The following is a 54,356-nucleotide window of genomic DNA, read 5'->3' as shown; positions in this document are numbered from 1 at the left end:
TTTGAGCTTAAATCGTGCGTAGGTAGGAAAGGTTCGACCTATTGTATTAAGAACTGCGTCGTTTTTCGAAGATATTTAAAAATAAAATGCTTTCTTTTGTGATTCATGTGGGATATGAAGATGGCGACATGCGAAAAACGTTAGCGGGTTTGTAATTTTTTTGGCAATGATCACTACCTTCATAACCCCATGAATCACTAAAGAAAGCATGTTTTTTTTTTATATTTACATCAGTCTTTCTTTTAACAAATTGATAAATTGATTGTAAAAAGTAAGTTAAAACAACTAAATAACTGTTAATGTTTATCGGTACGTTAGCTAAAAGAAATAGCCAAATCATATCCGATGGCACGCACGTAGCATCGGAAGGGGGGGGGGGGTGTTTCTAGCAGCAACTAATTTTCTTAAATTGACATATAAAAAATTGAATTATCATGGAGTTGCCTCCTCCCCCTTCCGATGCTTAGTGCGTACCAACGCACCCCAAACTTTTTTGGGAGTATGTAAAAAATTGAAATGAAAAATAAAGAAATTTTTTAACTTGTTAATATTTAATTTAGGGCCTTCTCTACACTACACAGTGTGTTCAGGATTAAAATGATGCTGGGAATCAATGACTGACTAAACTGCCTATATCTGTACAGATTTAAACTCACACATATATATGAGATATAATTTTTGCAATATTTATTTCAAACATATTTTTCAATTTTGTGTAGATGTTCCAACAGAACAGGCAAATGCGAGAATAATTTATTTAAGTTTGAATACTAGTACTGTAAAAGTCCAATCCCAAACTGACACTTCGTACGAGTTAACTTCCCTCCGCGTCTCCATTTCGAACTTCCGGTCTTATTTTTTCGAGAACCGCTGAGCCGCTGAGGTAGCGGTTGAATTAATTAACGAGAAAAATGGATCCACAGACGTTTCTTGATATCGCCACGAAGGTGACGAAGTTAAAGATGTATCCGTATTTCGACATTGCCCACTACACTTTAATGTGTGTCGCTGCAAGGGATGATGTACCAGCGAACTCCTCTGGTAAGGTCACCCAGCACTGCCATATATGGCTATTTACTGCCCGGGCTTCGTTTACAATTACAGTAGCGAGGCATTATGTCATTTGGATTGTTTTAATGACAAGTAATTTAATGGAGTTTTTAATCCAGTATGTAAAAGTAGATCAAATGTGTTATTTTCTTCTCTATGCATGTCCCTAATTTTCTCTTGCACTGTGTCCTGACATTTTATATCTTTATCTTGTGATTGACTCAAGCTTCGAAAAGGTTAAGAATTGCCTATGTGATACTATGGGGAATTCCGTCAATATCCTGACCAGATGTGATTCTATTATTATGTTTATACCATGTGTTTTATATTAGTACTGATTATTGCGTGGCTGGGGAATTCTAGAGATTTACACACAGTAAAAGTGTTAGGATTAGATAATTTCTGGTGAAAAAAAGAGAGAAAACATATGCTTATTCCATAGGCCTATGGGTTCTTCTATCATTCCAAAGATACAGAATGTTTGCACTAGCTAATTTGAGTATATTCAAATCTAATTAATTAATTCTGAAATATATCAATATTTAGAAAGAATAATCTTACCGTGACCAGGCTACGCTCAGGTCACAGTAAGAATTCGTCCCATATACTTGCAAATTGCAATGTAGCAGCTGCGAATCAGATCAGCTTCGCATCGATTTTAAGTCTGTTAAAAATAATCTGCATGGAAAAGATACATTTTTATACTTTACAAACCTTTTTGGATATGCATATGTAGTTTAGTCCACAAAATATCCATTCAATGAGTCGTACCAAGGCATTTTGTTAAAATACACGTTTGAATTTGCCTGCCATTTTGTCGGAAATCGCACTTGGAATGTCTCGGGTTTTTTCATTAACATGGCGACCATAAACAGCGAATTTTCAAACGTGATGTTAAAAGTGGCAGTGATTTCGTTGCAAAAACAGTAAATGTGGTAACATGGGATTATAAAAGAGCAACATTGTAGATATTTGAGACCAATCATGTGAGAATTTAGGGAGATACAGAGCGATCTAATTTTTTTATTTGCTACGAAGTCAGTATATGGGACGAATTCTATCGTTAAACCGGGTCCGTAGGACATCTGTCATTTTAACGATAGAGCATTCTATCTAATCAATATTATGCTACAGTACATGTAAATGTAGGAAAGGGGAGGAAATGTCATTCAGCATTGAAGATGGTTTATATGAGTGAATGATTTCATTAGAAGGGGTTGAATGTTAAGATAGAAGAAATTCAATCTTCCTGTTAGTTCCTTAGGGTGAAATGTTGATATTTATCATGACTTTTAACAAAGAAATTACCAGTCAAGCAGTCAGGAGCGTTTGTATGGGTAAAAGTCATTTAGGCATAGAGTATGTTTAAATGCTATAGCAGTAGTCCCTATGGGTATTAAAACATTTCATTCTGAAACGCAATATTAAGCATTTTTAGTGAAATTTATACTAAGCAGCAGCAATTGATAACTGTAGCTTAAAACGGTATTTAATGTCTTGAATTCATACAGTACATGTATGTGATACATACCATTTTATTATAATGGTATGTAAATTATAAAATTAATTTAATAGTGTTTCTACAAAAACCGACTGAAATTTAATATTTATGTGTTATAATTTATGACACTTTAAAATAATTTCACATTCAATGATCTTCTGTGCTCTACACAGTTAAGGTGGCTCACTACACCTTGAAATATTTTCTCAAATCAGCAGAAAATTACTTGATTGTGATTGATATCATAATGGATAAGAAGTATTTAAGTCAAATAGGCAACAAATGTGCAAATTTGGATGAAAAATTACATTTTCAAAAATTTAGATCAGTAAACATGAACAAAACCTCCAGGCGGATTCGAACTCATGATCTGCGGTTCAGAAGCCCAATACTTTAACCACTGACCTACGACGATATACAACCTTTTCGAAGGATATAAACAGTTTAACAAAACATTTAAATCGCCATCTTGTGACGTAGTGTCTTAAAAAGTATAAGTCCAGGTGTAGTGAGGTACCTTAAATGCTGCTTTGACAATAGCCACTGTAACTTTCACAAGTGTGTTTTATCACTTATTACTGCTTGCTATTTTCATCAAAATTTTATAAATTGATACGTTTCTTTGTGTGGTTATAGGAGGAACAGTGTTCTCCAGGAAGCACCCTCTCTCCTGTTGGGTGTCATCCATGCTGCTTTGTTTCGCCGGAAGTTTAATAGCCAACTTTTTACTGGGGGAGCCGATTCTTACCCCATTCAAAGACCACAAAGCACTGCTGACCGCCTCTGTTGTATGGTGAGTTTGGTATACAGCTTTTCACTAACAAATTCTTATTTACAACAAATAGTATTTGATTATTCTATCAGCCACATATATCCAGTTCCTGAGTTACTTACTCCTGGTGTGTTTATTGATGGAATCCTTTCCATTCTAGGTCTTTTTAAAAATGTTGTATAATAAGGGTAGAAAGTCTTATGTGACAAAAACTTCGACTTCTCTGGCAGGAGGTGATGAGTTCTAATGTAGGTGGTCACTGTTTCCAATGCCAAAAATCATTGATCATTTCCAATTTTAAAACTATGAATTTCAGATAAAAGACTTATTCTTTTAAAGTTGATCCAAATATTTTAATTAGTTGAATGCAAGTTTGATATGAGCAAAATTTTGCTTATGCTTAAAATCCTGAAAGGACTATGTGCGGTATTATGCATTTTTTGCCCCCAAAATTTAAGTTTTATTACAAGCTTTAAAAATAAGATGGAAGATAGTTAAAATCGTATTGAAAATAAGGGTGTAAAAGGTTATCACCAAAGTGACGTCATAATGTAGAAATGACGTCATGAAGATTGCCTTATTTTGATAAATTGATGTTTTGTAGCAAAATGTGGGTGTTTTCCGCTGGTTTTTCGACTAGGAAACATCGAGCGCAGGCTTGCTCAAGTACCATTTTTTAGTATAACGTGCATAATTATCTGAAGAAAAACATATGTTAAAATCGTACTTGAGCAGACCTGCGCTCTATATTTCCGAATGCAGAATATAAAGCAAAAATGAGCATATTTTCGCTTGTTTGCACATTTGCGAGAATTATGTCATTTGGATGACGTCATAGATAAACAGCGAATGCGCAATGACGACTAAAATCAAGATTAAAAGGATAGGCGCCCACTGTACAATGATTTATGAAGATTTGATTTCTATACGATTCAATTTAAAAATTGGTTAAAATTGGGGGCAGATATTTGACCAAACCGCACATAGTCCTTTTACCAGTTATTAACACCTTTTTTTGTTTTTGCAGGTACTTGGTGTTTTATTCTCCTTTTGATATTGTGTATAAGATGGTGAAGTTTTTACCTTGTAAACTGGCCATTGCGGGTCTGAAGGAAGTTCAGCGGGCACACAAAGTGTACCATGGGGTGGTGTACACAGCCAAGATCTACCCCAACTCAGTTTTAATTATCCTATTCATCGGAACAATCAAAGGTAAGATTTTACGGTAGCCAAAGTAAAAGTGAAGATCTCTCATATTGTAATAAATAGTTTAGATGTCACTAAAACATATCATTTTCAACCAAGGTGTGTTTTACTGTATGCTAGATTGAAGACTCTCTTAACTTGCTGTCTTTGAAATAATTACAACTATGATATTGACTGATGATGAATGATTTCAAAATTTGATATTTGATCTGAACAGGAGCTGGAAGTGGTTTAATGAAGACGTTTGAGCGCTTGGTGCGTGGTTTGTGGATTCCCGGAACCAACGAAGTCTTGCAACCCTCTTTGTAAGTCTTTTTTATCATCAATCAAAAATGTCTGCTGTTCTAAGGGTCAACTTTAGTGCACACTACACTGGGCTTAATTCAATTATACTGTGGTATGTGAGTATTGAGTTGATGTTACTTTTGTTTTCAGTGTCACTAAGGCCTGTTTCCTAGCCTCGCTGGTGTTCCTGATGGAGAAGATGAACTACATCACAGCCCCCCATGCCCTGGTCTACTTCGGTGTGGTCATTTTCTTTGTGTACTTCAAACTCTCTGCCCTTCTGCTTGGTATCCACGACCCCTTCGCTCCATTTGAGAACTTGTTCTGTGCAGTATTTATGGGAGGAATGTGGGACGCCATGCGGCGAGCAGTCGCCGCAGAGCCCAAGAAGGAAGAGAAAGACGCCGACATTCCAGCAGCAAAATCTCGAGAGGACAAAAAGAATGACTGAAGGATTGGCCGAGGCAGAAGGACGAGAACCCCGTGTTGTGAAGTAGAGGAAACATTTCTCCCCTTTCCGAGATCTCCTTTGCTTTTGACTGTATGTCTGTATTTATCCAAGAGTTTATGTACAGTGTAGGTGTAGGACTTTATCAACTGTCACAGGAGTAGGACTTTATCAACTGTCACAGGAGTTGTCCATGGACACATACAGAGAGGATGGTGCCAGGTGGGGACAATAGGTGGGGCTGGGATTGTGTACCACCTGGCACTATGACTCACTTAGGCAGTAGGCAGTTACGAAGACCGGGTGTATTGTTTAGATGTGGGACTACTTTGACACATTCAGTGACTTTAGAATCAGTGGCCATTTATATTTAAAATTTATGGACTAGCACTCCTATATAAATTTTTGCTTGACAAACAAATAAAAGGGGAATTAGTGTAATTAATCTAAATCTGTTAAACTTGCAAGCAAAGAAAATTTCTTCTTTATGAAAATTTGTATACATGTAATAACATATCTTACTATAACAACTTCATATATAGATGCTACATTGTATCATGTATGCACATGCTACCCTAGTAATTAATATCAGTATTAATATTGCTAATGCTGGTACATGTAGTTGTACAACATTTAGAAAAGATCATGTACTATTAAAGTATTTCATATAAATCTGAATCACATTGTACCAGGTGCTGTGGAATCATTTAAAATTTGTGAGGCCTAAATTTCCTGGATTTAGAGGATTACCTCCATCTACCTGGTTATTTATGAATTCATGCTAAGAAAAAGGAAAAAAAATAGTTTTATAATTTATTTTCAGAAGATGTAAATTAATTGGGGGGGGGGGGGGGGTTGTTATGTGAGGATACCCATAAGTTCCATGAAAATGGAGCTATCTTGAATTCAATCAACTCCAGAGTGTTAGATAGGGTCATTGTACATCAGTCTTTTCAGTAGTAAGACTAGTCTGTAGTAATAATGAATATATGTATCAGTAGAAATATCACTAGTGTTCATTGTTTGGAAAAAAAATGTTGCCATCCAATGAGGAAGTAAGACATAGCCACTGATGAAAAGATCTTGTGTTTTCGTTCGTTCCTGTGTGCTAGCGTCACTGTCAATAGATCTGTTGGTTTTTTACAACTGAACAGGAAGCGTGAAGTATAGCGTTATTTATTGATTCTACTTGTGTGTTGTTTGGATGTCAAACTGAGCATTATTTATTTATGTACCGGTCTACATTTACTGACTCGCATACTCTTTTAATAGCAAAACTATTTTTATACATACCTTCTCTACGAATTGTTCTCTTTACGACTCTGTTGTATGCCTGTATCAATTTTTATGCTAGTCTTTGTAAAGTAGTGCAATATACTCTACACATATTCATTGAATGAAATTTTTATGAATTTTACAGGAACAACATTTTTCTCTCTCTTTACATAGACATTGAACTGTTGAATGCATCGTCACCCTTTGTATGACAGATTAAATTTGTGTCATTTTTTTTTCATTGTGTCTGAATTCGTGTGCTCAATACCGAATCTGGATAGTTTATCAGTTTTGAATAAATTTCTTTTGGATGTACAATATTGTTGTTTGTTAATAGGAAACTGACTCATGGTAATGCAGGCGGTGAAATTATTAGTACCAGTAAGACAAAAAACAATTAAAAAGAGTAACAATTTATTTTTGTACCCTGTCAGAAGCCCACTGCCTCATTCTGATATAATTTATGGGGATTCTCTTGGTCTCTCTCGCATCCTCTGAGCCCCGGAAGCTGTCTGTGTGGGTGTTTGTACATGTAACACCTGGGTTATCTTTGGGACCACCCCCGTCACTGGTGTCATCAATTTCTTCACATTTTCCAGTCACTTTCACATGAACACTGTTTTCATTCATTGTGTTTGATGGATCACAATTGTCTGTAGAATCCTGTAAATCACTCCCTTCCTCTGGGTTGTGGGGTGAGGCACATATTGCAGTAAGTCTGGCTGGGGTATCGGTGACCTCGGTCAATGTACAGCGGGACCTCTCGGCCTCCTGTTCCCCCAGCATTGTGTGATGCTGGTCCAGAAGCGACTTGGCCCACAGTAGATCCTCTTTCCATAGCTCCTCGTCCACAGGGTAAAGATGAACAGCACGAGAGAAGCTTTTCACAGCCTACAAAACAAAGTACCGGTACAGGGAATACTGTAGATACATGTATGTGTGTTCACACACTCCATATAAGACTAAAAAATAGATGTATCCATTGTCAAATTGCTCTCTGAGGTTGATAAAGGTAAAACTTTCAACTCCCTCTAAAACCCCTGGCCTCTAAAAAATTTGATGCCTCCCATCCTTTAAAGATCATACATGACTTTTTCATACCTACCATAGCAACATCGCCCAGTCCCAGCTGAGCTCGGCCCAGGGTCTGGTGACCTACCCACCACAGTGGGTTGACCTCTGTACACTTAGCTGCTGCTTGAACTGCAGGGTACACCTCATTCAGGAGCAGGTAACTCTGTAACAAGTCATGTATTACAAGTTAAATTGAATTACTATATGAAATATCCAATAAGTCTCATTTTTTGTTAATCTGCTTTGCTTTGCATACCTGGGCTCTCATTTCGTGCAGGGTCTCATCCTCTGGGGTCAGGGCTAGAGCTTCTTCCCACTTAGATATGGCTTCCCAATATCTAATATACAATTTAATTTTGGGGAAAAATCAAAATGATAGTTTACTTGATTTCTTTAAATATAAGTATATTACAATAATCTCACAATAATCATAGCTTTGCTTTTGATATCCATCTTATTAAAAATCTGTTTCCCTGTAAAATTAACGGTATTGGTACACAGATAATTATTTTTGCACTGATTTAGATAGGGAGAGACTATGTTTTTCATACTATTACTTATTAGGTTTGTTACACTGACTGATTACAGAAATAAATTGGGTTAATCAATCTCATAGATGGCTCGGCGAGTCCAAGAGAAAACAAAAGCCTATTGGAAGTCTACCAATGTAATTAATTTTAATTATCCTACCTCTCAGACTCTGCCAGCACACCCCCCTCCCGCTTTAGTCGCTCACTCTTGGCCCGACCATCCTCCAAACAAATCAATTTCCTCTTTGGAGCCAAGGTCAGCCAATCCACCTCCTCCAGGTTGTCATGGTTATCCTTGCTGTTCTTTTCGAAGTTCTTTGACAATGTCTTTGACACCTTACCTCCAAGTTTTCTCTTCCATCCAAATGAGGTCATGCTTTCATTGTTAGCTCGTAGTGTCCGTATGTTAATTAAACAAACAAAATTAATATCCCTACCTAAAAGGTGATTTGATCAATACGTTACAAATGTGTGCATGATAATCTACAAACATCAATTTCTACAACTTCTTACTTTCACTTCTATCTACTTTCATTTTCGTATTTGATGAAAATCGATACAAAAATTAATTCAAACGATATGACAAAACTTGGCCTCAAATAAATAAATCCAAAAACGTTTTATCACTTTTTAAAATTAGTCCGACGATACAAAATACTTAAAAGACAAACGACACGAATATTTTTTTGTACAATTTGACGAAATTGTTCATCCGGAAATGACGTCATTTTGAAAACATTTTGAATTTGAGAGAAGTGATAGTCAAGTCAAACAAGTGTCATTAGCATTGATGCAGAACTGCTGTTTAGTTTGAATGCAGAACGCGTAACAGGTAATTTTCTGTTTTCTGAAATTATATTTTTGACTCTTAGAATAATGTTTGTGGTATGATTTTATTTTATTGAATTTGTACATTATTTCCACAAGAAACGACATCGATTGGTCATGGAGAGACTACAGTGTACCCTCACAGTTGAGGAATTGTCGAAAACTGGAGATGTTCAGAAATCTAGTGTTCACAAAAATATCTATATCTCCGTGGGGCGCAATGAATTCCGAGATGTTGTGCTGAAGGTTGAACTTCAGAAAAAAGCAATGAACTTTGCACTAAGGGATTTAACAATCCATAAAAAGTTTGCTAAAGACGGAAAGTCTACTATTAAAATTCCTGATAGAAATATGAATCTTTTGATAAGCAATTCTCCTCCAGACAAGCTGATTTACTTCTTAAAGCTGTTGAGCACTAAGTTTGAATGTGGACGTCTGAAAGGTTTTATATCTGAGAGAAAGAAACTGCTATCAGATGTACCAAAATCATTTGAAGAAATCAGTCCTCTAACTATCAAAGATCTCAAAACCGTCCACGAGGCAAGGGCCAAGGAATTAGAATCAAAACCTGACATGTTTACACCAAAGGGAAAAGGGACTGGAAAGAGAAAACGAGATGATGATGACAAGGAGAATCGTCCCGTCCAGCGAAGTAAGCTGATGTGTAGTAGTCTGAATCCATCATCCATCGCTCTGCCTGTCAAACTTAGCAAGGAACAGAGTACAATTCTAGATGCTGTTCTTAAAGGGAAGAATGTGTTTTTCACAGGAAGTGCAGGAACAGGGAAATCCTTTTTGATGAGGAGAATTATAGGTACAAACAGACTGAGACATTTGTTTTCATTAGATCTATCAAATGGAATTACTAATCCATCTAAAATCTTCTATGATTGATTCTACATTCTCTATTTTTGATAGGTTCCCTCCCACCCCAGCACACATATGCCACTGCCAGCACAGGAGTGGCAGCATGCCACATTGGAGGAACCACATTGCACGCCTTTGCGGGTATGATGAATGAAATGCAATTGTATTTCTTATGAAGCAGTAACTGTAAGAGTGATTAAAATTTCTTTTTTGCTAGTTTTCTAGACCTTCAGTTATCCCTTTGTAGGTATTGGTTCTGGTTCTGCCCCATTGGAGCAGTGTGTACAACTGGCCTCAAGGCCTCAGATAGCTCAGCAGTGGAGGAAATGTCACCATCTTGTCATCGATGAGATCTCAATGGTCAGTGGAGCTTTCTTTGACAAACTGGAGACCGTGGCAAGGTAAACATGCTAGAGTTAACTTTTTTTAAATTAATTTTAACACTGCAATTTAATTGAAAGCTAAAGTGGTCTCAGGTATTTGAATTTTGATGAATTGATATACAGACAGTTGAACTTTGATATCTCATAGTCATACATTGATATGATGATCTATCATGGAATTGATATGTCGAAGTGAAATTGAAGTCCAAACATCTGTTCTCTTGTGGACCAAACTATACACTGACTTTATTTAATTCTTGGTCCCATCTTATTTGAGATAACAATTTTGACTCTAGAGGTTAAGAGAATACTGGTACCTTTAATACCATATGCGTATATACCGGTACACCTCAGTGTATTTATATACCAGTACAGTGGTAAAGATAACATCTATTGGTCTAAATATGGATAAACACTGTGGGTTTTTGAAGTCTCTGTCTAATTATGTTATAATGTGTTATAAGTATAGCCATACAGTGATTTGTATACCATTCTACCACAGGGTTGTGAGGAAGAACGACAACCCGTTTGGAGGAATCCAGCTGATCATCTGTGGAGACTTTCTACAGCTTCCCCCAGTTACCAAGGGAACAGACAAGAAAACATTCTGCTTTCAGGTATGGTATCATTATATCCATCTCTCATTATCAAACTGTTCCTAGGCATACAATCTCTATGGAAATTAATTAAAGTTTATACCGTACATTTTCGTGTCAGACTGATTCAATTTCTTATAAGAAATTTTCAAAAAAACACTGTGCTCTAAATGAGAGTTTTTAAGAATATTTCTCACTGCGAAACTGCATATTTTTTTAGATTTTAGTTCATTATTTTTATGAATCTCTATGTGTAGGCAAAGTCCTGGTCAAGATGTGTACAAGTCAATATGGAGCTAAAGGAAGTGCGTCGTCAGAACGATTTGTCATTTATCAACATTTTACAGAACATTCGTCTTGGAAAGTAAGAGATATAATATTGGTTGTTTTTTTTACACCAGTGATATTATTTAAGTTAAAGCAGAAAGTTTTGAGTTTTTTATATCTCAATATGAAGTTTGTAAGGGATAATTATAGGTTGTTCTGGGTTATTTTGAAATAAACATGTAATAAGGTCAGATGTCCTAGACTCCTAGTTGCCATTTACATGTATTTGAATTTACTATAGATGCAGTGAAGAAACCCATCAGATTCTGAGACAGACAGTACACCATGAAATCCAGAAGAATGGTATCCTAGCAACCAGACTGTGTACTCATAAAGAGGATGTAAATAAGATCAACCAGTATCATCTAGGAAAACTGCAAGGTACAGTACAAGTCAAAAACTACAGACTGTACAGTAGTAATTTACATATACAAGGGAAGTTACTTCTTTTATGCAATAAATCAGTATGAATTTCAAATTCATAAAAGCATTTTAAATCTCTGCTGTCTAAAATCCTTAGATTTACTTTAAACAAATACGTATCTGATTATGTATTGTAGTATCAAGATAGTACTATTCACACAAAACTATCGGTATTTCTTTAAAAGAAAAGAAGTTGATATGTATTTGTGATGAAATCTCTCTCAGTAGCAAAATACATAGAAAAGTACTTACCTTAAAAAATATATCATACAAATTTGTTTTTATAATTTATTTATGATATAGTCAGATATACACACTTGGACAGTTTGTGTGCATTCACAGTTGTAAAGAATGTTACTGAATCAGGGTACATTCCTTGTTTTCACTGAAATGAGTTAACTTAGTACCATATACTGTAAACGTGGTTAAAATGACGAGTTCAAAATTTGACGATTTTTTAGTAAGAGACAATTGGCGAGTTTTAATTTTGACGAATTTTTGAATAAGAGTAAGACTAGTGTTATCTATCTTTGATTTCTTATAATGCCAGGGTTAAAGTTATCTTTCTTTGATTAAATTGTATTCTAAGGCTAGAGTACTGCTAGACCAAACAGTTAATAAGAAATACAAAGAACGTCTCAAAACCAAATTTCAAAACTGGTACTCTGAGAAAGTTCCCCAGAAAGTAGAAAATCAAAAGCCGGGGGAAAACAGCGGCTTAGTTGACATAGACGTGAGAACGTCGACAATTAAACCGCTTCATGCAAAATGGGTGCAGAAAGTTGATGATGTTATCAGCAAGGATTGCGACTTTCTTGCGAACTCTTTTACAAGCGTTGGTATTAATAAAATTTAACTTTGATTGAAAAAAAAGTCTGTACAGATTTGATGGAATAAAATTGTTCTTTGTATTTTGTTTTTATTCACTATACGATATTGCCTGAGGTAACAAAGTAGGTCAAACACGGCATGATAATTACGCACGCAAAGTTATTATAGAATGTTGTGACGATTGAGTGATAATTGCATTTAAAACATGCTTGTTTAGATTTTACAGGTTTTACAATGCTAATTACGTGTTTTTATAGCTATTTACATAAATGAATCATTAACTTTGATCTAGTCCTAACGGGATAATGCCGATAAAAAACTCTGGTATTAATACGCTATATATATGATGTGAAGTTTGGCGAGTGGAAATTTTAACGAGAAAATAAAAATCGCCGCTATAGTCAAAATTAACACATCGTCAAAATGTCCACGTTTACAGTATTTGTATGTACACACTTGTAGGAGAGGAGAGGACATTTGTGGCAGTTGATGGAGAAGAAGCTTACAAGGATCAACTGGAAGTTCTCTCCCCTGTTCCTAAGAAAGTTGTCCTTAAAGTAGGAGCTCAGGTAAAACTTCATCTGTTATGTTACCTTTGTACATGTAAGTGAATTCAGTAGCGCTATTTCTCCATAAAAGAACAGTTTGAATGGCGACCGACTGAGACTTATGAAGGAAGTATTTGGCTGCCCTTTTTTATCTCAGTCTGTTTTTCCTTGTAGGTAATGTTGGCCAAGAATTTAGATGTCCAGAGAGGTCTAGTGAATGGAGCCCGTGGGGTGGTGGTGGGATTCGACAAGAAGAATCAAGGTACAGTGTACGAGACTCAAAGAATGGCTGCTATATTGTATGTTAATACTCAGGGTATTGGGTACGAGGGGTGGTAGAAGTGTAAAGTACTAGACTGCTATCAACTTGTGGTTCACTTCAATTTGGTTACAAACAGCATTTTTGATATAATATCCTCCATGACTTTATTGGTAATGTATATATTATTTTGAATAAAATGAAGAGGATTATTAAGATAAATATGTTAATCATTTACTGTAAATATCTATTAAATAAGAACTGATAATCAGAAGTTCTGATAAAGTCTTGCCATTTTTCATATAATAATTTGTGTAGTGGAACAAACACAAGTAGATTCCTCTTTTAGACTACCCTCTGGTGAAGTTTGTGAGTGGGGAGGAGGAGGTCATCCGCCCTGTCCGGTGGACGTTCAAGGTGTCGGGGGCAGTCTTCATCAACAGGAAACAGGTCCCACTCAAACTGGCCTGGGCAATATCCATCCACAAATCTCAGGTAATGTCAACACAACAATTACATGTACATGTTCCATTGCTCTTCAGCATGCACTGATGTTGCCTTACTGATATGTATTCTAAATGTACAAAAATGTATGTTTGACTCTTAAAGAAGTATTTTTATCTTGTCTGCATGTACCTTTGAAGATAAATCAGCAAATTAACCATATATATCAAAAGTTTACAAGTTCTAAAACCTTGTAGAGGGAAATACAAGTGGTTTTTCACTATACACTCCGCATACAGTCAATACTTTTGTTTTGTATTACTAGGGGATGACGCTGGACTGTGTGGAGATGTCCCTGTCGCGGGTGTTCGAGGCAGGTCAGACATATGTCGCCCTCTCCCGTGCCAAGAGTCTTGAGGGACTCCGTATTCTGGACTTTGACCGCTCCTGTGTGCTCGCTAATCCGGACGTCCTAAGATTCTACCATAAATTAGAACTAACACGGAAAATGATGCAGACATCTTTAGATGGATCCTGGTAGGTCTGAAGAAAAACACTTCTATCATTGTGATTCTTTAGAAAAGTGAGGTAACTTTCCCCAGCAGTGATATGTAACCACGGGTAGAATGTCTGTCGTTTACTGTGATATTATTGATGTCTGGTATTTGAATCCTTGGTACAGGTAACCATGATCTCACGAATAAAGTGTGCAACTGTGTGAATGTGAGTTTGATTATTTAATTGTGCCATTTATATTTGACATTTTGAGAGAGTTTTTGAAAGCTCTTTTGTATTCAGATAAACTCTTACAGAAAAAATTGTGACAACTTTGTAATGTTATTGCCTGAAAATGACAATGAATACATTTTATTTGTTTTCGCAAAATTGTGATGACATTGTGTATTTTAAATAATTTTTTTTTACCATCAAAAATATGAAACATCATGAGCAATAAAATTTCTATTAGAGTTCTTGTTTTTATGCTCAGTGAAGGATGACATTTATGTTAATTGATGATGGCAATGAAAACACAAAGAAAGGTCGACGTTTTTAGCGGTGACCAGACTGTCTGCACTGTCGGCTGACAAAGACTGACACTGTCCTGATTGACAGGTTGAGATTCTAGCTGTCTGGGTGACCAGGTTCCTGTGTGAAGTGAACCTGGTCTTCCTCACCCTCCAGTAGGTGGGTGTGGTCCCCACTCTCCTCTCTCAGCTGTTCCATTTCTACCGGAAGTGACACATTGGCGTCACGGAGACGCTTGAAGCAACGTTTATAGAAAGGCTTGCAGCAGAACTCCTTCATTGCGCGTCGTACTTCAGCGAAGAACATGAAAAAGAACCCGGTGTTGATGAATCCTTGCAGATTGTCACAAATCACCTTGAACATGAGGAGAATTTTCATTATTTTAAATACCTGCTACACCAACATTTCATCTTCAAGGAGAAAACTCGCGAAGATTTTTAATAATTTACCAATTGAAAAAGAGACTTTCAAATAACCCCCCCCCCCCCCAAAAAAAAAATACTTATTTTTACCATAGACATGAATAACAATCATTATTTGTGTCTCTGTTTTTACAAATATTTTTTTTTTTTTTTTTAATTTTTCACTCTTTCCATTTATATTAATTTCTTGGTCTTTCTTTTCTCTGTTATTTTTTTATTTTTTTTTAATCGTTCTGTAAGAAACTTTTCCTCCTCACCTCTATTGCTACCATTACGTCAACATCCGGGCGATAGTAGGAGATCAGAAAATGCCATGCACCCCAGATGTTTAGCAGGACAAAGACGACCAGCAGATGGCGCAATTTACGGTTGGGGTTTACAGAGGGCTTCTCGTGCTCTTCCCCTTCCTGTCGCCTTTCAGGCTGCTTCGTTTTTGGCTGAAAGATATGTAAAATGTAGACTTAATTTCCTCCCGTAATTAATTAATCAAACAAAATAACCATGTCCTCAGAGCAATTCTATACACAAGTTCAGTTTTTTCTTAATGAGGAATTTATTATCGCCTTTTTCGAACACTGCAACTGCAATGCCGCACTCCTGAAGTTTTTTTAAGGGGGGGGGGGGGACAGAACGGTGTTGATATCAAAAGTTATGGACCATGGTATTGTTCTTGGGTAATGAATCAAGATCGCGATACAATAATGATATTGTTGTTCAAAGCAGTGTGGAAAAAGTAACATGGAACGAATCTTACAATGTATACTCTCTAGTAGTGTAATCTTACAATGTATACTCTCTAGTACTGTAATCTTACAATGTATACTCTCTAGTACTGTAATCTTACAATGTATACTCTCTAGTACTGTAATCTTACAATGTATACTCTCTACTAGTCTCTAGTACTGTAGGTTTTCGCTACTTGCCTTTTTAAGCGCTTGATACTGTAAAAAAAGATATGAAATGGAACACAAAATGATGGCCGCCATGCGCCATCCCATTCCCGCCAAAATTGCGAATGTGTTGTAGTCTGCAATCTGACGGTCCACGAAACACCAAGGTGGGCGCACGTGTCCGGGTCGTTTGCCGATGTCTGACCCCAGGACGTCCAGTGCTACCAGCGTCAGCATGATGGCCACTACAAATCAGGAAATAGGGTCTGTGACCATTGTATAATATGTACTGAACCCTTATACGTCATGTACATGTAGGCTTTATATTGAAACAAGATCTGGTACCCTCGTATTTAACGAAACTAAAAACGGAAACAAACATATGCACCGAGGCCAAATTTGACGGAAACATCGGTATACTAGTACCATTATGTGTAACGAAACCAGAATTGCAAACAGCTGTATTTTATAGGATGCTAAGTTGCGAATTTTCTTCCAACAGAGGCAATGTTTGCTAGTAATTCAATAAAATAACTGTTCTTTGCCAGTTCAATTTGTTATAGTTAAACTACCGTAATTGAATAAAAATGTAAAAATATCTTTCAAAATTTGGATTAGCCAAAAAATTAACCATCCATATGAGTTACTATGTTTGTTGAATTGCATACATTATTATTATACTTTCATGTTAAATACTGAAATCTGATTGGTTTAGACGCAGTTGGTAATCCGTTCTATTACCCTCAGCGTTAGTAACACACTTGGCAACGGGTAACACAACGAATTGTTACATGCGCGTAAATTATGCGCGTACGGTTCGCCGTAGAATTCACTTCATTTCTATATAACAGCAGTTAAATTTTCTTCAAAAATAAGACATTCGGTATAATAAAATAAATAGTGCCTGTTTGGGAGGGTAACTGTTGAAATTGACACCCCTCGAATACAATTGTCAACATCCGCTTCGCGTCGGTTGACAGTGGTTTTCTCGGGGTGCTAATTTCAACAGTTACCCTCCCAAACAGGCACTATTTATATAATGGAATTCAACAGCATGTCATATATGAAGAAAGACATCGTAGACTTACCCGGAAACCCCCAACAGATGCAGTGAGCGGGCCATAGGATCAAAGAGGAAGTGAAATTCAACGTTTTCTTCCAGGCCTCCAGACACAAGAAGAGGGCCAACGTGACTGTCCACAGATACCCACTGATCCGGAATAAGACTGTCAGGGCGGCGGCCGACTCACAGGCCGGATGAGAGCGCCACGACACCACAGGGTAGCCCACTTTGACGATAACTGACACTACAGTTCCAATGCTGGCTCCAGCGTTAGCAATCACAATGAACAGAACGATATAACGCGCTTTGTTTCTGATGGCGGGAATACAGCAGACGACAAAGAACAGCGTCACACACGCAAGCAGTGAAGCTAATGACGTCAGAAGTCCCAAACCGAGGTATAATCTGTCCACGGAATTCATCTCCATGAGGGCCGTGAGATTCACCCCGTACATTGTCATTGGTGTTATATTTCTTGCACTGGGAATTATGATCACGTTTAATCGTGTACCTTTACATGTAGAATAAGAAGATGGCGGTTTGGTGCATCGGTCAACGATCACTGAACGATAAAGAGTGATAACGGGCTGGGTACCACAGCTTTATCATATACCGATCAGTATTTGTTAGTGACTGATACACGTGACTTAAAACTGTGAAATCATATTGCATTTGTTTATCTTTAGATTGTATGTTTAAATAATCATGTTGATTATTGTGCAATTATACGTTGTAGGTCACCCAAGTGACCAATGGTTATCCATGTCCGATTTCCCTAAAAATTTGGAAACATTAAGCTTTACCGCATTAACTACAAAGCTAATTTTGACCAGGTTTAGCGTGTTGCATTAAAGGGGCATGGCCACGATTTTGGTCAAAAATTATTTTCCCGATTTTATTGTTTACAATGCTTCAGTAAGGCATTTTTAATAGGCAACCAAAATTTAAGTGTCATTCGTCGAGTTAAAAGCGAGTTACATAGCTTACAATTCTTTGCTATGTAAACAAATTGTTTGTTTACATTTTGAACGCTGAAGTGAAGACCGAAAAAGAATGTGGTAAACGTTAAGATCTGTTTATTAATGCTTAAAATTAATAAGAAGATGGGAAAATCAGCTTGAAAAAGAACTTTTACCGGCATATTAAACTAATGTAAACAAAAACAGGGCACGAGCCTTGTTTACATGACAAAGAATTGTGAGCCCTGTATCTTGCTTATAACTTCATTACTGACTCTCCAATTTCATACGGTCATTGGAAATGCTACCCTAAAGCATTGCAATTAATAAAAACAGAAAAATAGAATTTGACCAAAATCGTGACCATGTCCTTTTAAAGCAGAAGCAAAAATTAATACAAGTATTGTGAAATTTAATTTATTAGTCACCCCTCCTGATGATCCGCAAGCATGGGAGTTGAACTGATGATCTTTCACCATATTCCTGGGAATTTAAGAGGAATATCGCATGATTACAATAAAGAAAGCCTCTACCAAAAACCTGTCGGTCGATAATTCTAGTATTATTTAGAGGTCTTGTAGATCAAAGTGTGAAAAAGCCTGGCAATGATTACTAGTATCTAAAAAAAGCAGGCAAGCAGAGTATATGGTTATATGAACAAGGAAGCTGCTATCCAAATATTAGGTAACACTTTCCTATACGTTGGCTTTCTGGGTAAGATGATCCTTTGTTCTGGTTTCTGGGTAAGATGACCCTTTAAGGTTGGGTTTCTGGGTAAGACAGTTCTTTGGTGTGGGTTTCTGGGTAACGAGGTACTTTGGTGTGGGTTTCTGGGTAAGATGGTCTTTTTGTGTGGGTCTTTGGGTAAGATGGTCCTTTGGTTTGGGTTTCTGGGTAAAAGGGTCCTTTGGTGTTGGTTTCTGGGTAAGATAGTCTATTGGTTGGGTGTCTGGGTAAGAAAGTCGTTTGGTGTGGGTTTCTGGGTAACATGCATATGGTCCTTAGGTGTGGGTTTTTGGGTAACATGGACCTTTAGTGTGGGTTTCTGGGTAACATGGTCATTTGGAGTGGGGTTCTTGGTAACCTGGCCCTTTAGTGTGGGGTTTTTGGTAGCATGGAACTTTTAGTGTTAGTTTCTTGGTAAAATAGTCCGTTGGCGTATGTATCTAGTTAACATAGAGTGTTGGTATGGGTAACATTGTCTTTTAGTGTGGGTTTCTGAGTAACATGGACCTTTGGTGTGGGTTTTTGAAGCGGTAGTAGACACATGTAGTGACTTATCAAGTCCGGGGCATATAACATATCCCAAAAGGTACCTCGATAAACCAAAACAAATATTTCTAAGACACTACGTTACGAGATAGCTCAGTGGTTTCAGTATCGGGCTTGTAACCGCAGATTATGAGTTCGAATCCGCCTCAGGATTTTATTCATATATTTACTGAAATAAATGTTTGAAAATCAATTTTTTTAATCCAATGTTGCATTTTTTGGCCTATTTGACTTGTGTACGTCTTGTGCATCATGTTGTCTATCATAGTCGAGTAATCTACTGGTGATTTTAGAAACTATTTCAAGGTTTAGTGAACTATTTAGTACCTTAAGGAATGATCACGGAGTGGTCATGATCGAATTAAGTTAGTTAAAATGATATTACAAATTCTTTACATGGCTGTTATACACTGTGACCATTTAGACAACCCCCCCACCCACCCCTCACCCCCAACTTGTTTGTTATTTCTTAGTGGCCATTCACTATTTTATGCAATTTTATCCTGAAAGACTTTCATCCAATATTCAGGAAAATCAAAATAACTAGATTTGATCAAAAGGTGCTTGCTGCAACCCCTTTATATCACACCTTGCTTTTGGTTTTATCATGCATGTGAATGATAAAAAATAAAGAAACCACCAAAAATTAACCAATATTACTTAATTACGACAGTATAATTTATAATTCATGGGGACTATAATATGCTGTCCTTTCTGTGTAATTAATGAATAGAAGGGGTCTGTTACAAATATGTACCCACTCCCCATAACTACAGCTTTATACGTTCCGCATTTTGTACGTCACGCCTCTAGACATACTCCTAATTAGGACGTCATGCCCATTCATTTAATGAGTGGATCCAGAACATTTTCCGGGGGAGGGGAGGGGAGGGGAGGGGGTGAGCGACCGTTATTTGAGTTTGCCAGGCGGATTTCTAGGTTTTATAATGTATATTTAAAGAAATTTAAAATTTGCATGAAGGTCTGGACCCTCCTGACACCCCCCCCCCCCTCTAGACACACAAAGGATTACTTTTAGTCTATGTCTCTATCTGGATCCACTCCTCGTAAAACCTCACCCAGACGTGTTGACGTTACCATAATGAAATCCAAATATCAGCAGTCATCAGAACCTGCATTCCACCGTGGAGGGAAAAGTTCTCCTCAGATCAAAACGGTCCATCTTGTTTACTCTCATATCCCCGAGCAAACACCAACAATTCAGCGCCCGTCACATCGAGTCAGGAATTGATAAGGATGGATTGCAGTGGTTCTTGTTATTCTTAACATAAAAAACGATGTTTACTTAAATTCCTTCGAGCATTATGATATATTAATATCAATGTCAATAAAGTGGCCGTCTATCATATATATAAACCTAGTTATGAGGACAGGTATTTATCTAGAGATTCTTACAGATAAATACCTAATCCACCATAACCCACTCAGAAATGCACATACCGGACGGATAAGGAAAAACATCTTTTTCACAATCACAAAATGGGGTGTAAAGAGCGACCGTTTTCTGTATATAAAAAAATACAGGTATAGTACTAGTAAACGAAGGCATAGACACGTTAATCACCGGCCGACCCCAGACTCCCTAAAGGTGTTTGTCAAGCAAACCTCACCTGTTCTCGACAAAGTAATGTTTTGCAAAATATGTTTGAATGACAAATAAATATCTTGTCATTCTTCAAATTACTTCGTACTGTCGATGACGTTATGCATTCTTTGAAAGAAAATTAAAAACGGCGCACAGGTTCTATATGAGGTCGTGTTTCTTCTTCTTCTTCTTCTTCTTCTTCTTCTTCTTCTTCTTCTTCTTCACGCACATCTTTAACATCTACTATTATTATTATTTAAGTTCAAATCACCTTTTAAGCAGTTAATGGCCAGCATTGTCCTTTAATCCCTTGTACAACATATTGCCAAACCAGGTGCGTGTAAATCACAGCAGTTCGTTAATCACTCTTATGATATCAATTACTAGTACTATCACAGCGTCTCAGAACAATTACCATTTAAATGGGACCAATAATTATTCAAGTGAAATAACATTAAATTTATATGACTTCAGACATTATAAAAATAATTGGTTTACAGGGTGAGCAAGTTTTATATTCACCTCATTGTTTTTGCCTCCCCCCACCCACAATATATATATATATATATATATATATATATATATATATATATATATATATATATATATATATATATATATATATATATATATATATAAAACGTGTTATATTTCATGAACAAGTGTCCAAAATCAACTCTCTCTCTCTCTCTCTCTCTCTCTCTCTCTCTCTCTCTCTCTCTCTCTCTCTCTCTCTCTCTCTCTCTCTGTACAAGACCACCCCTCTCTCATTTAAATTGATTACGTACACATGATGATATCCATTATTTATCGTTATTTATGCCCTAGATCTTGCGAATGATATGGTCTTTTAATTTTGAATAAAGAGAAAATATGCTCGCATATCAGTCGAGTCTATTTTCATTCAAATCACGATTTACGCCGAGGGTATGCTGGTGTCGGTAACCCCCCCCCCCCCCCAAAAAAAATTTTTTTTTTAGAAAAACATGGAGTAGCTTAGTCCTGGTGAAAAGGCAGTACACAGTGTTATTTAGATTCTAAACAGGTACATAAGTATATATTCATTCTATTAAAAAAATAATTTTTGAAGAAAAATCAATTTTTTTTAAATTTTACAGAATCATTCTTTCCATAAAAACATAGACGTTGATTTGTCCAAATTAAATTCAAAGCGGAAGGAAATAAGAGATAATATGAGCAAATGTAAACTTCATAGAGTAATGATTATTAATTACAAAACAATAATGATGGTTTATCGTGGTCCGACTTTGTTAATCCGTGGGAGGGCCGCTTGTTAATAGACTTATACATCTCTTGCTAATTGTTAATTGATTGTGTGGGACGTCAGCTTTTCTGTAACCTCAGGTGTGGATCGCTTACCTAAATTACATACCTGTGTCAATGGTTACGGTCTGATGCGCGCTTACCTGTCAAATGGAATCGCCCGCTATAGAATTTTTCACATAGATCTCGGGGATCGAAGTAAGTCGGAGTGAACACGGAACGAGATTTTGTGGGACGAGGCTATTGTGTTGGTTCTTCCTTCATTCTTGGAGACTTTGGAGAGAGATTCAGGGAGACAGGGGTATTGTGGGCTAACTGAGTTTATGTTGGATTTGTGTGGCTGTGTTGTTATGGCTCAATAATAGCTTGTCTGAACTCGGTACAGAATCAATGGCAGTCGCCACGGCGGAATCCCAGTCCGCGGAGAGGGGCTTCCAGCGACTCTCCTCCCTGTTTCGGCCTACCCTCTCCGAGGGGAATTCCTGCCACAGGTGTAAGGCTCAGGTGTACCAGGCCGAGAAGATCGGGCCCGTCCACGATGTTGTGTTCCACAAGAACTGTTTTAAGTGCTTCGTTTGTGGACAGTTCCTGACAATCAAGAACTATTTCTCTAACCAAACGAGTGCCAATGATCGCGAAGTATACTGCGGGACCCACGTACCCAGGGTGGGAGGTTCCAGCATTGACCATGGTGCCATGGGGATCAAGAGTGCCATCGCCAGTCAAAACGTGTACAAAAAGATGAGCAAGAAAATGAACTCCGAGGTTCGCTTGACGGGTACCCTCAGAAAACCAAGCTATAACTACGAGGCCGTGGCTATCAAACGCGCCACCACCGTACCGAAAACTCAGGACTATGTGGCGGAACGCGCCACAGCGGAGGCGCTCCACAAAGGCGCCGACATAGATAGTAATGCACTGTATATCAAGGGCCCCATAGAGGCGCAGCTCCTGCGACAGGGCTACCAACGCAAGCTAGACAAGCACCACTATCCCCCAAACATTGTAAGTATCTCAAACTAAACCAAACACGTTTATTATGTTCTAAATACAGCCCTTCTTCAGCTGTTTTTACACTAACAGAAAAAAGTATTGAAAACAGGATCAGAATCAACTCTGTCCCGTACACAGTGATCTGACATGTGCGAGGATCTACCCGGGTCATGTTTTTACTGTACAGACACGTGTTTTGATTTCTGAAGCCTGTCTTCAGTCGTGGCATGTTTTATTCATTGAGTTCGTTATTGATTACCAATACACCGTCTAATCAGTAGCTGGCTTGTTGTGGATTAAAGATTCTGTGTATCAGCCCCCGATAAACCACGGAGCAACCCTAGGACTGGTCACTCCGAAACCCTCCGCGCGGTGTAGTGCCGAGAGAGAGGGCTTTATTGAGCATTTGTTTGGACCTTTATGTCCGATGCTTGCAATCCGATATCGGTGTCAGATAGTCTATCAATTCCTTTTTCATTAACAATACAACAGGTTTGATGTCTTATGTGACCAGCTAGCACGATATGCTGTATGTCAGCACTCTCTGTAAGTGGATTTAGAAGTCTTTTGTCGGTGGAATAAGTTGATACGGTTGTAATATAATAGGACAATATAGACTGTTGACACAGGAGAAGTTGTCGAGCAAGTTCCCGTCTATATTTATATCCCACCGCCGTCACCGCTAATGTCCCGATTTAATGGTCGACACACAACTCCTACTTTTTATATGAATTTATCGGGGGAGGCATCGTAAAAACAACACCTTTAGCCGTATAGTCTAACTATAATGCGATTGTGAAATGCAAATAATTGACATTTCGACTAAGTTTTGAGAACAAACATTTTAAAGGTATTGTTATTTTGTGTTTAGTGTTAATGCATAACTGGTAAGTGAACACAATGAATGAAAAAAACAACAACAACATGCAGTTAAACATTTAGAAGAACAACAAAAATAAAGATTAGTTTGTTATTGGAGTGTGTGGGGTGGCTGGATGGGGTTCCGTACATTGCATGACAATATATATTTGTATTTATTTATTTATATATGATTCATGCCGGGTACAAGCCCGATCAGATGTACACACGGGAACCAGGAATGTCTGGAGGGAGATTAGGATTAAGTAATCCGGATTATTCCGTTATCTGTGTTTAACAAAGGATTAAAAGAATTACGCAGGCTTTAATCACTATTGTAGTTTAGTCTCCCGTACCCCGTGAACCCCTCAAAGAACGAAAAGTCGACACCTCTTCATTATAAATACTAAAACACAAAGTACTTGACGGTCATTACAGCGGAGATTAGGGCTTCAGGTTTTCTGAAATGTCCGGTGTATCGCTACAAGCATCCCTGCGACTCTAGGCAGTGTCTGACTCATCCGGGTACTTGTTACTGTGTTTTGGGGGATTCGGACGATTTGGGGGGAGATAAAAGCCGCTAATTGTTGTGTGTCTTCTAGCTCAGTCACGATCCAAGGGGGATTCCCCTTTGCCTTGTCCTACAATGTTTCCTCTCAGGAATTTCAGAACGTCTTCTTTCGTTTCGTTGTTTCTTTGTTCAAGACTGACAATTCTGGGGTGGAATTCCTAGACTTTCTGTTCATAATCATATCCAAAATACACGGATTTTAAAACGTACCCTTATCTTTTATTGCTTCCTTTATTATTAGAAATTTAAAGAATTTGAATGATTATCATAATTCGGTCTTAACAAAATTGTTTACTAAATAGAGCAAACAAAATTGTTTAAAATGACAGGTAAAAGACGTTTCCCTTTGAAGGTTTTATTTGACATTGACAGTTACACACCTATTCATAAGGCATAATGGTCATTGCAATCATGTCCACTGCATCTCCAGAGGGGACAATATGTCGGACATGGCGAAAAAAAAGACCAGCAGACGACACATTAACGACACGGCGGATGTCGTCTGCGCGGCACGATGACATACTACAGGGGTTTGTTCAGGAAAATATGGAAAACCTAGGAAACAGAAACCTTAAGGACCGAGGGCCAAACAAATTAAAATCAATAAACGTATGATAATAGACAATTGATTTTTATTGAATATGGAAATAACCATATTTTTAAGATTTTGCGTGAACGCGGACCAACCTTACTTTAGGTTTCGGTAGTTTTCGTCACGTAAGGGGGGGGGGGGGGGGGCATAAGGAGAGTTCAATAAACCAATCGGTCTACTATTATTTACTTGATTCTGCTTTAAAAAGAATTACAGAGCGACTGAGCTCGAATTTCTGGGTTCTAATATCAAGATATCGCTACTGTGGATACTTGATATCCTAAGGTTTTCAATTTATTACATGCATGTAATATATTTACACAATATGTTGAAAGTTGAATGCCCCAACAGGCTATGAGTTTACGGTTAAACAAGATGAATACACGGGATTAAGGCTGCAAGAATTAATGTTTACTATGTCTGTAAATGTAAAACTGAACTGTTTTTATGAAAAGCAAAGATATGGACAAACACGAACAAGCCTGACATAACCCATATATACAGTTATTACACAATAAGATAAAACATCACAACAATGCAGGAATTACAGAATTATGAAATCACCAGGACACGAAAGGTTTTAGCCTGGAGTTGTACTAGTTTTATTTTGTCCAGAATATATATATATATATGGATGACCTATGAAGAAGTATAACCAAACTACCTGTATCGCATGTTTATATGCGAGGTTTTTTTTATTTCTGAAAAATGTAATTGAAGTCCAGTTTGGTGTATTGCCCCACTGCCCTTAGCGAGGTTTCCCAGTATACACTGAACCGCCAGACGGTGAAATAGAAATGTTGAAAGCATCGCTATATATGGGTAAAATGCAGTCGCCGACTTCAAACGATAGTTTCCCACCGTATCTGGAGGCCGTTTCAAACTAGCCAAATTCCTGGGAAATGCCTCATTTACATAAAACTAATTAAGATTTGCATTCAACCTGTAAGGTATCTGTTTTTAAGAACAAACCTTTTTCAATTTAAATTCTCGTGCGTAAAAATGAAACATTTTCGTTGCTTTCTTTGCCATGCAACCACCACGTATACTAGTACACAAAATTGTTCTAATGCATCTAATATGATTAGTCTAATATATGTATAACGATTATAACCAAGCCTTGTTTAACGTACATGTACGCATTTGCTATCAATGTGGTTTGGGACAAAAAAGTTGAATCTATTATAGGTGCATGTGTGAGTGTGTAATATTAATAATGTGTAGCAACAGCGTCAAAGTGAATACTTTTCACCGAATAGAGACATTTCTCAAGAGCATATTAGTCATATTCATGATATTGGCTACATAGTTGCAAAAAGAATGATGCTCTCATAATTCGTAAGAATCATAATGGTGTTTCAATAACAAGCTGTACTAATGAATAGTAATATTAGTATTTATTGATTTTTATCATCTTTTTTAGTACAGAAAGCGGAAGAAATTGATTGAAGAACAGCGTCGCCTGGAGGCTGAATACCAAAGGGAGGAGGACCGACTGTTGGACGAATTCCATAATGAACGGAAGCAGGAAGCCCTCCGTCTGTCGGCGGAACTACAGCAGGAATGGGAAATCAAACTCAAGGAACTCACTGAGAAATTCGACAAAGAATTTGGACAAAAGAAGAAAAAGATGAAAGACAACGAGAAAAAGGTACCGTAAATAAATAACTTCTTTTCAAACATGTTTTTTTTGCATACATGTAAATATTTGCAATTGTATCTGATAAATTTCATATAAGTACTTTCTGCACGATGTAAAACATAAAGTTTTATTTCGTAAATATGTTTGTCAATCATCAATTCAGTAGCAGCTTTGTAGCAAAGTAAGATTTATATTTCTATGGAATATTTCTTTTTAGCAAATGACCATACACTTTGAAAACAAGAAGAAAGAGATAGAGGTCATAATTCAAGAAAAGAAGAAAAAGAAGCAGGAATCGATGACGCTGAGACTGAAAGAGAAGGAGCAGAAGAAGACGGCTACTATGGTGGCGCGGCAGAGTCGTGAGATGTTGGAGGTTCTGGCCCAGAAACAGGAGGAACTCAAGCAAGAACTGAAGCAGGAGCTGGCGGCGGACCACGTGAGTTACTTATCCATGCACTAGGGACTCTCAGTATTTTATTGCTGTGAGAGGTAGAAAACTTAACATTGGGGAACTCTCGGTAATTCCATTTGATGCTTGGCATTGGAAATTGGTACTTGTATTTACCAAGAATTTGGTTGCTGGTAATAGCTTATAAATGTCTAGACCTCTCAAAGTTAATTGTTTACTATCAAACCGTGTTCTATATTTTTTATGTAGTTTTGACAAATCTTGTCCTCTTTGTTGACATACGATTTGTAATTTGTGTAACAGGTTGACGGGGGAACAACCAACGGAGACACAGAAGAGATTGAGGAAGCATTGGAGGCCCTAGAAATCATCCCTGTAGCGCCTACAGAAATCCCCTCACCTCACCCACCCTCGTGCAGGAAGAAAGACTTGTACGTCGACCCATCACAGTTCAATGATATCGACGAACAAACAATCAAGGTATATCTCCCCCGTGTCTAAATATTTTCGTGTTTTCTGTCAGATGAAATAACTTGTAGCAGTTCTATTTGATCCTCACCAAAATAAAAATATCACGAAAATCATAAATTTTCATATTTTGAGGTTTGTAACAATATGACAGGAAAAAAGAAAAACATTAATATTTCATGATTGACTAATTTCTTGATTAATGCCTTCCTTAGGTTGCTGAAAATGAACAGCCTACCTATACAGATTTGGTTCAACAGCTGACAGAGAATCTGGTCACTGATCTGGAAAAAGCCCGGTACGATAGCATCATCCACACTCACTGACTCCAAACAAGATCACACTGTATTAAAAGGAGATAAATAGTCGGGAAATCAATGGAGCTAATAACCCGAAATAAGATCACATTAAAGAATTTCCAGAGTTTACATTTAATACCTGATGTACTTCACAAGTACTGGTGTGAGGCATCGTCATGAACTGTTACCGGGGGCTATTTAGAACTCTGTAAACATTACCTATACTTTCTCGTGATAGATAACAATTGTCTGCAGTCAGTCAAATCTCAAAATGCATCGATAGCAGGATCTCTCGTGAAAAAAACTTTGTATAGAAAAAATATTTAATATTGATATTTTCCAAAATCTTCTGGCGGAAACCTCTGTCTCTACAATTGTTGTTTAAAGCTGCCTGAATATACTACACATAGTGACGAAAATTTAAATTAATATTTCTGAGTTAGGATCACTTTACATTGTTATATATTGTATATTTCGTATAAAATAAATGGGAATAGTAATTAACTGGAATAGCAAAGTCAAAAGGACTTGTTTTGTGGTCCATATCTATGCATATAACCCCGACTTCAATCGGTACATCCGTAATTAAGGCCAAATAATATATTGGTAATATTTTTCAGGGCCATCTACCGATGGATTACGGTGAAAGATCTAAATGTAATGGAATTCGAGGAAACCATGGAAACAGACACTCCAATGGGTCTCCTTCGAGGAATTAAATACGGAACAGAAACTTATCACGTGCTGTTTATGAGATTGTGCAGGTAAATATCAAACAATTAAAACAGTTGTGTTGCTTGTAAGTCCCTGTATACATGCGTCGTACACAGATACAATCTTCAAAAAAAGTTGTAGTTTCATTAATTAACAAAATACGACAATAAAAGAATTGTGGATAGAAAAGAGCAAAGACGTTGTTTACGGTGATTTGTTTTTGAATAACGATTTCTTGTATTTTTTCTTTCAAAAGTTACGCCGGTCTGAACTGTGAAGAGATCAAAGGTCATTCTAAGAGTGTCGGGTACGAGCCCGGGATGAAGATCAAGCCCGAGCACTTCCAGAATACTTGGAATGCCGTGCTTATTGACGGCGACTGGCGGCTGGTCCAGTGTAACTGGGGAGCCAGGTAGGTTTCAAATCTCCTTCATAAACGGATAACGGGGTTCACGTCTAAAATTAAGCAAAAACTTGTATGAATTAACTTGTTTAGTTAATTTTGAGGTTATGCTTCTAGGAGAAATGTATTTTTAATGCCTGCTAATTCATAAGAACGGTGTTATTCCACAGGCACTTGGTTCTGAACAAAGACAAGAAGAGTAAAGACAAACCAAAGCCCAAGTCCAAGGACCAGATCCGCTATCAGTACGACGAGCACTATTTTCTGACGGATCCGGACGAGTTCATCCAGGAATTCTGGGCCTCTGATCCAAAATGGCAGCTGCTGGAGAACCCAATCACGCTTGAAGAGTTCGAGGCCTTGCCGTTTGTTCGCTCCATTTTCTTCCACTATGGAATGACGTTTGAAAAGAGTTTACCCGCGGTCCTTGTTACAACTGAAAAAGGGGCAACGGAAGTGAAAATAAAAATTCCAGAAGAATACGAAAATGACCTGGTTTTCTATTATCAGATGAGGTACGCAGACAAGGAGAAGCGACAAGAGGCCACATACAAAGGCGCCAGTCTGGAGAGGTTTGTATTCCAGACCATGATTGACAACACCGTGATGTTCAGCATCCATGTCCCAGCCGTGGGAGAGTATTTCTTTGAAGTTTTTGCCAATAAGATTGAGGAAAGCAATAGACTCATTAATTCTGAGGAGACTGCCGGGGCATCAATTTCTCCTTTTAGATTGAAGTGTACTTGTAAGTTTAAGGTTGTTTGTAATTCGCTTAGTGGGAAAATGCATCCCCTCCCAGACTGCGCTTCCGGTGAATGGGGACCTAAAAAGGGATACCGACACTTTGGATTGAAGGTGGTTCAAACGCGACCAGGGAAATCCAGCAAAAGCCGAGCATCGCCCGACTCTTCGGAAGGGGACAGAATGTCGGACAGTGGAAGCTCCTCTGGAGATGAACCACCGGACAACCCCAAGGCGGGAATTCTGAACGTGGAGGACACTCTGGATATAAAGTTAAAGATGCCACGTCCCTTACAAGTGGTAGCAAAACTCAAAATGAACAATGTGGAAACCAAAACGCTGGACGCCTTCATCAATACAAATGTAGATAAGGACACTATCCACATCACGGCGACTCTCCCTCAGACGGGGCAGTACGGACTCGATATCTACGGCCGCCCGAAAGAAGCAGGAGAGAACACCACCTTATCTCACGCCATGAAGTATCTCATCAACTGCCTGAAAGTCACCAATCCGGTCGATATTCCGAAAATTCCAGAGAAACAGACCTCTATTAAGAAAGAAAAGTGGGGCCCACAGCCGACTTTCGAATCTCTGGGCATCAAAACCATCAATCCTAAAGAACCAAAGATTACACTGAACGATTCCAACACGTGTACTGTAGAAATCCTCGTGCCCGAGGATGTTGTCGTGACTCATCAGTTCCTCAAGGAGCCGGATGCTGACGTCAAAGATCGCGTTGCTATGGTGCCTGAGAAAGGCGGGACGATTAAATACCACGTGGATCTTCCACAGACTGGAAATTACATGCTGAGTTTGTTCGGGCGAAAGAAGGAAGACGATGAGATGCCAAACATTTACAACTATCTTATTGTGTACAAGAAATCCGGCGAAACAAATGGCAGCACCCCGCAAAAAGAAGAACGCAGGAGTTCGTCCATATTTAAAAAGGGGTTCTTCAAGAAAAGTGAGAAAAAGTAACGGAAAAATGTTATCCAGAATATCCGTTCTTTCATGTGGATGATTGGGATGGTCACTTTGTTAAAGGGCTGTCAATCATTCTTACTACACAATCAACAGCGGGACCAAGTCGGTAGACGGGAGGTAACTCTGCCCTATCCGGCCTCTGGTGAATTGACAATACAGTGTTCAGACCAATGAAGATATTCCAATTTTATGACCATCGAAATATTATACGCATTTATTGTCGGTTTCCCTTTTTCAAGTGCATGCAATTCCTTTAAACATGAATTCTAAAGCAATGGCAGGTTGGGGTAGGGGTGAAGGGCGGAGGGGGGGGGGGGGGGGTATGACCGGTGTAGCCTGTTACCGATATCATGTGCTGTACAGCGTATCAAACTATTTGATATGGTTTATATCGACGATATTATACCCGATCCATGTGATATTAATCTACCACGTGATATCAATATCTGTGTAGCCGTTTACAGACATTGTACACATTTATAAGGTGATGTTATATCTTTTTTTTGGTTACATTATGGTGATGTTCATTTCTGCCTGTTTTTGTAGCCGACTTTCGTTCAACTCATTTAACATGGTGTATACCTTTGTGTCTGTAATCATTGATTTCTTGAAATGTACTTGTTTCTGTGACGTTTTCTGTGAGTGCTTCAGCCATCTACCGACCGGTATAGTGCTCCCGTGAACTCTATCAGCCGCTGCCTCAGACTTTATACAAGTGCCTGATTCTACATACACATTTTTGATATTATTACTCTTTTGCTCCCATTTAGTTAACTTCTTTGCTGTTTATGTATTTATGTAACCCAGATATGATGAATTAATATATTTGTGTTATATATTTTTTTCCATTGGAAGTAAAACGTTTACCGTTGAGGACAAGAATAAACTAATGAATCCTATGTTGTTTTGTCTTCAATTTGTGTAACACTATTGACGGAAAACTAGCTGCAGGTCTGTAGCTCCCGGTCTGAAAAAAAAATCGGACGGACGACTATTTGGCTAAAATAAACAAAGTACTCATTTAACAGGAAGATGACGTCCGATTGGTACAGAAATATATCCCATGATATGGCATGCCTTAACAAACACTGTGTAAAAATTTCAAGCATCTCCGATAAATAGTTGCTGAGAAATCTTTGACGAAAATTTGTTTGAAAATTTTGGCAAAAAATTAAACAAAGTAATTATTTAACAGGAAGTTGACGTCCGATTGATACAAAAATATATCCCGCAATATGGCATGCCAAAACAAATAGTGTGTTAAAATTTCAAGCATCTGCGATAAATAGCTGCTGAGAAATCTTTGACGAAAATTTGTTTGAAAATTTTGGCTAAAAATAAACAAAGTCGTCATTTAACAGGAAGTTGACACCCGATTGGTACAGAAATATATCCCACAATATGGCATGCCTATACAAATATTGTGTAAAAATTTCAAGCATCTGCGATAAATAGTTGCTGAGAAATCTTTGACGAAAATTTGTTAGAAAATTTTGGTTAAAAAATAAGTAAAGTCGTCATTTAACAGGAAGTTGACGTCTGATTGATACAAAAATATATCCCACAATATGGCATGCCTAAACAAATAGTGTGTTAAAATTTCAAGCATCTGCGATAAATTGTTGCTGAGAATTCTTTGACGGAAATTTGTTTTAAAATTTTGGCAAAAAATAAACAAAGTCGTCATTTAACAGGAAGTTGACGTCTGATTGGTACAAAAATACATCCCACCATATGGCATTCCAAAACAAATAGTGTATTAAAATTTCAAGCATCTGCGATAAATAGCTGCTGAGAAATCTTTGACGAAAATTTGTTTGAAAATTTTGGCTAAAAATAAACAAAGTCGTCATTTAACAGGAAGTTGACGTCTGATTGGTACAAAAATATATCCCACGATATGGCATGCCTATACAAATAGTGTGTTAAAATTTCAAGCATCTGCGATAAACAGTTGCTGAGAAATCTTTGACGAAAATTTGTTAGAAAATTTTGGTTAAAAAATAAGCAAAGTCGTCATTTAACAGGAAGTTGACGTCTGATTGGTACAAAAATATATCCCACGATATGGCATGCCTTAACAAACACTGTGTTAAAATTTCAAGCATCTGCGATAAATAGTTGCTGAGATAAATGCGACAGAAATTTTTGTTACGGACGGACAGACAGACAGACAGACAGACGGACGGACGGACGGACGGACAGACAGACACACAAGGGTAAAACAGTATACCCCCTCTCCTTCGGAGCGGGGGTATAAAAATAAAGGAATCTAGGCAGTTTGAGACATGATATGGCCATTGATGGGAGGCAACTCCTGCTTTAATATTGCTCTACTGAGAGCTGTCAAAGCCATAGCTAACTTATTATGAAAGCAAAAATGGTTGGATTAGCATGTTTTATTTCAATCACTTTGTTTAGCTCTTTCCTTCTCTTTCATCCCGACCCACACACACTCTGACAAATAATGTGTCCATACAATTAAAGGACAAACTTACCAACAGTTACACGTGTACAATTGTCAAAGTCGGTACAATTCATGTATATATATTTACTCTTATCACAGAATAAATTCAGCACACAGGCACTACAGCTCACAACAGACAGTAATCGGGTAAAAGCGAAAGATCTGGGTATTACAGAATATACACATCATTGCACTGTGGGTCACAGAGGGGTGTGTGGCCCCCGTCAACTGTTGCCCGTCTGCTCCGAGTCTTTGGTTTCCTGTGAACACACTGAGTGGGACAGTTCACCACTACTTGAGCTCAAGTCCACATCACTACAACTGTTACTGTTAAGTGAGCTCCCATCACACAGCTCACCGTTCCTACAAGCACCAGACTCCCCTCTGACTGAGTCTCTGTCTACAGACATTAACATAGAACCCTTCTCCCCTGTACCACTATGCTTCATGTCCCCAAAGTTTTTCACAGATGTGTTTTCATCGGACACAGTTCCTTGTGGATTCAAATTTATTGAATTTGTACCTTCACTGAGAGGTTGAGCACTAATTTTGGAGGGGACAGAGTCAGTTTGTTGATTATCAGACAGATGACCACCCTCCTTGGGTGTCTCAGGTTTGTCTGTGGGGTCAAGTTGTCTGTAACTACTCTGACCTGCAAAGTTCTGATCTGTGTTGCCTGTGGTTGCTATTCCTGCAGATGCTGACTGTTGCTTGCTTGCTATGCTACTCTGCTGTGGTTTGCCATTGTTTGCAGTGCAATTATGTGTTGCAATGGTTGTTGCTGAATTTTGTGTTGCATTTTCTGAGGAATTGGTTTGAGGAGAATCTTGGTTGGTGTTGTGTAAATTGCTGAGTGCTGCTGAAGTTTGCTCTTCGTTTGTTGCTGGAGAAAGCTCTCTGTTGTTCGATGTTGCTGTAGTGCGAGTCGTGTTGTCTGTTGCTGTGTTGCCTGACGTGTTGTTTGTTGCTGTGATTTGCTCCGTGTTGTGGTTGGCATCTGGTTGTGCGTTGTTTCCGATCTGTGTCTGGGTCCCCTGGTTGTTTTGTTGGTTTGTAACAATCTGTTGAATTCTTTCCTGCTGTAAAATGGCGGGCAGCTCATAGTGGTGGAAGAAATACAACATCGAATGCTGTGGAGATGATACATATTAATCATTATAATGCTTGCACTTATAGACAAACTCAGAATTAAAAATCTGCACAAAATTTGTCATCACACTATGATGTTAATTTAAAATTTTGGTAGATGATAAGAACATACCTGTATAAATAACCAAGATGTAAACAGAGCTAGTCCGCTGTATTGGCCGTTGAATCTGTAGTGGTAGGCATAAAATGCAAAATGGTACAGGTAGAAAAACCTACAAAAAAACATACAATTTGTAGTCGTAAAAACACAAGTACCGGTAACTATAATTCAACAACCAAAGTTTAAGTAGTTTTCTAAATGTATTCAGAGAGACTCTGTAAGAGATATAAGATTGTGAATTAAAAAAACATAAAGACATTCATATCTATCTTTAAACTAAACCACAAATACACTTTTAAAGTCCTACATGATAGATTTAGATATAAATTTCATTTTTTTTCTGTATGTAACCCCACCTGAGCCAGTGTCGTTTACTGATGTTGGTATGGCAACAGATGGCATCATACTGGTCAGCAATCCACACAATCAGGATGATGTAGAATGCCGTTGTCGTGTCGTTAAAAAACTCGGTCATTATAGCCTCCATTCCTACAATATTTTGAATTCAACCATCAGAAGCAATTCCTGCTATAAACATACTCTAAGTCATATGTGAGTATCTGGAAGAATCTTAATAAGTGACCAAATTAGTGTTACTGAGGTTGAATTTTGATAATTTATCAGTGCACCCTCTGCTAGATGTTTCTTTCAATGTTGATAAGTCATCTTACCCACAAGAGCCAGGATCACGGTAAGAAGTGGAGCGGCCGGGAATGCAATGGTGATGTTCATCTCCAACATCTGCAGCAGGTCCACTGAAAAAACACCCAGAATTCTTGTAAAGTACAATCAAGTATGTGTTGTTCACTGCAGGTAATGCTATGTATAAACTGTCAATGATATCTTCTAGTATATTAATACAGTAAACAAAGATATTTCTGGCTATAATACAAGAAATTGTTACCGGTATGTTACATGATACTAAGTGAAATTTGAGATAACGAGGAAGCAGATGTAACAATACGTTATATATGTATAGGAGCTTCCAAAGATAATAAATGGAATAAAATAAGGGTCACTTTTTAAATGCACAGACATTTTCAACAACACAGCAGTAATAGCTTACCAATAAAGATAAAAATCTGATGATGAGAATATCTCAGTAGTGTGGAAACACAGACAGTCTGGAAAACAAGAGAAGTACCTGGTATTACGTGTATAACTAAAGGTTTAAACAAACAGGTTATCCTAAATATATACAATATTGTACTTTGTATATAGTACATTAATTTAAAGATAACTTCAGATCAGGGTCATTTTGATTAAACTTATCCAGAACTTTATTAGTCCATTCCCAAAGATGTCAATGTCTTCAGTGCATTTTTAATTAACTTAATTCAATCAAGACCCTTAACTGTGTAAATCAAGACTGAACGAATTAAAATCAATCTTTGGATATCAAATGTGTTAATAAGAAAGAGTACCTGTTTCTGCATAAATCTAAGATGTGGTGAAATTATTTGCAAGTGTAGAAGGGCAAAAAAAAAATACAGGGCAAAAATAATTCTGTATACAGTATAAACACCATTATCCTTTATAAAATAAAATAAGAATGATGAAAAAGGAAAATGCTTCCAAGACAGAAATCGAAACTTACGAAGACAAGCATGATAAAGGCTGCAGCCAGGTAGGAACTTCTGGCCATCCACATACTGACAAAGCGGTAGTGTTCACCTGTCACCACATTCCTCAGGTAACCTACAGAATAAACAGGTCACAACTGACACATACTGACAAAGCGGTAGTGTTCACCAGTCACAACATTCCTCAGGTAACCTACGGAATAAACAGGTCACAACTGACACATACTGACAAAGCGGTAGTGTTCACCCCTCACCACATTCCTCAGGTAACCTACGGAATAAACAGGTCACAACTGACACATACTGACAAAGCGGTAGTGTTCACCCCTCACCACATTCCTCAGGTAACCTACAGAATAAACAGGTCATAACTGACTCGTATATCAGGTAACCTACAGAAAAAACAGGTCACAACTGACTCATATAACGTAACCATTCAGCTTTACTCCCTGTCTATTCATCTACCTCTCTGTTAGCTTCACCTCTGTTATCCTTATTTCTGTCTAATCCCTTTACTGACCATCTGATATTCTCTCTCTCTCTCTCTCTCTCTCTCTCTCTCTCTCTCTCTCTCTCTCTCTCTCTCATCTCTCTCTCTCAAAATACCCTACTAACTCTGAACCATTCTCACCCCTCACCGCCTCCCCCTTTCACTTTTTGTTACTTGCCTAGGTGATACACTGACACACACCTTTGTTGTCCTCCTTCTCGGCCAGTTGTTTGATGCTGGACATCAGAATGTCATCATATCCCAGGAACTCGGCCAACAGGAAGCGACTAATGCTGTCCCCAAAACATGTCTCCTTCTCAGGATCTGCAAAGGTAACAACATCATTATTGAGAGTAACAGTGAAGTGGACTAACAATCCAGGTACATGTGTACCACAAAGTGTTTCTTATAGCACTCTAAATCATATGAGCAATGCGGTTTTGTACTGTATTTTAGAGTTAAGATAATTTTAAAAGCTGATTACCTACCCAGAGTGACCAACATGACAGTGATGTTCAGTCTCTGTCGGGTTTTGGGGGACAATCTCAAAAACCCATATTCCAAGGCATACTCCACAATGTATTTTTCCTCGGGCCATACTGTTTGAAAAAAATCAAAATATCAAAACTTTACAAAGTTGTACATTTTTCATTTTTGCCATTTGTAAATATTATAAAGAGTGTTTGTAATATGCATCTTGTTCTTAAGCTTCACTTTAAAAGTATATCATGATCACTACTGTAACTCTTGACATAAAAGCTCAAGGTTCACCTGAAATTTGAAACTTTCGAAAAAATATATGTATAAAAAAACACAATCATTTTTTCATAAACATCAAAATCATTGCTTAATAACACAAAACATTAAGAGTAGATCATAAAATTAGTAATCAAGACTTCTTCTTACAAGTGTTTTCCATCAGTACTATTTAGAAAAATATCACATTAAAAGCAATTACTGTCTGACATCTGAATCACTTACCCACTTTGGCCAACATTTCGATCTCTGAGAGGTGATAAGCCTGTGTTTCAAACGTATGGGGGTCCTCCGGCGGACTGTATGTCGTGTTTCCCTCCACGGCTATCTGTGAGTCGTCAGTAAAACTGGCCCTGTTATCATCAGCTTCAGGTAATCCTGAGCTTTTGATAGTCTGGTTGGAGATGTCCTTGGTAGCCTGACTTGTATTGTTATGTCTAGCCTGTTCCTCTGTGGACCCTGCTAAATGTGTGTCTTTTTCAGCAGCTAATGAAGGTTTGTCTGCTCCCTTCTCCTCACTATGATGCCCTGATGTTCCTTCCATTTCATCCTCACCAATATGCTCCTCAAAATGCCCGTCCTTGTCCTCCATGTTTGGTGAGGAAGCTGTTTCTTCCTCATGATCCACCTCGCTGTCCTCGTTGAAGAAGTGCAGGGTGAAGTCGGAGTATTCCTTTTCGTAGGAGTTGATTATGCTGTAGTTTTCTGAGGCGTTGTGGACAATTTCCACTCGGAGTATTCCATTTCTTGGCCATGTGCTCTGCACATTAGCCAAGCAGTTCATTGGTGTACGCGCGAAGACAATGTGTATGTAGGCAAGTATTCCAAGTACAAGAAGAGCCTGAATATAAACAATAACAAAAGAAACATGTAAAACAATCACAAAGGGATAATCCAAATTAGCACAACAATAATACATAATTCTACAGTCAGTATGGTGAATAAGTTACTATAAATGTACGAGTACAAAATGTTAACTTCAATATTAATTAGCACTGAAGTGATTTTGCTGCTATTAACATGTACATTCCTTGATTATGTTTGATGTGGGTGCTTATGAAAGGAATTTTACATGAAATTTTAAAAAAAACCCAACAAAGTTACTCCTATTGATACACATAGTACTTGGTTAGAGATAAAACTGCCCATACCTTGACCAGGATGGCAAACTCCAGAATCCTGCGGACGGGTTTAGGAAAGGCCCGAGCATAGGTCAAAGCCACTCTGTAAAACAAGGCGTGAAACAGCCTCTCTCTCATGTTAAACAGAGGGTTGTTGGGGCGCTGCGACCTGTTTGCTCCACCCTCATTTTCCGGTTCAGCATTCATTGCTGAAACTCTGTAAAGAAGTTATAACAGGGCATATAAGTCAGTCAGAGAACATGTGGAGGTAAGAGTTGGACTGTCCCTAAGCAGGTTCCTCTACTTCAATGATTAAACTACCCATATACTAATACACAAAATTTATACTATTCAATAGCTTAAAAATATAAGGCATTTAGAGATTTGAGTCCACTGAATCTCTAGTCAGGTGCTCAACTGCGCTGCTATCTGGCATTAATGATTTAACAGGTCTGATAGTAACAATTGTCCACTTTAAGTGATCTTCTCAGTTCTTCACCTTTGGAAGATCAACCTCCTTGGTTCTTTCCCATGGCAGGAGTTAACCTTCCAGTTTTGAATGTAATGGGATGAAAGAAATAATGATGATCAGGACTAGACTGGGATTTCAGCCCAAGCCCCCTGAATTTCTAGTAAGGTGCTCTACAAACTGAACTATATGGCTCCTTCATTCATGACGGCCCCCCATGTTAATATTCAAAAACTTGTATAATTGTCCATTGCCTACTAAAGATGCATTCATTCTTTGTTCACCATTTGTCAATTCTGGCTAAAATGTGAGGTTTCAAAAATTTACTTACAACATCAACTATTGCTGCAATTCGAACACAGTTCAAGATTGTCAGATTCACATGGTTGTCTCTAAGACCCGGGAGGCGGGGAATTCCCCCGCCTATAATGCCTTAATTACCCGGCTATTTTTGCATTTCAAACACAATGTAGCTATAACAAGACCCCCAGACCCCCCTTCTACTTTTCCATTTCCTCCTTCTACTTCAATTTTTAGAGACATCCCTGGATTCAGCTAGTTAAGTTAGATAGAACATGAATGTGCATATTAAAACTGATTGACATAACAACATTATACTTATTTGTTGAGCCAAATAATTAGAAGAGTTTTGTAGATTCTGTATAATTAGAACTGTAGCTCTCTGGTCCATCGTACATTTTCCTCAAGAAATATACAAATTGATTACTAGTAATTGCAAGACTATCATTTAAATCCATTACAACCATTCCCTGTGCCAAGCTAAGAGTCCATGAGTATTTTTTCATTACATACAGGAACACAAAGTATGTTTCGCAGAGGGAGAATAAAACGGCGTGCCGATGAGATGCCTATATCCACACATCAGCGATCAGTCGTTCAGCCTCCGTGCTTGTTGTCACCTTTGGCTGCTGACATCAGGGTTATGTCACCAGCAGGTCTCAGTAAAGGACGATTTATTCCGCTTTCTCTCGGCCTACTTACATTCCATCTGGTATATTCAGATCACAAACCTTAGACTTTGGTTTGGCCGAGTAAAAGAAAGAATATGAATATCAGAAAACAATGGATAAACATAGCGTATTCTTACCTTATTTTATTTGATGTGTTTAGTTTTCTTGCTTGATGGAAATGTAGTCTCTAAACCAAGGACGGTATCAGTATTTTTTTTTTATCAAGATCCTCGCAAATAGTTCTAATTATTCTCAGTGGTTTCGATTATATTCAATAAGATTTTTATAATGTATTGTGAAATATTCAACACGGAAATTAAATATTAATTCATTATTTGTAACCTTTGCTTTGAGACTATAAAAATGGAGGCCGAAAATGAAAGTGGAAGCGATCAAGAGAATTATTCCCGACTTGTTTCCAGTGTTATACACGAGTATGATATCATTGACGTGGAGCCTGGAGCAAGAAGTGAGGAGAGTGCCAACGAAGACGTAAAATCTCGGGATTCCAGTCAGGATGACGTCACGTTACCCCGTGTCAACTGCCCTGAAAAAATAGTAAGGATGAGGCAGCTGCATAGACCGGATTAGGCGATTTCTAGTCGTTTCGGCCTTTCCCTCGTTCGGTCCTTGATAAATTCGGACCCTAGTAGGTTCGGCCCCAAGTAGTTTGACCCTTAGTCGTTTCGGCCTGAGTTTAATTATTTGTGTATTAAAAGTGTTTGAATACTTATTACTCTTAGACATTCTTATTTGTATTTAGAGTGTATTGATAAGTCGCTGAAATACTCTTAGACATTCTTAGCCAATTTTTCGAACTCTATTTAGTGTTTGAATATTTATTTATTATTCTTAGACATTCTTAGCCTATTTTCGGAATTTTCATAAATAAAAAATTATAGTAGGTTAAATAATTATGATGTAGACAACTCTCTAAACCCAGGTAAATAATCAAATGAGAATTAAGTCAATCAAAAACTTTTTTATTTGAATTATGACACTGACGCCAAAATTTAAAATAATCCAAGCTATTTAATTATAATACAGAAATAAATATTCTATCGGTGTGTGGAGTTGTTTGACATTTGCATGATTATTTACCGTATTATTTACAAATTAAAAAGGTGACCCAGATATGAACTGCCGGAAGTGCAAGCCAGAAAAAACGAAAGTGTGAAAACAATTAAACCTAACTATGAGAATAAGTTTGTTATTGAACCCTTTTTAGTGGATAATTAGTAATTGTAATCCATTTAATGATATTATGCATCATATCAAAAAATAATTGAGATTTGAATGAAATTACGACTTCAGACAGAACCACGTGTAGTTTTCCTAGTATCGGTTCATTGCGACAGAAGTATTATTTGGCTGGATATATTGATAGATATACGGGAAAAACAAAGGCAAATGGCAACTACTTATCATTAATTACTATTATAAAGTGTTTTCATGAAAATTCAATTTCATAAAGTAACGCAAAATGAAAACTGTTCAAGTCCAGTTTCAATTTGACGGGAAAACGGTACGATAAAAATAACGATCATATTATTTGTTTAAATTACATATTTCCACACTTATTTTTCCTTCTTCATTAATAAGTCTATTGACATGTACCTCTAGTGCAATTTTGAAATTAATCCGCCCCAAAATTTTCGGTCAGAAGTGATAGAGGGCGCTTGATTCGATACTAGAAAACGTATTCGAAACTACATTGTAGGAAAATGGAGGGGGTGTTGAAATTACTATCTCCGAAATTCATCCTTTATATTTTCGAACTCTGTTGACTCTGATCTGCCTTATTATAATCTCATCATTAAATTTGTACCCTTTGGTAAATGGTCGATTAATTATCTTAATTGACGGAAACTTTGATGTCGAAGATAGGGGACACACACCATTTCCAAAAACATCAACACAGAAATTACTGTGACAAAAACATTTATTAAAACAACAGTAATTAATAAGTCAGGCCGAAACGACTAAGTATCTAAGGCCGAATCTTGCTAGGGCCGAATCTCGCTAGGGCCGAACATATTTAGGGCCGAGCGTAGAAAAGGCCGAAACGACTTGCTACCGATTAGGCCCATCCCTCTTACACAGTTTACACTTCATTTAGTCTTCCTATGTTGAAAGAAATATTGGGCTATTAAACTACAGACATACATCATGCTTTATATAGGATGAGTAAGACACACTTATGCATACACATTAACTGATTATAATTTAATATAGAATACAAATCATTTATTTTTAATTCAGTGTCCAGAACAGACAAGTACATGACATATCAATATGACAATATGTATGATGTATAATGTCATATGACTTATATCATGCATATACAATGTATACATACTGTAAATCAACTTTTATTCATGATGACATTATTTCGCCATTCACTGGCAGTAAACTGGTTCATGATGACTAATTTTTCGCAAGTAAATTTCCTGTTGTTATTACAGTCATACGAGAAGGGCTTGTTTGCCGCAAGATATTTTTGTGGCGATTGGGCTCTTGTAAAACCTCGCAAATTTTTTTCCCTTACAAATAAAAGTTGGTTTAGTGACAGTAGCTAGGGTCCCTAGCACTTGTGATTAAAGCTGTTGCATCATATTTCCCAAAACGTAACTAACATTACAATATTTCATATATCTCAATATCTCAGCAAAAGTGCATAGTACTAGCTGAGTGGCCTATATAGACCAATATCTTACCTATTACCTTTTCTCACCACCATATATTCATATTTACAGATTATTTGTCTGGACATGAGCTCAGAGATGGATAAAGTTTCATTTCGATCTCGATCAGGGTAAGAAAGACTCATAATGATGGTATTTCCATTGTGATACAAAAAAATAGTAAAATTCAAGCAATATTAAATTTGTATATTGCAATATGAATAAAGACTGTTCTTTGATGGTTTGGTTTTTATTCTAAATTTTTGCTGTAAACATATAAATGATATTACAGGATATTACAGCGGATGTATGTCATGGATTTCAATTATGTGGACATTATTAAGTGCTTCTTTCCTAATTTTTTCATGGTAATCTACAAAAACCTGTGAAATGCCCTTGTTGTCAGTGTGCAAATATAGACTGGGCGAATTCCAATGTCTCAAATTACCGATATGTCTCTTTACACACACCTGTATCTGGGTGAATTCAAGACATGCGAAAATATTTGTAAGTGTAGAAGGGCGAAAATTACATGGGGCAAATATAACCCTGTATGCAGTATAACTTCGTATACATTGTACCAGTAAATTTTGATGTCATATCTTATGATGTATTATTTTGTATACATTGTACCAGTAAATCTTGATGTTATCCCTTACCAAAATATAAGGCCTCTGGCAAACAGTTGCCGCAAATTTGCAGAGAGGTTGCTGCAAATTTGCGACAAACAGTTGCAGCAAATTTGCGGCAAGTTCAGAATTCGTATGCAAATTAGCTTCTGGCAAACTGTTTGCTGCAAAGTTGCGGCAAGTTCAGAATTCGTATGCAAATTAGCTTCTGGGAAACTGTTTGCAGCAAAGTTGCGGCAAGTTCAGAATTCGTATGCAAATTAGCTTCTGGCAAACTGTTTGCGGCAAATTTGCAGCAAGTTCAGAATTCGTATGCAAATTAGCTTCCGGCAAACTGTTTGCGGCAAATTTGCCGCAAGCTTACAGATAGACATAGCAACTTTAAGATATTACAACATAAGAAAAACAATTAATAAACACTAATAATCATTTAATAATGAGTTACTAATATATGTACTATGCTTTTCAATCAATTAACAAATAACTTCTACTGGTGATTGACAAAGATGTTGTTTTACTTCAACAGTTGCAGCAAAATTAGAGATAAAGGACACAAGTAATTAACTTAAAATTTTACACATTTTATATATTTCAAAAATAAACAAAAAACTGATGAACAAACCATATTGAAATTTGACAAATGGTACTCAACCGATAGGTGATGATTTGTTGCTGCAGATCGATAAACTTGAATGCAGTTTGATCACAACATGCATGCACAGATGGACTTGTCAAAAGTTCACAATGAGCGAAGTTCAAACCATATACCATATTTTTCGGAAATTAGGTCGATACTTTTACCGGTAGTTCACAATTAAGCCCTGCACGGTCACTGGTCATGTTACAATTAATCACGGATTCTTTAAGGCATTCTCGATGTCTTTTTTATGACGGTCTCCTGTACGTGCTCTCCGATTTAATTTCACACATAAACAATATCACACAAATAGCCGAATATCACAATAATGCCCACAATGGAATGGTCAGACTTCAGCACTGTTGTTTATATGCTTTTCTACGTAAGTCTTACACAAATTCTGTCTTCACTCTTTTTTGGTTGCATCATTTGATCATAAAATCAGTGGGTTTTTTTTTTGCATGGTTTTCTTTAGGTCTGTGTAACCCAGTCACCAGGGCAGACACCTATTGGGAAGATAAATGGATTTCATATAAGCACAATTGTTTTCAGATTAAAACAAGTTAGCCTATCATATACTTACTCAATCTATAAATCTATATAAAGCTACAAATTTGCACTAGGCCTACTCTAACTCTGACTATGCGAGTAGAACATGAATTCTTTTATTTAAGTAATAAAAATGTAAATCATATAAAATGTACTTTTACACTATGTAATGATAATTTCCTAAATTTGGCGTTGTTTAAATAAATTTTAATCATTTGTTCATGCATCACAACGATGTCAATAACGAGCGTTTTGCTCGATTCGACACCCCGCATTGTCATAGGGACGGCCTTATACTGTTAAACTCATTATAAAAGATCACAGTCTTTCGTTTTAAATTCCAATAACTGTTTAAACTGCCATTCAACGAATATGTTTTCATTACTTCACTTACTTTTTCAAAAACGTGCTCATGATCATGCAGATGGTGCATGCAGTGGCCATGGGTGTTGAGACTCGATTCATTCACTTATATTCGTCCTCTGTTTAGCCGTGGATTTTCCAAAAGTAAACACTCCATTGACAATGTTTCTTTTACCTTGTGCACAGCCTTATTCCCTTATTTTCATTCACTTTACCATCTCGGTGATGGCAGACAACATGGCAGCATCGAATGTGAAAATTGGCGGCTAGCTATTGATCGACCAATCAGCGCGCGCGTAGCTTAACATTGAAACAAAAGTAAAAGTAGAAACAAACACTGAACAGCATAACGTTACGGAAAACTCTTCAATCTACATGATTCAACATCAAGCGGTTTATATACTCAAATCCAAGTTGACTGATATTTGAACGTAGGAAAAAAGAATATAGCATAACAAAAGAACAGACAGGTTAGTGTTCACGTAATACGTGGGGTCTGGGGGGGGGAGGGGGGGGGGGGTCATTATGAAGCATCATGCGATTAAAGTTGATCTTATTTTCGTAACAATATTTTTATCGAGACTATCTTAGAATAAAACTTAAATCCAATAATATTAATTAGATTTATTTTTTCTCTATACACAAATTATAAAAGCAATTCATTATAATTGACAGTCTTAAATTTGTGCTGAATGTGTATATGAAATTGTATAAGTCTTATTTCTGGTAAAGCTTTGGCAAGCTCACGAAGTAAAACAAACAGAGAAAAAAGAAGAAATGTTTGTGATAAACTTCTGGCAAATTTTTAGGTGTTTGCCAAAAGTTTGCCACTTCTGGCGAAGAAGCTGCAAACATAATTGGGTGTCTGGTAAACTTTTGGCAAAATATAAGAGGTTTACCAGAAGTTCGCTACTACTGGCAAAGATCGGCAAACAAGTTCTAAAGTTTTCTGGTAAACTAATCAGTTTGCCGAAAATTTGCGGCAAGTTTGCTGCAAGTTTGCCGCAAACAATTCATTTTGGTAAGGGATATCTTAAATAGAGGGTAACTTGATCTCCCTTTAATTGCAAACCTTACCTTAATGGACCTAGTTTATTTACTCGCCTAAAGTTTGTTGGATTATTGATTTTCACAAAATGTTTTTATAAGTATAGAATTATTCATGTAGTACAAAACGGCCAGGAATCTGTAGCAGGTTTAGGGTATTTGTCAACTGTTAAAAGGATATGTTCTGAAAACACATACTTAACATAGCCTTTGCTCAGTAGATAACTTTAATTGACAGAGACAAATGGACCCCAATGAAGCTGGTACGAAGAGCACTGTCTTTTTTTCTACACAGTAAGCAGAGACTTAACAGAAATCACCAGTTTGCATTGGTCCATCTCTTTGACAAGGCATCATGGGTAAGTTAGCATATCTTGTATATACATGTTTATATATGCTGTACAATACAAGGTGTATCTATGAATCAAAAAATAGTCTTCCAATTTTATTCTTTGAACATTTCCATTTGATAAATGACTAAAAAGTGTCTAATACACATATTCATAATCTATAGTTCTTTCACTGACTTAGCAGTGAACTATTATTGAATACATATTCAAATATCTAATCCATGAATTCAAAACTTAATGGAAATTTGAACTTATCAGCATTACTCTTCTGGTTCCCAGGTACTTAAATCACTTTTTTAAGAAATCTTTTTTAATCTTTATCAATTCATAAGAAGTCTTTTTTACTCCTACTGAATATCTAGCAGACAAACTATGTATATAGTTCTAAGTTCTAACAGGTGTACCAGTAGTTCACAGTTAAAACCAAATTGAATGGTGCAGAAGGTAACTTAAAATAAGTCTTTACAAGAACTTACTGTGTGAATCTTGTTCTTTTTCAATCAGAAGTTTATTTTGCATCTAATTCATTATCTAACACAACATATTATACAGGTACATGTATGTAACATAATATGGATATAATTTTTAATGTCTTCTGTTGATTTACTCAGGTGTTGAGGTTTTATGGGCCTCTTTTGTGACATTTACTAAATGATATTCAGTACTGGTCAATGACTGTGCTTTGAATAAATAGTATTTTGATAATGATATGATATGAATGGCACATTAAAGTGAAATGAATGACTTGTAGGTGAAAGATTTCACGGGAAATGTACGGTCCATCATCAGTGCCCTGGATGACATGTCGGACACTGTGGAGCTTCAGTCGTTCAATGCCACCTCGTTGTTTGATCTTATGTAAGTCTTCGAGGGGGGGGGGGGGGCAACAGACAGACAGAGAGCAATGTGAGAGCAAATGAGAATAGAGAGAGAGAGAGAAAACGACAGAAGAAGAGAGGCAAACAGACAGACAGTAATGTGAGGGCAAAAGAGAATAGAGAAAGAGAGGATAACAAGCTAGACAAAAATTTTTTATGAGTGACAGAGACTAAAATATGTGAGATTAACATTTACAACATAGATTGGTGGTTGAATTATTAGTTAGAATTACTATCATATGATTGTTGGGACAGTCAGTGACACTTTGCTTGTTTAGACACCAGTGTGTTCCGTTACCAGAATTAGAGGGAGACACCACAATCCTCCCCCCACCCTACATAGTCAGAATGTTGTTTATATACGGACGATCCAATGGACTCATTGAGTTCAGAAATAAAGAGGTTAGTAATGGGTCACTGTGTCCTTTCATCCTCTTCATCTTTATGCATCAGTATAAATGTGGTGTATATGAAAATTGTTTTGTAAAGTAAAGAGAACTTAAAGATTTCTGCAAATTAGTTGTATCTGCAGACCTGTTAATTATTCTTCTCCTTTTTGTTTCAGAGTTTCCGGCAGTTAGATAGCTCCCCTTACTTTTTCTTTGATGCAATGTATGTACATGAACCACAATCACCAGAAAACAGATGTGAGGTCAGTTTGTTCCCAGTTCCAGCAATTAATACTTAATTTGTTTATTACATACCTGGTAATTGATTTATTCCTTGTGAGACTGCCATGGGTTTCTGATAATTATTATTAATCAATGATTTTTCTGTCTTTTTTTTTGCATCATCATGCCATCTTGCAGCGATATGATGACTTGTAAATATAATTTTGTTACAGGAAATCTTTGACAGACTTTGTGACTTAGATGAGAAGGGAATGTCCTACATCTTTGAAGCTGCCAGAAATCCCACGCGGCTGTACGACCAGATGGCCAAACTGTTAGCACATCCTCTTCAGCGCCCCCTACAGAGCGAGATTGCGTACCGCCTTCATAACATTGCCGACCTCACCGATACTTGATATCTGAGCTCTGTTCAGTGCAAAGCTGTGACTTGTCATGAAATACTGACTTCTTAATATCAGACAGACAGGCCCCATTGTTTGGACATTTTAACAGCCAGGAGGGTTGATAGTTTGGACATCGTTATTGACAGAGGGTTGATGTTTTATGTTGTACATGTAGATCCAAGTTTGTTTTGATGCTACATGTTCTTTATTGGAGAATGATTTTTTTTCTTTCTTTTTTTCAAACCCAGTTTCCTTTTACCAATTTGAATTTATATTCTTACTCCGAGTAATGCCTGTTAAAAAATATTTGGCTTGTCAAAAATAATTAGCAAGACAATTTGAAAATTCGATGCAATGTCCATCTTGAATTCTGAAGTTACTATGGATGTAATTATTTAGTGATGAATAACACCACTTAATTTGCAAATAGTGTCATGATGCGTAGTCTGTTAAGTTAAATGTGTGCTTTGATTGCAAATAATAGCCAAATAATAAATGGCCAATAAAATCATTTTAACAAGTAGTTTTTTGAGTACATCTTTACTGAACACAAAATAATTATGCAACTTTGGAAAGTATATTTATTTTCCAACTAATTCAAGAAATTCTGACAATTCTCATCATAACTTGGGGATTGTGTCCAAAGTAGTAAACTTACTCACATACTTGAAAATATACACCATATTCATCTGTTCAGACCAGACCAAGTAACTGGCTATAAATTACAATCCCTAGAAAAAATATACATATACATAGTACTCATGTTCATAGAGTATCTTTGGGTATGTATAATTATACCCTATATAATTACATACATTAACTTTACTTTAATACTTTCTTTAAATTCTCATCTCTGTAATCTCTCTACCTAGAACTAGAAATGGTAATATTCAACTTCCAGTGATTTGAATATATGAGGTTTTTCTGTATCTCAAGATATTATTCTGATAAAAAAGAGGTGTGACCCTGCCTTTCTTTAACTTCACATACTCAAATATCTCTGGTGGATCATGTTACTTGGGTGATGGTGTGTGAAATAAACCCGGTACCTCCATGTTCCTACTACGGTAGTGGACTCTAATTTAGCTCAGTCAGTAGAGTGTTGCAGTTTATAAACCAAAGGGTCCCAAGTTCGAGCCTACTACGTAATTGTAATCTTGACCCATATTTTGCTGTGAGTAAAGTATAATCAGCCAAAATTCTATCAAAGTGAATTATCGGTATTAAAAAGAATGAGAACTGGTATATAAAACATAGTTTTTTACTTTTTGACAGTTTTTATTGAATAAAAACACATCCATGCTATAATAAACATAATAGTCATTGAAGAATAACAAAATATGGTCATAAATCATAAATAACAAAGAGTAATGTATATTTTGGCATTAACCTGATAAAAATTACTTCACTACACAGTTAATGGGCCTCAATATGACAGCATTGCAAGGCATGTATTATCTCATTAGTTGCTGAATCCTTGGTTTAAACCTCATAAGATTGTGGACAAAGCTGGGCTTGTGGTTTGATTATGTGAATGACAGAATATGTACACAGTTATTTCATATTGCAAGTTCAGTGAGTCAAACCTGTGATGAATATTTGATCAGAAATTAACGACAGGCATAAAAAGGCAGGGTAAAAATTCAACAGACATAGAACATGGAGAACTGACTCCTGTCTAGAGATGTCACATCATCAAGAGATTGGAGTGTAAAGGAAGCTCCACATTAGTACTTCATGCCCACATTGATTTGTTTTTACCTAGAAAAATGGTGATGATGAAATGAAAAATAACATGTACTGAATCTGAATGTACTGAATACTAAAACTAAATCAGAGATACAAACTTAACTAAATAGCATGGGAATTGAATGATTAAATTTAATGTGGCCATCCATTTGTTATCATAATTACTCGTTAATAAAGCCTTTATATACAAGCCATTGCCAAATGAAATGTATGGTATTAATTAATACTGCTACATATTATAGACACAGTATATCAAATTGAAACTTATAAAGTACAGTACATGTAAATCAAATTTGTATTGACATGTTAGAAGAGTTAAAAAAAATAAAGAACTGCAAGTTTGCAACCAATTTTACTTTTAACATTTTTAATTAGACAAAACTATCTGCTCAGCATGTGCCTTGGGATTCGACATGTATTGTTTTCATGCTGTAGTTTATACAATGCATACAAAAACCATAAAAAGAAACCACCAGCAATATCAGGGAGTGTTAATCAAAGCTGACAGAGAACAACTATTCCTACTTGAACCCTCCATGCAGAATAACAAATGTTGTGTTTGTTGACTACCATGCTCCATCTTACTTGACCTTGAACTTCATAAGTCATACTTGATTTTTACACAACCAATCAAGAATTCTCAATCATAAGTGGAAGGCTGGAGTTCTAAACAGATAATCAGCTGAGATAAAAAAAAGTATGAAGTTGTAACCCAAAGCTCAGGAGGCCAAAAAATCCTGACATTCAATAAATATGTATTGAGTGCATGCACAAATCTATATAAGAATGACGCTTGGTGGGGTTTTGATGGGGGTACATAATTAAATGCCTTCCTCTGAGGTTTCACAGAGCCCTCTCCTGTCTGTATGTGGACGTATGTAAAGGCTTCTGTTGGGTGACTAATTTGTGTAGAGGGGGAGGTATTAGTAAGCCAGGCTATATTGGAAAATAATATACATAGGAAATAAATATCTACATAGATTGGTGTTTATCTTACTATAAGTAACAAATGACAAGCAGTAATGCTTACACTGGGAGCCAGTCTGTAAGAGAAAATACACTGGTTAAATCTCACGCCTACTGTCAACAATCATTCTCGCAGCACACTAGTTATATCTCACGTCTACTGTCAACAGTCATTCTCGCAGCACCTAACCGTTGCAATCATGCACACATTAATGGGTCACATTGTCTACGTTTATTACAGAAAAGAAATCAGATCCGAGTTTATCACCATGAGGAGTAGTCTAGGTCATCATTGCCGAACACGAAGAAATATCCCAGGATTGTCAGAAAGACGACCACGTTTCCTGCGAGAACCAGTCCACAGGCTCCCCACTGGATCTACAACAGACAGTCACAGCATGTATTAGCAGCATACTGTAAATTCCTGATTAAACGCGAGGAATTAATATCCAGTCGCACATAAAATCGCGAGAAGCATCCTTCGCGGATTTTAAAATCTCGCCATTATTTTCTGAGAGTTGAAAACTATAAGAAATAAGGAGAAAAGTTCAACATTCGCGATTTTATATTCTCGCGATTTGATACAAACCAGCGGGATCGTGGAATTAAGTAATATAAGGAATTTACAATAAACAGCACAGATTGACAGCATTAAACAGCAGATAGACATAAATTTGTAGTACTGATAGAACGATCACAGCATTGACTTACAAATAGTCACAGCATAAAGTTACGCATAATCACAATACACAATTACATAGTCACAGTATAAACTTTACAGATCGTCTACAAACAGGTACTTGAACACATTACCAATTAAACAAATTAGGCTAATATACACATGTTCTGCTAATTGTAAAGCCCATCTCTTAGCCAACAAAACCAGGCAATTTAAAGCCTTGCAAATGAATCTGATTTTAAAAACTGTATGACTATCTATCAACTAATATTCTTGAAACATGTACTATCTTTACAATGATACCATATTTACAATGGTACTATCTTTATAATGATACCATATTTACAATGGTACCGTCTTTGCAATAATGAATTCTACAAACCACAGAGGTTCTGGCCAAGACAACTGGTAATCCTATCGCAGAAATGACGATTCCCACAGTAAGGAAAATACACAGCTCAATGAGGGCACTGCTGGAGGAGTCCAGACTGCCGGACAATCGACGGGCAATCACAGTGGGAACTGGGGACAGGAAGTAGAAAAACAACACAAACATTGGCCACCAGTTCCTACACAAATATAAAAAAATCTCAGTCACTTCAACAAAGAGTGAGCGAGGTTTACGAGTTTAAGGACAAAAAGCAACCAAAGTCGACTAAATTACTTTACATTTTCCCGTGAATCTTTTTATAAATTAAAAAATATCTTAAAATTAATATCAAATCGGCTTGGAATAGATCTAGCATAAACCTTAACCAGTCCTATCCTGTAATGAAAATACTGTTTGATAATAGAAAGTTCACTTGTTTTCTATTATCAATGCATTGTATGTTCATACAGGGTTCACATGATGTTTTTTAATGCATCGTGATATATTAATGGCTCTGACACATGTTTGGTATCTGTAATCATCTTCAATGCATTGTTTCGGGTAACTCACTGAAACAAGGCACATCCCAGGACCAGGAATGTGATACCAATGGCAGCCGAGAAGGCGAGCGCTATCAATCTACAAACAGAAAAAAACATGCATAGTACATCAACACAGAAACATAAACAGTACACTAACACAGGATAATCATTGTAAATCATATTGCTACAGAGGAGCAATATTTGTAATAAAATAACTAAAATCTTAGCAAAGTTGTCTTAACAAGAGCTTGAACTTTTGGTGGGATGAAATTTTCTACTTGCTTATCGAAACAGCTGTCAAATATTGACCTATGGAACGCCTCAGCTCCCTTATGTGGCTGATCTTCATTATATGAAGATACTACAACTTTATATGATGATACTTAATATACAGTATATGATACTTCAACATTACATGCTGATACGTCAGTATCATATGCTGTTACTTCAACATTACTTGCTGATACTTTATCATTACACGATAATACTATTAACATTATATACTGACACTTCTTCATTGCATCATTATCATAACAGTAATACACATGAATTTTTCTATAACAAAAGCTTCATAATTGCATCTTTGACATTTAAACTTTGTAATATCACTGCTCAGTTCAAAACTTTTAAAATATCAATGCTGTGGTACTTACGCTGTTGCATATCCAAGCCAAGTAAAAGTTCAGAGAGGGAACATGAAAAGAGAGTAGAAGAAAATTAGATTAGATTAACTGAACGCAATGAATATCTTAACATTAATTTTTATAAAAACAACCATAATCGGTAAATGAATATCAGTACTAAAAAGCATATCGCATCAGTACTTAAACTACCAATTGATTCAGCTTTGCAAACAGGTTTTCTGTTAAGCTGATGATATATATATGGCGACCAAGTAATAATCTATGTAAAATAAAAAAAAAATATGTTTGCTTTCTCTGTTACATGTATGTGGGTATATCTTCATTCATTTTATATGCCCTTTTATAAGATTTGCCAGACAACATTTTATCACGTTATTGTACTGCTGTAGTGTGTGTATAACCTGTTATTTCACCTGATAAAAATATAAAGTTGCAAAAGGCACTACTCCAGGCCAGTTATTTGCTAGATAGTGCTATTGCATCATCAAGTATTCATAATATGATATGCCAAGAAAAAGTTAATTTGGAGCAGAGTGGACCAAAAACTCTTGGCGTGCAAAGATGTAAGCAAGTACATGTATGTCCCTGTTGAAGCCTGTTCAATGAATTATTTTTATTTGTTCAATGCACAACTTACATCAAAACCATGACTTTTTTTCATTAAGGAAAAGCTTACACCATTTCAAAACACAAAAATTTCCCTTCCTAATCGAAAAGTGTAGGCATTATTAGGAAGTATCCATGGTCAAAAGGGAATCTATAGCTGCAGGTCTGGAGCTCCCAGGCAGATACAGTTCCGTACATGTTAAAAAGTACAATTTACTGGCTGCGCTCAAAAAATTGTGCTTGTTTTGAACTGACAAAAGACATATATAACAGAGTATATACATCCCTCATTCCCTGGACTGATTCATCTTATATCGTAACAAATTTGTATACTATTCGATTTCAAAAAAGTTCTCTGATATATTTCAACAAATATCATCACAATACTTGCCTCTGATATTCTTTTAAAAACCCTCACGACACCAGGCTCATAAAGTGAAGTAATGTAATTTGATTACATATAAAAGTGGCAGCTCTTGATCTGCATGTGAAATTATTAAAATATCATACTTTATTTACCAAGGTTGGTTAGCGTGTTTTAGAGAAACTCCGATGCAAGTAAAGCAGAGATATCAGAAGTGAACTGTCTGAAGAATTTAGTGGTACATGTACTAATAATTTACATAGAATTTGTGTAGAAGTAGAATTAATCAGTTCAAAACTAGCACAAGTTTTTGAAAGCCTAAATTACGA

General features: G+C 36.9%; 8 protein-coding genes and 1 long non-coding RNA gene across 9 annotated transcripts; 4 read left to right on the top strand and 5 right to left on the bottom strand.

Annotated features, from left to right (window-relative positions):
• Positions 1-846: 846 nt before the first annotated feature.
• On the top strand, positions 847-6,855 carry LOC105326147 (trimeric intracellular cation channel type 1B.1). The gene is made up of 5 exons (XM_011426010.4): positions 847-1,041; positions 3,188-3,344; positions 4,351-4,535; positions 4,747-4,834; positions 4,965-6,855. The coding sequence occupies exons 1-5, from the start codon at positions 912-914 to the stop codon at positions 5,263-5,265; spliced, it is 861 nt and encodes a 286-aa protein (XP_011424312.2). The 5' UTR covers positions 847-911; the 3' UTR covers positions 5,266-6,855.
• Positions 6,856-6,934: 79 nt separating this feature from the next.
• LOC105326146 (tetratricopeptide repeat protein 33) lies at positions 6,935-8,674 on the bottom strand. The gene is made up of 4 exons (XM_011426009.4): positions 8,302-8,674; positions 7,868-7,949; positions 7,643-7,774; positions 6,935-7,428 (listed from the first exon to the last, which is right to left on the bottom strand). The coding sequence occupies exons 1-4, from the start codon at positions 8,514-8,516 to the stop codon at positions 6,952-6,954; spliced, it is 906 nt and encodes a 301-aa protein (XP_011424311.3). The 5' UTR covers positions 8,517-8,674; the 3' UTR covers positions 6,935-6,951.
• Positions 8,675-8,839: 165 nt separating this feature from the next.
• LOC105326149 (ATP-dependent DNA helicase PIF1) lies at positions 8,840-14,618 on the top strand. Its single transcript, XM_034458610.2, has 11 exons — positions 8,840-8,973; positions 9,069-9,783; positions 9,888-9,977; positions 10,084-10,237; positions 10,722-10,836; positions 11,073-11,179; positions 11,384-11,523; positions 12,859-12,965; positions 13,119-13,206; positions 13,553-13,698; positions 13,973-14,618. The coding sequence occupies exons 2-11, from the start codon at positions 9,087-9,089 to the stop codon at positions 14,186-14,188; spliced, it is 1,860 nt and encodes a 619-aa protein (XP_034314501.2). The 5' UTR covers positions 8,840-8,973; positions 9,069-9,086; the 3' UTR covers positions 14,189-14,618.
• LOC117684852 (G-protein coupled receptor 157) lies at positions 14,595-17,759 on the bottom strand. The gene is made up of 4 exons (XM_034458611.2): positions 17,074-17,759; positions 16,019-16,230; positions 15,353-15,532; positions 14,595-15,027 (listed from the first exon to the last, which is right to left on the bottom strand). Exons 1-4 carry the CDS (start codon positions 17,507-17,509, stop codon positions 14,770-14,772), a joined length of 1,086 nt encoding a protein of 361 aa, XP_034314502.2. The 5' UTR covers positions 17,510-17,759; the 3' UTR covers positions 14,595-14,769.
• A 4,567-nt stretch (positions 17,760-22,326) lies between these two features.
• On the top strand, positions 22,327-31,748 carry LOC105326150 (hillarin). Its single transcript, XM_034458616.2, has 8 exons — positions 22,327-23,174; positions 26,607-26,834; positions 27,043-27,264; positions 27,541-27,717; positions 27,921-28,003; positions 28,625-28,768; positions 28,975-29,130; positions 29,292-31,748. Exons 1-8 carry the CDS (start codon positions 22,560-22,562, stop codon positions 30,841-30,843), a joined length of 3,177 nt encoding a protein of 1,058 aa, XP_034314507.2. The 5' UTR covers positions 22,327-22,559; the 3' UTR covers positions 30,844-31,748.
• Positions 31,749-33,233: 1,485 nt separating this feature from the next.
• LOC105326151 (membralin) lies at positions 33,234-40,206 on the bottom strand. Its single transcript, XM_034458617.2, has 11 exons — positions 40,093-40,206; positions 38,546-38,732; positions 37,620-38,235; positions 37,127-37,237; positions 36,840-36,962; positions 36,163-36,263; positions 35,632-35,689; positions 35,237-35,320; positions 34,922-35,054; positions 34,578-34,677; positions 33,234-34,446 (listed from the first exon to the last, which is right to left on the bottom strand). The coding sequence occupies exons 2-11, from the start codon at positions 38,720-38,722 to the stop codon at positions 33,541-33,543; spliced, it is 2,409 nt and encodes an 802-aa protein (XP_034314508.2). The 5' UTR covers positions 38,723-38,732; positions 40,093-40,206; the 3' UTR covers positions 33,234-33,540.
• An 86-nt stretch (positions 40,207-40,292) lies between these two features.
• On the top strand, positions 40,293-48,630 carry LOC105326152 (BRISC and BRCA1-A complex member 1). Its single transcript, XM_011426018.4, has 7 exons — positions 40,293-40,513; positions 42,712-42,770; positions 46,103-46,223; positions 46,966-47,072; positions 47,371-47,494; positions 47,658-47,744; positions 47,937-48,630. The coding sequence occupies exons 1-7, from the start codon at positions 40,319-40,321 to the stop codon at positions 48,117-48,119; spliced, it is 876 nt and encodes a 291-aa protein (XP_011424320.1). The 5' UTR covers positions 40,293-40,318; the 3' UTR covers positions 48,120-48,630.
• On the bottom strand, positions 44,235-45,290 carry LOC105348027 (uncharacterized). Its single transcript, XR_010707965.1, has 2 exons — positions 44,849-45,290; positions 44,235-44,411 (listed from the first exon to the last, which is right to left on the bottom strand). It is a non-coding gene; the product is annotated as an uncharacterized lncRNA (long non-coding RNA).
• Positions 48,631-49,364: 734 nt separating the features above from the next.
• On the bottom strand, positions 49,365-53,085 carry LOC105326159 (leptin receptor overlapping transcript-like 1). Its single transcript, XM_066067161.1, has 5 exons — positions 53,067-53,085; positions 52,442-52,510; positions 51,884-52,070; positions 51,091-51,200; positions 49,365-49,868 (listed from the first exon to the last, which is right to left on the bottom strand). Exons 3-5 carry the CDS (start codon positions 52,055-52,057, stop codon positions 49,865-49,867), a joined length of 288 nt encoding a protein of 95 aa, XP_065923233.1. The 5' UTR covers positions 52,058-52,070; positions 52,442-52,510; positions 53,067-53,085; the 3' UTR covers positions 49,365-49,864.
• Positions 53,086-54,356: the final 1,271 nt, after the last annotated feature.

The sequence above is a fragment of the Magallana gigas genome, chromosome 7 (assembly GCF_963853765.1).
Source record: "Magallana gigas chromosome 7, xbMagGiga1.1, whole genome shotgun sequence".
Taxonomy (NCBI): Eukaryota; Metazoa; Mollusca; class Bivalvia; order Ostreida; family Ostreidae; genus Magallana; species Magallana gigas.
Note: the sequence above shows the minus strand (reverse complement) of the source record. Positions and strands in the feature narration are given on the sequence as shown.

Excerpts from the sequence above, each read along its gene's own strand:
- LOC105326147 (XM_011426010.4), top strand. The coding sequence starts at position 912 with ATGGATCCACAGACGTTTCTTGATATCGCCACGAAGGTGACGAAGTTA. Across the intron at positions 4,536-4,746 it reads ATTCATCGGAACAATCAAAG|GAGCTGGAAGTGGTTTAATG; the intron begins GTAAGATTTTAC and ends TGATCTGAACAG. Across the intron at positions 4,835-4,964 it reads GAAGTCTTGCAACCCTCTTT|TGTCACTAAGGCCTGTTTCC; the intron begins GTAAGTCTTTTT and ends TTTTGTTTTCAG.
- LOC105326146 (XM_011426009.4), bottom strand. The coding sequence starts at position 8,516 with ATGACCTCATTTGGATGGAAGAGAAAACTTGGAGGTAAGGTGTCAAAG. Across the intron at positions 7,775-7,867 it reads TGCACGAAATGAGAGCCCAG|AGTTACCTGCTCCTGAATGA; the intron begins GTATGCAAAGCA and ends GACTTGTTACAG. Across the intron at positions 7,429-7,642 it reads GACTGGGCGATGTTGCTATG|GCTGTGAAAAGCTTCTCTCG; the intron begins GTAGGTATGAAA and ends TTTGTTTTGTAG.
- LOC105326149 (XM_034458610.2), top strand. The coding sequence starts at position 9,087 with ATGGAGAGACTACAGTGTACCCTCACAGTTGAGGAATTGTCGAAAACT. Across the intron at positions 12,966-13,118 it reads TCCTTAAAGTAGGAGCTCAG|GTAATGTTGGCCAAGAATTT; the intron begins GTAAAACTTCAT and ends TTTTCCTTGTAG. Across the intron at positions 13,207-13,552 it reads ATTCGACAAGAAGAATCAAG|ACTACCCTCTGGTGAAGTTT; the intron begins GTACAGTGTACG and ends TTCCTCTTTTAG.
- LOC117684852 (XM_034458611.2), bottom strand. The coding sequence starts at position 17,509 with ATGACAATGTACGGGGTGAATCTCACGGCCCTCATGGAGATGAATTCC. Across the intron at positions 16,231-17,073 it reads CATCTGTTGGGGGTTTCCGG|TGGCCATCATGCTGACGCTG; the intron begins GTAAGTCTACGA and ends CCTGATTTGTAG. Across the intron at positions 15,533-16,018 it reads AGTATCAAGCGCTTAAAAAG|CCAAAAACGAAGCAGCCTGA; the intron begins GCAAGTAGCGAA and ends CATATCTTTCAG.
- LOC105326150 (XM_034458616.2), top strand. The coding sequence starts at position 22,560 with ATGGCAGTCGCCACGGCGGAATCCCAGTCCGCGGAGAGGGGCTTCCAG. Across the intron at positions 28,004-28,624 it reads ACTGATCTGGAAAAAGCCCG|GGCCATCTACCGATGGATTA; the intron begins GTACGATAGCAT and ends AATATTTTTCAG. Across the intron at positions 29,131-29,291 it reads CAGTGTAACTGGGGAGCCAG|GCACTTGGTTCTGAACAAAG; the intron begins GTAGGTTTCAAA and ends GTTATTCCACAG.
- LOC105326151 (XM_034458617.2), bottom strand. The coding sequence starts at position 38,722 with ATGAATGCTGAACCGGAAAATGAGGGTGGAGCAAACAGGTCGCAGCGC. Across the intron at positions 38,236-38,545 it reads AGTTTGCCATCCTGGTCAAG|GCTCTTCTTGTACTTGGAAT; the intron begins GTATGGGCAGTT and ends GTTTATATTCAG. Across the intron at positions 35,321-35,631 it reads TCAGATTTTTATCTTTATTG|TGGACCTGCTGCAGATGTTG; the intron begins GTAAGCTATTAC and ends GTGTTTTTTCAG.
- LOC105326152 (XM_011426018.4), top strand. The coding sequence starts at position 40,319 with ATGGAGGCCGAAAATGAAAGTGGAAGCGATCAAGAGAATTATTCCCGA. Across the intron at positions 46,224-46,965 it reads TCTTTGACAAGGCATCATGG|GTGAAAGATTTCACGGGAAA; the intron begins GTAAGTTAGCAT and ends AATGACTTGTAG. Across the intron at positions 47,495-47,657 it reads TTGAGTTCAGAAATAAAGAG|AGTTTCCGGCAGTTAGATAG; the intron begins GTTAGTAATGGG and ends TTTTTGTTTCAG.
- LOC105326159 (XM_066067161.1), bottom strand. The coding sequence starts at position 52,057 with ATGTTTGTGTTGTTTTTCTACTTCCTGTCCCCAGTTCCCACTGTGATT. Across the intron at positions 51,201-51,883 it reads TCTTGGCCAGAACCTCTGTG|ATCCAGTGGGGAGCCTGTGG; the intron begins GTTTGTAGAATT and ends TGTCTGTTGTAG.